The sequence below is a fragment of the Dipodomys ordii genome, unplaced genomic scaffold (assembly GCF_000151885.1).
Source record: "Dipodomys ordii isolate 6190 unplaced genomic scaffold, Dord_2.0 Scaffold4, whole genome shotgun sequence".
Taxonomy (NCBI): domain Eukaryota; kingdom Metazoa; phylum Chordata; class Mammalia; order Rodentia; family Heteromyidae; genus Dipodomys; species Dipodomys ordii.
In genome coordinates, this window is record NW_012267220.1 from 29,503,876 (window position 1) to 29,575,964 (window position 72,089).

Consider the following 72,089-nt stretch of genomic DNA (forward strand, 5'->3'; position numbering starts at 1 on the left):
CATATGCTCACATTGTTTTCTTTCAATGACATAGAGAAATAGTATTAGAAGATAGTATCCGTAATTACTGGCCCAGAATTTGTTCTTAGTAAGTGTTATAACTTTAGGAAATGATCGGAGGCCTATGAATCAGAGTAACACTTAAGTAACTTTTTCTGTATATGGGTTCCTGTGCTCATACTGAAAGGAATCCTAAAATATGTATTTTTTTTAGATTCTAGATCACACTAATTGTAACCCTTGTGTAAGAAAAACAAATCAATGTGAATATCTCGAATACCCCATATGCTTACTTACTAAATATGGTTAAGGATTTTGGAGAATCAGAGGTAAATGTTAAAAGCCAAACTTCATCTTAAACAAATAATTTTCTTCCTAGTACCCATGCTGTTTAACATTGTCTTAGTGTTTTGCTTTGGAAGGTAGCATGACCCAGCATGGGTTTTTATTTTATTTTTAATGAGCACAGAATTTGAGTCATTTGCAAGAGTAATCACAAATGATATTTTCTTTGTTCTGAGCAAGGGCTGTCTAGATTTCTCAAAATCCCTGGGACACATCCTTGGTTGTCATTAATGGTTATTAAGGCACATTTATGACACATTTATAAGTATCTGAATTTCCCTAAAAGACCAGTGGGGATCACACTTAGCATCATGCCTTACACATGAAATAATTACCATCCTACAATAATATATCCCATATTTGAGGCATGAAAATTCTAAACAGAAAAATCACTGGTACCAACAACACTGGTTGCTAGAGGAAATGTTAAAAGAAGAGTAGAACAATTAGTTTATAGTAGGGCAGGGTAAGTTGTTACAAGGCATTTCTGCTTAATGAGGAGGGGTTTTTCATGAAAGCTCAACTTCAAATATTTCCTTCCTATAAAAAGATGGGGAAGTTTGTATAATCTCTTCAACCATCATATGAGGAGCAAAAAAGCTGCTATTTAAGGGAAATGAATACCTATGACAGACGTTCTACAGTGCAAACATTCAAAGAAATTTCTTACAAAATAGAAAATTAGAAAAGAAAGAAGGCTACGAATTTACAATTGGTAAAGAGCATCTTTCTTGAAATCTTTGTTTTTTTATTGCTTTGCAATTGCAGATAGATGGGGAATTCTGTCCATATATTTCAAAATTACAATCGTGGAAATAACATGTTTTGGAAAAAATCAAGAATATCACAGATAATTAACCAGTGAAATGGAACAAGGAAAAGCTCTGGAATGGAATAAAACCAAGAGAATATATTGCCGATGCTTAGGATGGTAGATTTTACCATGTTATTAGGAGGCAAGGTTTTGCATCAGTGCCATATGGTACATAGAGTTGCTATTGCTTTTGCTTCATGTGTGTTAGAGTTGATTTATTGTCATGTATATTTTTATCAAAGCAAATATATAAAATATTGCTATGCTGGATTTGATAGACATAATTAAGCAATTAAATAGAACAAAGAACAGAGAAGTTGCAACCTTCTCAGAATGATAAGAAGTCTTGCCATGTTTGGCTTTGAGTAAGGTTAAGTCCTTCAGGATGTTGAAGTCTTAAATGCAGAATAAAGTCATGTTTTCACCTGCATTGTTTTAAAACTTTTTTCCCTCTCCTATTTCTTGTTCTCACTCCATCCCCTTTTGTGTCTTTTCAGACTTTCCTTCTTGAATCTCCTCTTCTCTCATTTAATCACTTGTTCTCCTCTCTTTCCCAATACCAGCACTTCTTGAGTCACACTCATAGTATGTACTTTATATTTTTTCTTGAATTCCTTCTCTGTCATATGGGAAATTGCCCAGAAGATTCACTCTGAGTGAGTGGCTGCTACCGTCCAGTCTCACAGTCCTGAAATGATGCTCTGTGATCCAAAGCTTTGCTGAGTTGGACACACAAGAGAGCCCTAAGATAACAGCACACAGAGATGATGCTGTCTGGTGAATTCAAGTGAGGCAGGCACAAGTAAAGAGACTGAAAACCACTTTAGGTGTGTGCCAGAGCATGGCTATGAGCAATCGGCATAGCAAAGACTCCTAGGTGGGAGCTGAAGCATATGAGATAATGTCTTTTGTTTGGGAATTATAAGGTAACTATCTTTTAGCTAAGATTCAATAGTTGGTGGATTTTATAATATATAGTGGTTTAATATTGCAATTCCATAGGACTGATTAATTTTATAATTTGAAATAGTCTTTCCTAATTGCTTCAAAATCAGATTTTTGTAGGCAGTACCAACCTTAAAACAAAAGAGCAGTTTGAAAAAAAAAACTAGATAAATACCTAACTGCAAATGACCAAATAGTCTAATAAAATGTACTAAACCCATGCTTTGTAAACGTCAAGGAGGATTAATTCCATTTTGAAGGGCTATATTTTGTTATTTGTCATTTACACCAGATTATTGTAACTGACATAGAATTTTATGCACATAGACTATATTTTATATATAGAACATCTCTAGAAGATTGGTAATCTCTTCTGTAATATACTTGGAAGAACTTTGTAGAAAAATATGGAAGCCACTGGCAAATGCTTGCCCTAACAGGTGGAGACACAAGATTTAGCTATCCATCCTCAGCTGCAAATTCATGGAGGCACATTTTCAACTCTACTTTGAAAATCTAGCAGTTTAAGAAACTATTTTAAGATAGAGGAGAGCATGATGTATTGGAAGTTGAGATCATTATCACTGCACATTAATTTTTTTATATATCCATTACTCCAAGACTTTAAGAATTCAGTTTTCATAATGATTCAATAAATAGAAACTGAAAAAAAATCCACCAGAATCCTAGAAGAGGAAATAACATTACAATGCTAATACAGCCGGTAGGAGGCCACAGTAATCCAGATTATCATACATAACTGTCTCATGGAAACTAATTTGACTTTTATTGTGCAACTAAATGAAATTATTACATGATCTATGGATTATTGAGCCCTGTGGCAATGCTGGAGAGTGAGACACCAGGCTGTATCTCTTACTTTGATGGTTGTGAGGTTTTTAAAGCACTTTACACATCAGGAGTGAGTGAAGAAGACTATAATACTCACAACAATGTAGTGACTAAATAAATTACTTGCCAGAAACCATAACGACAACAGGAAGAAATGCAGCAAACAGAGCCTTTGCTCATTAACCATGTGTATCCAGTAGAGACAGGTATGGAAAAGCAATAGCATGTGAGAGCTACATAATTATAAAGAAAAGGAAGACTGGACAGTTCATTGTTAGCTACTGTGAGGATAAACACTTTTGCCTGGTCACGTTTACTGCTTTAGTAAAATGCCAAAATATCTTACCTGGGGCCTCATTATAGGTTAGTACCAAGTTGTTTTAATACCTTTTTTTTTTGGTGGTTGTGGGGCTTGAACTCTGGGCCTGGGCGCTTGTCTCTCAGCTCTTCAGCTCAAGGTGAGCGCTCTACCACTTGAGCTCAGCACCACTTCTACCAAGTTGTTTTAAATCTACTAAAAGTGAACTTGTTTATCTCAAAATATGTCTGGTTCTCTTCCTCAAATCTCACTTCTGCCTATAAACCAATCTGTACTTTCCATTTCTCCAAGGGAAAAAAAAATCAAAACAGAAAACCCTCGAGGATCACTTCATCAAGTTCCTCCCTACCTCAGAAAGCCAATTCTGTATATTCTCTGCCTCTTTGTGTAGAATCCTGATTCACTGGCTTCCTTCAATTCCTCAAACATAGCTTGTTCCTGTCTGCAAGCAGAATGTATCATATACAGCTCTGTTTTAGTGCTCTTCCTTTCTGTATTGTTGAATACCTTCATAATCACCAGACTTCTTCTCAGTATCACTTTCTTATATAGCCTGGCACACAGACTAGTCTAGATTCTTTTTCTTTCAAGCACCTACCTCACTTTCTCACAATGGCAAGACCACTAGTGAATTTATTCTCATCTAAAAGCTAAATAAGACTTGGCAAAATCCCTTTAATGCTTATTATTAATTAGAACATAATTATCTTAGGTACATATAAGTAGATAAAAGTATTGGTAGATGAAAACATAGGAAAACTGAAAGAACATGATGATGTGTTCAAAAGGTGAGAAACTATGACAAGATTCTTTTCTGTAGTCTTTAGTTTTCATGTTTATTCTATTAAGTTTTATTACTATAGATAGATATAGCTATAGACAGACAGATAGATAGATAGATAGATAGATAGATAGATAGATAGATAGATAGATAGATAGAACAATGCCTTCTTTCCCAAACAGCTTTCTTCTCAATCCAAAATTCTCATAGTAATCCACAGAAAATAAGAAATACTATTACATAGCTAATGAGAATAGTTTCCTTTTACTCAGTTGTTTGGGATTTAATATTGACTATAAAATTAAAAATGAAATAGGGAGAATTTATTTAAATTCACTTCAATCAATATTTGCCACACACCTACCATTGTCCATAGTGATTGTAAGAATATAAATGAACAAGACAGATCTTATTTTGCTGATATAACATTGTGAAGAGAAAAGCTGGTAGTCTAAGACAATTTCATTTGAACTCATGGTAATGACTTTATTGTAACATTTAATTAGCTGTTGCTTGACTTTCCTGAGCTTTTCAATATCTTTAACTCAATAAGTAATATTGACCATGAATGGCTTCTTAATACAACAGTCTATACTCGGAATAATCATTTTAATGAATCAGAGTATTCGATCAAAACAGACAAATGATTATACATAATCAGAGGAACATAAATGTGAAATTAATGAGTATTTTAAATAAGTATTCACTCTTTAATATAAATCTGTAGCTTAAACCCTATTTTAGAACCACAAAATAAAATATTAACAATATTCCCACTATTAATAAACATAAATATAGATAATATCTGTAATACCCTTTACTTAAACTGTGTCTACTTAAGCATATTATATTTCTTTTTTAAATTTAATTTTATGATCATGGTGATGTCCAGAGCGGTTACATATGTAAGATAGTGAGTACATTTCTTGCCAAGCATTGTTACCTCCTCCCACAGTGCCTCCCCCTCAATCCCTCCCAGCATATTATGTTTCTTTCTTTCTTTCTTTTTTTTCTTGGCCAGTGGTAGGGCTTGAAATCTGGGCCTAGGTGCTATTCCTGAGCTCTTCAGCTCAAGGTGAGCACTCTAGAACTTGAGCCACAATGCCACTTCTGGGTTTCTGGTGGTTCATTGGAGATAAGAGTCTCAAGACATTTCTGCCCCCACAGTGATCCTCAGATCTCAGCCTCCTGAGTAGCTAGGATTACGGGCATGAGCCACCTTATATTTCAAAAGGATGAAAGATACAATAGCTAATCTATAGCTTTACATGACCCCTTAATTTTTCCCTATATATCACTCAGTACTACATAGTTAAAACATGTTTCAACTATTCACATAAATTATATTGAAGCATGTATGTAAAGAACATTAAATTTCCCATATGATAGTAAGACACTATAAGGCACTTCCTAAATGTAATAGCATGAAAAACACAAGCTTAGGAGTATTCTTTGTAAGTATGCATGTAAGAATATGTTAATTTCAATAATAAAAGTTAAAGTTAGTTATTAAATAGAGCAGAGCAAGGCACGCGGTGGGTCAGAGATCTCATGTGTCACAACTGTCCTGTGAGCAATGCTGGTATATTTGAAAATTGAGTTCTGTCTGATACCAAGAGACCATCAGCTGTGGCAGTAGCAGCAGGAAAAAAATAATCAGGGCTAGTAACTGAAGAAGGAGAAAAGAACCCCTTTCATTCTTACTTTAATTCCATTCCATAAAGCTTGCTTTAAAATTAGAAGTTCATGTTTTTCCAGTATGTGGTGTATGGTCACTGGGTTTTATGAAATGATAGTATGTAACTTCAAGCCATATATTATTTTATAAGCATTAAATAGTATAATAGGGACAGTAAAAGAGCAGTTGTCAGGGATAGCAGGAGTGCATTTAGAAAGCACATACTTAACATGAATGGGCCCCACTTTCAATCCCCAGGATCCCAACAAAATTAAATAAATAAATAAGCAAAGGTCAAGGATGAGCTAGTGCTAGTGTTGTCATGCCTGTAATCCTATCTATTCAGGAGACTGAGTTCTGAGGATCTCAGTTCAAAGCCAGCAAAGGCAGGAAAGACCATGAGACTCTTTTCTCCAGTTAACCAAACCAAACCAAACCAAACAACAACAACAACTAAACAGGAAGTGGAGCTGAGGCTCAAATGGCAGGGCACTAGTCTTAAGTAGAAATGCTCAGGAACAGTGTCCAGGCCCTGAGTTCAAACATGAGGACCAGCACACACACACACACACACAGACATACACACACAGAGACTCACACACACACACACACAGACATACACACAGAGAGACTCACACACACACACACACACACACATACACACACACCCCTACCTGTGTGAACATATTGTAATACTTTTTATTTATCTGCCTGAAAATCCTTAGGTTTGTAACAAAGCTTTCTTGCAACTATTTTGTAGATAAACAAAAATAAAACAGTACTACTAAGAATGGATAAAGTAGGTAGTAGTAAAAAGAAAAAGCTTTCAGTTCTATAACCTAACATGAAATGTATCACTAAGATAAAATGGATTGAGAGTTGGATCCATGGTAGTCCTAGATCAAATAGTGTGTGAGTAATTGTTAAATCTAGGTAGAATGTGTACAGATGTGTTTATCTTATTGGGTTTTTCAAGTCTACTGTATATTTAAATGTTTTTGCTGGAAAATATTAATATCCATCTCTCTTTCTATAGATAGATAGATGATAGATAGATAGATAGATCATCTAATTATCAATCATCTATCTACCTACATATGTTAGTACTCTGAATTGAACCCAGGGAGTTATATAAACTAAGCAAGTGCTGCCCACTATTTTGTCTTTTGTTGGTATCTGTGTCCTGAGGTTTTAACTCAGAGACCTTAAGCCCTAGCCTTTTTTGATTTAGTTATTTTTCAGAGAGTATCTTGATTTCACCATGGTGGTCTTGACCTACTACAGTCCTCTGACGTATACCTCTTGTGTAACTTAAAAATTCACCACCTCTTCTTAATACAATAAAAACCACCATATAAAATCAGTATGCTCCCTTTTTCTTGTTTTTGACAGATTCCTTGCTTGTGTCAGTCATGAGTTTTCTTTACAACAAAAGGCTCAACACTGTCCCTTTTGGGACTTGCAAAAAGTATCTGAACTTCTGCACCTTATCTGAGAGGAAGGACGACAATGCTCTCACAGCCTAGCTCCCTCCCCTGGATCTGTCCAAGGTACTGCTTCAACATTCCCAGTTATTTAGAATCTGTCGCTACACTTGATTTGAAGTGGAAATATTACATAAAATTAGTTGGCCTCAGAAAATAAGTATTTAAATTTTCTTTGTGGAGAGACAATTTCTCTTCAATGTAGCCCAAGCTGGACTCTAATTTATAGTCCTCATTTCTTAACCTCCCAAGTGATGTGAGATTACAAATAAGAATTACCTGGCCCAAATATAAATATTTGATGTTTGTTGTCATTATTTTTTATTGTGAAAATATCATACAGAGGGGTTACAATTACATGGGCAAGATAATGAGTACATTTCTTATCAAGCATTATTGCCTCCTCCTTTGTTTCCCCTTCCCATCCCTTCCCATAACTCCCCTCCACGCCCCCTACCTGATCCTCCCCCCCCCCACCAAAGTTGTAAAGTTCGTTTTTTCGACATAACGACTTACACATCTCATTGTTGCAATGGGTCCACCTGTATCCCTATTTAAATGATTTGTTTTTTCCCTTCCCCTCCACAAATTATACCAACATCAAATACCTTGAAAGCCGGGGTTATACCATGGGGGAAGGACATACATAATAACTTTATCTTAGCTAGTACTTACCTTGCTCAGTCTGTACAATAAGGCCCTGGATCTGATACTCAACACCACAAAATAAACAAATAAGCTCTTCCCACCAAAAAATGAGAGTTGTTTTTGTTTTTGTTTTTTAATATGACATGCTTATAAGGTGGTTATCAGGAGATCTTTCAGACTCTCAGATCGGGGGAAGTGGGAGATATAGAAACTAGCAAGAAACAGAAGATAGTGTTGTGAGAAAAAGTAGATTATTCAGAAACACTTGTAGAATTTTCACCTTGTGATGTCTTCTCCTGTTTCAAGTCTGGATTTTCACTATTAGTGCCAAGGGAACCTAAATAAAGCATTTCCATAAGAACAGGTTAAACATCCACATACGGTGTGTCTTATTGAGAAATGCTAAGTGAGCAGAAAGAAAATAAATGTGATGGTTTACAATAATTTTGCAAATTTTAGATTTGAACATTGAACTCTTCTTTCTTAGTAGTATGCTAAGATATTATCTATCTATCTTTTTATCTATCTACCTACCAACCTACCTATCTATAGATAGATACATTCTCAATCTTACCTACTCTAATACCCATTGCTGAAAATAAGCATGGGGTTTTCAGACATGCTCGAATTCTATGTAAATTCTATGTAACTACTCAGCAGGATGGCAATAAGAAAACCCTGGGAAAACACTTTATTTACCACAGGTATTATTAAAAAATATGTGCTATATCGTTACTTTTGATGCTCATTATCTTATCTCAGATAAAATCAGGAAGACCACAACATATCAGTAGCTTTTCAACTTGCCCTTAGGAGTGTCTACTTAGAAGGAGAGTCATAGAAGATTTTCTGTTACAGTAAAAATAAAAAGTTAGAAATGCAAGAGTAAATCAGCAAGAACCTGCTACTTGTCAAGTCTGCCTTTGTTTTTGCAGTGTTAAAGCAGGAGATCTGTATCTTCAGTGATACAAGGGACGTTCGGCACACCTTCACTGCTTGTACTGTGCCATTACAGCAAAGTGGTTCATGGTTTCAATTCTGAAGAGCCTTGGGAACTAATCTTTCCAACATACTAGACAGCTCATAACTGGAGTAAGTGCCTTCAGTTAACCTTCATTTTAAAATCAAAAAGTAAATAGGTGATTAAATTAAAATAAACCACTTAGCTGCATCTGTAGAATACTAATATAATTTGTCACTTTGGTTTTATAAGAAGAGGTGAGAAGTAAAAGGTGGGGGAAAGATAAGGTGTGGGTGTGTGTGCACAGCAAGGGATTTGAACGTGTTGAGTCATGATGTATGCCAATTCACATGACAGAATTTACAGTTGTCCCCACAATCCATTTTCAGATCTCAGGAGAATGCCTCGTACACAGTAGTGCCAGACCCTATAATCTGATGCCTCTTCCACCTTAACCATCATGAACTGAAAAATCTGACATTTGACCTGACATTTGCAGTCTGAAGTAAGTCCCCCAAACTAAGTAGTCAAAAGATATTTACAATTTCAGGAACAGAAAATTTATTTTTAGTTGGGTGCCAGTGGCTCATACTTGTAATCCTAGCTACTAAGGAGGCTAAGATCATGGCATCAAGGTTTAAAGCCAACCTGAGCAGAAGAGTATGCATAGTGTATTTTCAATTATACAGCAAAATGTCAGGCTGCATGTGTGACTCATGTGGTAGAATATCAGCTGTGATCCAGCAAGTGAATCAAGAGGACAAAGCCCTTGGCACTAGGAAAAAGGAAAAACTTATTCTTTCCATAGAGCTTCATAACCATGACAATCGTCATTTCCATTGTTAAGAAAACATTTACCTTTTCATTTAAATTAATGGCCTGACAAGTGGCTTCTATTCTGCAGAGTTCAGTGTGAGCCTTCACTGCAGCTGATACAGGGACTGAGCTAAGAAGGGAAGTACCACGGAGTCAGAATGTGTAGAACTGGGTGCAGTTACTTTTTTTTAGGGGCTTCTTAGCTCAAGACAATTCAAACATTTATTTCATAAATTTCTGTGAAGATAACACACCGCAAAAAAATCTCATCCAAGCCTTAGGGGGACACTGAAGCAAATAAAACAGACAGCATTGCTGTCCATATTAGGAATTTAAATTCTAGTATAGAGGGAAGAAATAGGAACATGCCTTCAGACAATTTAAAATTCCCAGCAAGGCCGGGCGCTGGTGGCTCATGCCTGTAATCCTAGCTACTCAGGAGGCTGAGATCTGAGGATCGCGGTTCAAAGCCAGCCCGGGCAGGAGAGACCGTGAGACTCCTATCTCCAATAAACCACCAGAAAACCGGAAGTGGCGCTGTAGCTCAAATGGTAGAGCGCTCGCCTTGAGCTGAAGAGCTGAGGGACAGCACCCAGGCTCAGAGTTCAAGCCCCATGACCGACAAAAAAAAATTCCCAGCAAGGGCATCTATAATAAGGAAAGTGAAGAAGACTAACAAGCATCTTCTGCTTGGCCAAATTTTAGGCAATCTCCTCCAAATCCTCTCCTGAATAGACCAGCACCTGAATCCATTCTTATCGGGTGAATCACCCTTGGATACCTGAGATATTGATCACTCTTAATGTCAGATCAAATTTCACATCTGGTCACCATGGCTTACTTTTAGAAAAATAATATCAAGAAGGTTTAGCCAAGTGCCAGTGGCTCACACCTGTAATCAAAGCTACTCAGGAGGCTGAGATCTGAGAACCACAGTTCAAAGCCAGCCCAGGCAAGAAAGTCCATGGGACTCTCATCTCCAATTAACCACCAAAAAACCGGAAGTGGTGCTGTGGCTCAAGCGGTAGAGCGCTCACTTTGAGCTGAAGAGCTGAGGGACAATGCCCAGGCCCAGAGTTCAAGCCCCACAACCTACCAAAAAAAAAAAAAGTTTATCCAGCATTCCCACAACCCTGGTAACCTTTCATAAAAATTGACTATAAATTCTTAGTGAGAAAGGGTTAAGGCCCCTTTTTAATTTCCTGTCATGATAAACAATTTCAATATTCCTGAGTAAAGCCTATGCCTTTAACAAGTATTGGAATAGTTTTAACATAATATTCTTAACATCACCTGAAAAGATATTAGTAATAAGACAAGGTTGAATATATTGTTTTCACCTTAAGAGACAATATGGGCAGACATAGCTTGATAGAACCACAGCCATCTTGAGTTTTCTCATGAGTTGCTTGAGAGATACTCTAGTAGTTTTTTTCTCATTTTTGTTTTCACTGACTTTTTCCCAATAGGATGAAGTCACATTTGTCCTAGCCCATCTACAGCATATTTCATGATTCAACCTGTGGGAGGCAATTGATCTTGCTCTACTCATAATTCTCACAATAGGTTTACCAGTAAAGTATACTTTGTGTCAGATACCTGTGACTCATGCAGCTAATTTTAGCCATTTGGAAGGCTAAGATTCAATCACAGCTTGAACCCAGTCTAGTCAGAGAAGTTCATAACTCTTATCTCCAGTTGGTAAAACACCAATCAAACAAGCAAGACAAACAAACATTTGAATCCAAATTAAAGCTATCATACTAACGAAGGGAGGGAGGGAGGGAGGGAGGGAGGGAAGGAGGGAGAAGAAAGGAAAGGTAAAGGAAAGGAAAGGAAAGGAAAAAGGAAAGGAGGGAGGAAGGAGGAAGGAGGAAGGAAAGGAGGAACAGAAGGAGAGAGAAAAGGAGAGAATGGAGGAAAGGAAGGATGGGGAAATAGATGGAGAGAGGGAAGGAAGGAAGGGAAGGAGGGAGGGAGGGTGGAGGAAGGGGAGAAATAGGAAGGAAGAGAAGGAGGGAGGGAGAAGGAGAGAAGGAATGAAGGAAGGAAGAAAAAGGAGGGAGGAATAGAAGGGAAGGAGGAAAAGGAGGAACAGAGGGAGAGAGGAAGGGAGAGAATGGAGGAAAGGAAGGATGGAGACATAGATGGAGGGAGGGAAGGAAGGAAGGAAGGAAGGAAGGAAGGAAAGAAGGAAGGAAGGAAAAGGATAGAAGTAAGACAAAAAGAAAAATTACTGTGTAGGAAGTCATACATTCTGTTGGGACTCATGATACCTTCAGGCTAGTTGTGAAGAACAACCAGCACTCAACAGAGTAGTTTTTCTAGGGGAGGAAGAGTAAAAGTGTAATCTATTGAAATCTCAAAATTTGGCTTAACATATGTCTTTCAATGAGGACAGATGTCAGGAGAAATTAATATTGGATAAATATCTATTTGTGGGGTATGGAGATTTTGAATTCAGTACTTTACACTTTTTCTTTAGCTTCTCTACTGCTACATGTCCAACTCTTGCTCTTTATTAATTTTGAGATAGGTCTCACTTTTTGCACAGGCCAGCTTGGACAGTGATCCTCTTATTGCTATTGTGCCCAAATTGTCCTGCTGAGGTGGAAATTTTCATAAGCTTTTAGCCCCAGGTGATCACAAACCTCAATCCTACTGATCTCACCCTCTCCAGTATCAGGGAAACAGGTGAGAGCCCTTGTACCTACTCCTAAGCAAAGATCTTAATATGATCGTTTCAAATTGAACTATCCGGAAAACCTTGTTGTGAGGGAATTCAGGGTATTGGGATGATTTTTCCTGAAGAGTTGAGGGGTCCTTTTGTAAATACTTGAAATAAAGTTGTGACTTATTCCTTGGTAGGATCACCCTGGAAGAATTAAGTTATGCTAATAACTACAACGATTTAATAAATTCATGTTAATATAAACCAGGGCTTGGCAAATGCATATGTTTTCATGCTTTTATTTTTGTTTTTTTGAGGACAATTTAAAAATGAAAAGAAAAAGAAAAATTCCTTATTCAAGGGCCAAATTAAAAACAGGCCATAGGAAAGATGTATGAAATTGACAGTAGTCTATGTGTGGGTAAATGGTTTCATTCCTCAACAGAGATATTTAATTAGGATCATAAGGGAAGGCCCAAACTATGGACATTCAGAATTGATCAAACTACTTTACTCAGAATAAGAAACATTGCACTTATTAGAGTCCAGAGCATGTTACTCCAAATATGATACCTTGACACACTATTTTGAGTTTGACAGAGAGGAGAAAACATCAGAAGCAGGGCTATTTCAGATCTACCCCCTCCACCCTTTCAGCATGCAGGTCATAGAACTGCAGTTCTTCCACTCCTATCTACTCTCAAGCGAACCGTACATTCTATCTAACCCTTCATTGAGGTACGTGTTCATTAGATGCTCTTTCCATAAGGAATCCTCCTATGTCCAGAAGGAAGAAATGCTCTTACCTCTGAAGACACACAGACACAGAAAAGAATCTAAACAAATGCCTTTTCTAAGTTCCCTACACTTTTTACCACAAGACCATACTATGCTTTAACCATTTGTGCTTATCCAAAACTACCAGCTCATTTACTAATTTTAGCATAAAATGTACAGATTTCCCTGATTCTTTATATCCTTATTCTTTATGAAGTTTCTTGTGTCTTATATAAAATTTAAGAAAGAAATGTGTTTGATTTTCTCTTGTTAATCTTTATTTATACATTATGTTTTTCAGCCAGAGGTCCTAAGTGAGTTGAAGAAGTCTCACTTCCATGCTACCTGTGATCTGAGGAAAGCTATTGCAATTTTGGGATTATTCCCTGTTGGTGGAGCCCAGTAAGGGGTAGGAACAAAATAATCCGTTAATCTTAGCAGGAGGTAGAGTTTAAGTAGTTAGGTAGAAAAAAATTCAATGATCTTGCTTTACTCCAAGTAGCATAGACATACATAGGTCTTACAGAGGGGTGGGGGGAATGAGCTGGAGGGCTTTATTCTGCTTGGGAAAGATACATTACTTGTTTGAAACATCCAGTGTCATCTCCCCAGCTCACTCCCCTTTCTCACTGCAAGGTAAGATTAATATGGCCAGAGAGGCAATGCCAGACTGCTAAATATTTATGAACCTTGCAAGGTGAATCATTGTGTAAGTTTCTGGATGTACCTTTTTCATAGTCATTTCAGCTAATTATAAAACAGCCTTCGAGGTTTGTGTGGAGGTGAGATAGTAGGAAGATGCAGGTACCTTTATTGCAATAAAGGTCAAATATGTACATATGTACAATTTTTGGCAGAAGGCTGAGAAAAGTTGAACATGCTCAAATACATTACATAAATAGTAACATTTTCTTTTAGGGAAAGCCTCTGGAATCTATTCAGTTTGAACAATGTGGAACCAGCTTTGCAAGATTGGATTTATCAGACAAACACATCTTGCCTGGTCAGTTACTGTGTGTTTTGGGGGGTGGGGGGAGTGTTGGTACTGGGGCTTCATCTCAGGGTTGGAGCCCTGCTCTTGAGCTTTTTGGCTCAAGGCTAGTACTCTACCAGTTGAGGGGGGAGGCGGATAAGGGAGGTTGCTTAATTGGAGATAATAGTGTAATGGGTTTTCCTGCTCAGGCTACTTTCAAAACACATCCTCAGCTCTTCACCTCCCGAGCAGCTAAGATTATAGTGACCTTTTAACATCACACTTTGAACAGCTTTCTCATAGAACACCTATATGTCCTTACTAAAAGAAATCCTGTGACCTGTGATGATCATTTATTCCTCGACAAGGGAATCCTGAAACTCTCTACCCACCCAGTCAGCAAGCAACTTCTTGCTTCCTTAACTTCTTCCACTATCAACCTAGGAACTGAGGTTATAGCTCCTCATGTCCTTGCCAGTTGACTGAAAAATACTGTTTTATCCTTTTCCAAAAAGCTGAGAGCCACAGCATCAATTTCCATGAGCCCTGTATAGTGAGCCATTGCTCTCTAATGGCAGGATGTGATGGGAAAAATCTGTAATAGCTCAAAATAAGTCTCATAGGATTCTAACATAATTGTTGGTTTACAATAGATACTCAGTGACTGTTTGTTGAATTAAGATGTAAAATGGAGAAGAAGTACTGTGCAGCACCATAGGGCTCTTCATTAGAAATTATCATGTCTCCTGGTTTTCTGTCCAAGCAGCATATGTTCCCCACACACTGCTTCCTATTTCTTTCACACCTTTTCCCATTTGGCCATGTCATCGCTTGTCATGAAGTCCCTCACTAGATGGAAAAATAAAACTAACATATCTTTATTTTAGAAATAGTTATGGTAGTATCAATATAAAATAACTCCACCTTAAATGAGATAAGAAAATAGTTTATTCTGAATTAAATATGAGCAACCATGGCACAGGAACATGGATTCAAGTCACTCAGGATGAAATGTTTCCCTGTGAAATAGTTACACAAACTTTTATAAACAAAGGAGGCCATAAATCAATACATTTGACAAACATATTGGTAATGCATTAAGTAGGCAGTGCACAGCAAAATGAGAAGTCTTTCCTATATGATTCAAATGTTGCAAGTTTCAGCTGTGTGGTTGGTGGATGATTGTAGTCCATTAGTCGAGGCAGTACACCCAGAAAAGTTTACCTAATAATCATGAAAACATTAGGTTGGATAAAATGGTTGCAATTAATTATTTTTCTAAAGGATCTAACACGATATTCAAGGTAATTTTGTCTCTGGACATGCCAAATATCCCCTCTCCATACCATTATGTTCTACTTGGACAAGGTCAGAGAATTTGCATATTCTTCAATTTAGATGAGGCATTCTCAGATATCCTCGACTTCACAGTAGGTTTCGACCCATTTTTAAGTATCTAAAGGTTTAGATCCTGTCCTTATAAAGGAAGCTCTAACATGATAAATTGAGAAGCTGATGATTTCACTGTTTTTTCCCAGCTACTCTATTTTAGCTATATAATTTCAAGGTAGTCCAAGTAATAGAATTCTAATAAAACTCTAGGAGAAAAAAATTGCTTAAATTATGCTATCTATTTCAAGCTGAGTTAAACTTCATTCCATGGTTAGCTAGTTGCTATATGGAAGTAAATATTTCCATGAATACTTTGGCTTACTTTAATCTTTTGGCCATATTTTCATGCAATAGAAAAGAAACTTTATCAACAAATGGGATAATAACATTGAAAAAGATCAAGGAAAGTTTTGTCTTGACTTTAGGAAAGGTGATATTTCATATTCCTGTTAATGTTTCCCAAACCACTTTTTGAAGGACAGATAGAGGATTTTTTGGCCCCTGTTTTCATTCAGATTCTGAGGGTTTAACATATGGTCAGATGGCTCCATTGCTTTTAAAGCTATGGCTCAGGAGAAATTTCATGGCAGAATGGCATGGTGGAAGAAAGCCACTGGACTCATGAGAGATGAGGGAGAGAGAGAGAGAGAGAGAGGAAACAGAGAAGAGAGAGGAGAGAGAGGAGAGAAAGTGTGAGAGAGATTATAATTACTTTTTGACTACAATTTTTTCACATCTGCAGTCTGGCCAGTAAGGGGTCATTAATTTTTGTCATTTCTCTTCAAACCTTTCTCGAGTCTACTGATGGTCTTCCTATAATCCAGGAATGCACTGCTCCAGTAGCATTCTTTGCCATGATTATTGAAACAAACATGAAAGACACTCTGCTTAAAGCTTGATTTTTCATATTTCTTTATATATACAGAAAATATCACTCAATTCTTTTCTCTTTGTATTGCCAAGTTGGAAGAGAATGCAGCTTTCTAGAGCTTACATAACATTCCATATCTTTCATGATTGTAGGTAATGATTTGCTGTTTGTTCATATGTGGCCCTGGAAGTGTCCCTTCAAATAGTAGCTATGAATAGAAGTGAACTTAGAAGTCAAGAAAACGAAATCATAATCAAAATGCAGATGGGTTCACCCTGTCCTACCACACAAGTATTTGTAGGCTAATTTCATACTTGGTGATGTGGAACTCTTTGACTTTAACAGCTTTGAGGCTAGTATTTTGGAGAGTTTTATTATTTTTAGGATTTGGGGAGATGGAAGGAAGAAGGGAAGAGAGTGTGAGACAGAGGGAACAAGAGAGGGAGAGAGAGAGTGGGGGGCAGAGTTAAAATGATCCTGAGATATGCATTTGAAAGAGATAATATCATCCTAAGAATGGACAGAGCATGACTTTTGTGTGGTTAAAAAAGCATTTATGTGTGTATATAATGGTATATATAATGTGTATATATTTATAATAGAAATAAGTACCACTGTAACATTAAAATTTACTATATTTTTGTGTTTGTCAACACCATCACTTGAACCAAGGACCTTGTTCTTGTGGCATTTTCACTTAAGGCTAGAGCTCTACCACTGAGACGCATCTCCAGTCCTTATAGAGATAGAAAATGCCTAAAACATACTTCTCCAGGAGAAATATAAGAAGTAAAAGTTAGGAAACTCTAGTTTAGATAGAGGGAAAACAAAAGCTGGAAAAGAGAAACATGTAAAAGACTTCTTAAAATCCAGGGAGCCAAAGTCAATCAAGGAAGTGAATCTGGTGTCATAAAGAAAAGACACGGATTATGTAGGGAGTGAAAATACAAATTAATTTTCAATTCACAACCATAAGTAGCACAGAACAATCGCGCCAAGATTTGGGAGACAGCTCCTAGTAAAAGAAAGAGGAGTAGAAGTCAGAAGTTTCATTTAATGAATTAAGGAGAAATAGGTAGATTTATTTGATTAATTAACTTTATTTTGTATTAACTGAATGGCATGAAACTGCACTTTTAACTTCTATCCATTCTCCCAGGCATGGTGCCTATAAGTATTAAGGATATTGAGGGAGGAGGATGCAGGCCAACCTGAATTACTGACCTTTCTTAAAATTCAAAAAGAGTTGTCGGGTTTTTTTATAATGTACCTAAAATGTTTTTCTATCTGTTTTTCTATCCTATCTGTGATAGGAGATTGTTACTTTGTTTAAGTTGACTAAGGCTGCTGGATTTCCTAGGCCAGAATAGGAAAGAATGTGCTGTAGCCAGGGCCAGGTTCACAGGTGTGCAACCACGCATGGACAGCCTCTGCTGTACCTGAGGTGAAATTCTGTATATTCTCTAGCACAGAGACCTGCACCTTTTTTTTTATTGTCCTAAACCTTGAAATTAGGTGAGCGGCCCTGAGAACAGAATGGCAGACACATTTAGACTTTAAAAGAATTCCTTACTCAATTTAATTTCTCAAGGTATTACAACAAAGCTTCTTGAGCCTATGAAAGCAACACACCAATGTCTCCTGCCTGGGTCCTCGGGAGATAAAGTTTCCCTGAGCTTTTGTCTGTAAGCTGTTCAAATTCCAAAATACATCCTTATCTAAAAGCTGTTCTATAACCAAAGTGAGCCTGAAATCATAACTAGATTGATCTCTAATTATAGTCTCAGCTTGGACCAACTCGATGATCACCTAATCACCATGACGAATTGCTACACAGAAGTTGAAAGATGCACTAAAATACAGTATATGATTAATTTGTCTTATGTTAGACATCGGAGGTTTCTTGGGTACATTCCATTCATACAATGATACACATACATACATACATACATACATACATACATACATACTAGATTTCTACACAAGGCTATTCTCACAACTACTCCTATCAACTATAAATTTCTGTCACTTTATGATTCAGAATGGGTGATGGATATGTATGACAGACTGTTTTAAGCAAATGTGGCTACACAAAGGAAAATTTGTGGGTGGGCCAAGAAGATTCTACTTCTCATGTTTTGAAAATTCTCTGCAGAATCAATCGAGCTGGGAAAGCTGGTGTTACTGCAGATGCTGATGAACTTTCATCATTGTAAATGTGACTGTGGCAATGGCAAAGACAAATATTCACCAAGAATTTTTTTTGTGAACGCTCCTAGTCCTTAGGACTCTCAAGATAATAGAAAGATCCACTTTTCCTAGCACAGGTCCTATTTAGAGATGGCAGCAGGGAGTCAGGAAAGAGGCATTCAGCAAGTTGAGTTGCCTTTCTCCCTCAGGGAAGCTACAGTTCTTTGCAGACGATGAGAAGAAAGTGTGATTCTCACATTTAATGAAATCCTGAAATTTGAGGATTTTAGTTAACATCTGGTCCGGAAGGAGAAACTCTGGGCAGACAATCTCCCTGCTGCTGGCTGGCTGGCTGCTGGTAAAGAAGCCTCAGGTCTCCCTTTCCAATGGAGGTAGCAGGAAGGGAATGGCTCCGTTCCATTTACCCAGCAGGGAGAAGGCAAGCAGGAGGAACCCATTCAAAGTGCAGGAGACTCATGACAGCTGGCTTGTGCCCTTCTCAGCCAGCGTCCTCTAATCAGGTAGCTGTTCAATTATGTCCAATGAACCCTAGCTGAGCAATTAAAGAAAAAAGAGCAAAAGATTTCAGAGAATGCCTTGGCTGGAAAAATTGATAAATTTGCCTTTGGTTGTGACTCAAGGCGCTGTGTAAGCTGTTAAATGTTACCCCGGAGCTGTGGCTTAGTGGAGCTTTTAAAGGGAGCTTACCCTTTTCAAAATGGATGGGCTGAGATCTGTACCCACAGGGAGCAGAAGTTCTCAGCCCCTTTTGGTGTTTCTCCCCATGTTTCCCTCCTCTGCATGAGGACTGTCTTTCTGGGGGTTTGGCAGTTGTCACTGCAGTGGTTCAGGATGCTATATTTCCAGTAATATGTCACTGTATCTTTTCCTTTTTTGCGTTCACTCTTTGATACTATTTTGATTTCAGAACTCATCCAAAGAAATGTTTCTTTGGTCATCAGTTCTTTCCTTTCTGCTGCATACTTTTCTATCTCCTCTCTCATCTGATCCTTCTCTGCTGCTGATGACCAACCAGACTTTTAAAATCAAGAGGATCAGAACAAACAATGCAAGCAGCATACAGAAGCATGGAAGGGAACCTTGAACTTTGTTACCCTGTTTACTGAGAAAACAGCTGTGCCTTAGAATATCATTATGGGGCATGGAGAGTAGCTTTCTGTATGGATGGAGTTGATAGAAGATACGTTTGTATTTTTGTAAAGGGATGCAAATATGATGTTTCAAAACCTTACAAATATTAGAAAGTACTGACATAAGAATTCCACATATAAATCTATGTTCTGGAGAACTAAAGATGGGTGTGAAGTTTGTAGAAATACAAACAAAAAGAAAAATCTAGGAAAAGACAGTCTTAATAATACTGATGGCAATAGTCAAAATAATGATAAAAGTATGGATAATGGCTAAATTAATTATAGGATACCAGAATATGCTACTACAAGATAGGCCATTTTATTGTAAGGCTCATCTTAAGCTATTTTGAGAAGATGCAAATACAAGAGTTCTGAAAGCTAGAGTAAAAGATACTATTTCATTAAAAGAAGTACATTGTTTCATGAAGCAACTTTTGTCAGGTGTCAGGGAATGATGACTAAATCAGAAGAGATTCTGGAGAATGATGTCAGCAAGATAGTGGAAGAAGACTGTGCAAGGTTTGTCTTTTTTTTTTTTTTTTTGGTCAGTTGTGGAGCTTGAATTCTGGGCCTGGGACTGCCCTCAGTTCCTCACCTCAAGGCTAATGCTCTACCATTTGAGCTACAACAACATTTCTGGTTTTGTGAGTGTTTTATTAGAGATAAGAGTCTCACAGACTTTCCTGCCTGGGCTGGCTTTGAACCATGATCCTCAGATTTCAGCCTTCTGAGGAGCTAATATTACAGGCGTCAGCCATTAGCATCCCGCTAAGGCTTGTCTCTTGTGAACACTTCAATTTGCATAACATGTCCATGAACAACAACAACAAAAAATCCCTTCACCAGGGCAAAGGAATCCAGGAGAATGATTCCTATAACACCTGAGTATTTCAAACAAATGAAAAGGCACATTGAAGTGGAGAAGGACCAGCTAGCTAGCACAGCAGAGTTTGCAGATTAATATCTTCCATGTGGGTGAAGCAGAAATAAGTAGCTGCTGTTTCACTGCTGTCTCAGTACTAACACCTGTCGCCCCCTAGTGCCCCGTCCCCTACTGAGAGCAGGCTAGCCCTGGTGGACTCAATGAGCTCTGTTTAAAGACAGGTCAAGTAGAGGAACAAAAAAAAAGGGGGGATGAATAAAGTGATGAAAGCCTATCAAACATCAAGAAATACTCTGTGCATTGTGGAAATTTAAGAGGAAGCAGAGAAAAGAGAAAGGGCTGGAAGTGTATTTAAAGAAATAAAGCCAAGTGCTGAAGGCTCACATCTGCAATCGTAGCTATTCACAAGGCAAGATTCAGAGGATTATGATTCAAAGGCAGCCCATGCAGAAAAACATTGTTAGCAAAAACAGGGCTAGAGGCATGCCTCAAGTGGCAGAGTGCCAGTCTAGCAAACATGAGGCTATGAGTTCAAACCCCAAGAAGGAAGGAAAGGAAAGAATGGAGGAAGGGGGGAAGAAGAAGGTTGGAAGGAGGAGGAGGAAGGGAAGGAGAAAGGGAGGAGAAGGGAGTGAGTGAGGAAGGAAGGAAGGAAGGAAGGAAGGAAGGAAGGAAGGAAAGGAAGGAAGGAAGGAAAAGAGAGAGGGAGGGAGGGAGGGAGGGAGGAAGAAAGGGAGGGAGGGAAGGAGGAAGGGAGGGAGGAAGAGGAAGGGAAAGGAAGGAAGGAAGGGAAAGGAAAGGAAGGAAAATATCTCCCTGAAACACCTGCCTTTTGTCCCTGTGCCTTGCTGACAAACATGGAATAACAGAAAAAGTTGGAAAATGGCAGACTGATCACCTTATTTTATTGGAAGGAAAGAAGGAAAAAAGGAAGGATAGAAGGAAGGAAATATCTCCCAGAAACACCTGCTCTTTTGTACCTAGATTCTTCTTTTTTTAGACAAATTATAGCTTCTAGACAAATTATAGCTATATAGCCCAGAGCGGCTTTGAATTCTTGATTATCTTGCCTTAGTTTATGAAGTATTGGGATATAGGATTACAGCCATGCACCAAAATATTCATCTTACATATCTTAATTCTTAATGAATAATCAATAACATTCTGTCTTGTCTTTTATTCATTGTGAGTGTCATATGACAAGGTAAAGATAGGCATGCTCTATGAATGACTTAGTCTCCTGCATGGCCAACCACCCACATAATCAACTCTGGAGTATAAAGAAAAATCAGCATCTCTAGTAAAACAAACATCATGTAATCTAGAGACCATTTCCCAGTAGTACAGAGAATGAAATGTTGGTGATTATGATGACTCTTATCCAAATCATAATGTCATGTAATTCCTCACTGTTGGCAGCATACAAAAATGTGTCAGTCTCCTTCTTTAAGCTTAGAAACAGTCATTAAGCCCAAGAAAAGAGAAAATTATGTGTAGATAGGTGTTAGGTGTGTACCTCTGGGTATACATATGTTCTGAGAAAAGGTAAGAATTACCTTGGCTTTATAAGGATGTTCCTTACTTTACCTTTCTTGAAGAAATTTATTTTTCCCTTAAAATTAAATGTGTAACTTATTCCCCTCACTCTAAGAAATATGAAGCTTAATAAATTTCCTAACTCTGAATACAATCAAAAACAATATAAAAATGACATCTAAGTTGTAATTTAATAATAGGAAAAGTTCATATGGAGTAAACTATAATATGACTTTACATGGCTGCATTAATATTATAATCTTAAAATTATGGCATTTTTCTTCTATATGGAGATGCATGGATTGCTGTGGAAGGTGCTGTTTCCAGATTGATCTTGATCATAAAGTTTTAAACTCTCTGTGCCTTGGCACATAATGTCATTCAGTCCATACCTATGATAATCTCCTTCACAGAGTAAAAATATGGGCTTTGAGTACACTAGAATAGTAATGTGCCTGGGAGCTAACCTTCAAATAAGTTTCCAGAGATGCTTGGAATTGTCCCATTGGATTCTACCCATTTCAATGTAATTGCTTAAAAATAAGTAGGGAAAAATCTTACATTAGCTCCCATATTTCACAAGCTAGAAGTGAATACTATTAAGGCAAAATTGATTGAAAAAATCCTGTAAAGTCTAATATATTTTTATATCATCCTTGCTAGGCAAGCAGACCACCCTTCAGCCAAAATGTTCATAAGGCACCCATGACAACCAGGCAGTGTTAATGACACATAGTTCTTCTTACCATAACTTACCCCCCTCCCCACAAGAAGGGGCTGGAGACTCATTTCTGTCAGACTCTGTTATCAATAGGAAAGCTCCATAATAGAACTTGGAAGTACAGAGTCAAAAGTCTTCAGTGGAGAATGTATACTCTTTAACACGACTTGAGTCCTTTTTCTCTGGTCTAAACATTATTTACTTTAGCAATGATTCCTTACTGGGGTCATACCTTTCCTATTTAGTCCGCCCTGATTTATGGTGATGCTGCAGAAAAGCTCAGAGTTTAATTAATCCTCCTCCATTTGTAGGCATAGACACTCCCTGCTGGAGTTCGATAGATAGTGAAGATACCAAGGAACACAGCTTTCTTCTGTACATGCTCACGCTGTCCAACATGTCTGTGTGGTATTTCTCTGCTTACTTTGGTATTAAGTACCTTCTACACCATACAGCAAGTTATACCCAGGGATCAAATATCTTAAACCTCTATTACTTGTGTCCTGGAGTATGCAACCTAATTGAGCTATAATAACCAAGAAACAATAGCACTATTTTATGGCAGTTCATTGGTTTCGGAATAACTACAATTTTTTTTTCTCTTACTAACCAGTATGATAGTATTATTCAGTATAATGGCACTGTAATCTTCTGAAATATCTTCTAAAAGAGAGTTACAATGAGCAGAATATTGATTAACCAAGATTATAGTATTTTGTATAAAATTATTTAAAGTTATTTTAATCCTTATATGGGGACTCCTTGCATATGTTCACATAGGGGGCACTAACATGTATGAAAACATATCCATATGGTATATTTTCTATACATGTCAATGCCAAAACAATTCAAGATGTATAGACGATTATTAAATCACCTTAAATTAGTTGTACAAAGGAGTTGTCATTCAACAAAGCATTTTATGAATACAATGTCACCCCTTCCAATATTCTCACCCATCTCTCTGCAACCTACCACTTCCCCATTTGTCTTAAATTTTGTAGGATACATGTTGAGTCTTTCACTTCCCTCTCCCCTCCCTTCTGCTTTCCACACAATCATATAATCTCTGTAACACTTTACTTCAGCCCAATCTTGTTTTGTGATATTTCAAATAATTCTATTCCTTTCTTGTTATTGTTTCCAATTTACCATCTTGTACAGAATTTCTTAACATGGAAAAACTATATTTTTTCTTTCGATGTGGTCTGATGATACATCCTTTATTATTGTATTATGTTTTACATAATCAACTTGCCTTAAACACCTGATTAATGAATAACAGAAGAGATAAGGTTATTGTAAGTAAGAAACAATTATGTGACTCTTGATTATGCCTGCAGTAATTTCACAATCTTCAAAAAACATTATTTCCATCATAAGGAGGTAAATGGATTTCTGTTGAACTTGGATGATTGTGACTGAGAATTTTTGTAGCAACTTTTCCCTAACACACTTGTCCCACTTAAAGTTATATGATAGTTGTGTATGGCATAGCAATCATAAGACGTTTTTAATCCAATTTTTCTGTAGTTCAGGACTTTAGTTTGATGACTAAAACATTATAATTGTGAATATAAATACTGTGCTAAACTTCTAATATTCTAGGCAGTAGCTTTTTCTTTTTGTTGTTGTTGTTGTTGGACATTGGGCTTGAACTCAGGGCCTGAGGGCTGTCCCTGGGCTCTTTTGCTCATGTCTAGTGCTCTACAACTTTGAACCATAACCCACTTCAGGTTTTCTCATGGTTAATTGAAAATAAGAGTCTCAACCACTTTCCTGCGTGGACTGGCTTTGTAGGACAATCTTCAGATCTCAGCCTCCTGAGTAGGATTACAGGTGTGAGCCACTGAGACATGTCTGGCAATACCATTTTGATTTTCCTTAGAAAAATACCTTTTTTTTTGTTCTGCAATGCCTGACAAATAATACATGACAACACTGCTGTTACATGAATATTCCTTTCTGTCATTCAAAATGGGAAGGTGGTTCAGTGACAGAGTGCTTGTCTCACATGCAAGAGGCCCTGGGTTCGATTCCTCAGCACCACATAAATAGAAAAATATGGAAGTAGCACTGTGGATCAAGTGGTGTAGACCACTAGCCTTGAGCAAAAAGCAGCTCAGGGACTGTACCCAGGCCCTCTGCTCAAGCCCCAGGACTGGCAAAAAATTAAAAAATGAGTTCTCAAAACATTTTTCGCTTCTCATATTTTCAGAGCTTCTACAGATGAGTAATATTATTTGGGATGTTTTGCTTTCCATTTGAACAAGGGCCAGGAGGTAATGGGCAAAGACAGAAAAGCTGGCCTCCCTTGCTTTGGTATCTTATTATCCTATTTCATGACTTCAATGAGCACCATTCAAGGAGGCCAGATGCATTACTCAGGGAGAGAGCCTGGAGGAGGGACATTGTTATCTTCGGTATTCATTGTTGCTGTTGATGTAGTCATTATGAGGAATAAAGATATCCACCAACTGTAGGATGAAATCAGACACTGCTGTCTACTATAATGGAGAATATCTTAACAAAGAAAAAAATTGGGACATGCTTTTCTCTGGAAAAGAACACAGTCCTATCCAAGGACAGAACTGATAATAAAGAGTCAATAGGGATGAAACAAAAACATCTGTTCAAGGCAGGCCAATACACTTGGAGAAAATGATGTAGCCTTAGATAGTAAGATAACAATGTAATAGTTGCCCTGCCTATGAAAGAAGACTCCGACCCACAAAGGCTAATAAAAAATGAAAAATTTTAATAATTATGGAAGTGAATTGGCATTTGATTCAAGAAGAAAATTCTGGCTCAAACACTGAAAATAATGATGCCTAGGAGGTTGGAATCTCTAATATACAAAAGAAAATACTTTCATATTTTATCTGTCTATCATTTTATATGTAAAATGATAGGGTGCGATTTCTAAGAAGCATTATTAGCCTATCAAAACCTCAATACATATACAAAAACAAGCTTTGGTGACATTCCTTTAATACCTGTAGGACCTGTGGTCATTAGGATTTGAATTTGGCCTTGTTTTGATTTTATGATCCTATGTTTACTTGGCACTATTCTAATTTTCTCTATCCCCATGGAAAACTGTTAGGTCTCATGTTGAGTTCATTAGCATTGCCCACTAAATTAAAATGTAGGAGACAGCTTAAAAAGAACAAGAGAACACTACACTATTTGTTAATGAAGCATCTTAGGTGAACATTTTTCTCTCCTAATCAGGCTGGGAAAAACAAAGCTCTGTTCAGCAATGCTTGCATGCAGGAGAAAAGAAGGGAAGGAATCACTGATTTCATAAATGAAGTATTCAGCCTCCCAGGGAGGGGTCTTCATTTGCTGAGGTGTATGTGGTGCATTTGGCAGATTGCAGAACTAGATTTTGAGAAAACAAGTTTTTGAGTGATGATGATGATGAGTGGCCATAGGTTGACATGCATGACCGTATGTTAGTTCAGACTCTCCATGTTTCTTCTCTGCAATAGTATATCACCTTTAAAGATATTGACAGCTGGTTTCCAGGCTGAAGATACCCACATACCCAGGCTCCAGCTCCACAGTGGTTGTCCTAGGATAAAAAGTGGATCATGTCATGTCAGTCTTCTACTGAAAACCCTTCATAGCTTTCCATCCTCAAAGGATAAAGGGAAAAATCTTCAAGTAGAGAAATCTTTGAATAGACCTAGATCTAGTTGAACATTTTGGTCTTGTTTCTTGCTGGCCTTCATTTCTATGAACAGTACATCAGATGTCAAATCATTGTCCATGTGGTCTTATCTCTCTCAAGACCATGTCAACCTTTTTTATCACTCTTACAGCTGTTACAAAACTTATTTGTTCAACTAAGACAGCTCCAGCTGAGTATGACATCACCCATCTGTAATCCTAGCACTTGGAAGACAATAGGAAAGGGAAGATCACAGGTGGCCAAGGAACTTAACAAGGCCTTGTTAGAAAAAAAACACAAAAATACATAACCAATTAACAAAATTAATGAATAAGTAACTTAATGAATAAATAAGCAACCCTATATATTCTACATGCACACACAGAGTCTATTGTTTCACTATAATGTACAGCAATGAAATTGACCATGAAAGCTAAAATTAAGCACAGTGATCTTAATAATCAGTGGAGAACATTTAACACTGATTTTATCAAAAATATTTAAAATGAAATTATCAGATAACATCATAAAAATAGGGAGAAATAATTTAGTATAAAATAATGAAAAACATTAAAAAGATGGGAATGATTTTTTTTTAATTTGGTAGAAAATAGTTTGAACAGTGAGTGTTTCCCTACCTCCTTCTTATGACAGCAACTTACAATGGAAAGCAAGAATCAAAGTTCATGTTTCCTTTCATTTACATGCTGAAACTGGGTCTGCAAAGGTGAAAGTGTTAGGAGGTGGTGAGCTTTGGTCGGCGATTATCCAGAAGAATATATGTCCTTACAGAAGAGGTCCTAGTGAGCTGACTGGCACACCTCACCCCCAATTAAGTAGACACCAAGGCAATGAGTTTTACTAGGCAGAGAAGCTGCCAACACCTCAGACTTAGACAGCCTCTGGAACTGAGAGGAATTCATTTCTCTTGTTTGTAAGATGCTCTGTTTACAGTATCTGGATCAGCCTAAGACACCTGATAAATTGTCATGCTCCTAAATTGCAATCCATTTCCAATGTTTTATTCTGTGCACTTTGAATATCATGAGAATTTGTAGGGTGTTTTTCCCAGCATCAGTTCCCCCTAGGTATCTTCATCCTTTCCATTTAATCTCTTTCTTTATCCTATTTTTACTGAGTTCCTCAGGATACATACCCAGGGAAAGGACAGCAGTAAATTAACATCCCCACAGTTGTTTATCTTTCCTGTGATTCTACATTATGTTAGTACAGTTGGAATTTCACTTCAATGTCATCTCTTTCTGATGTGTGTGTGTGTGTGTGTGTGTGTGTGTGTGTTAGCCATTAGCCAATTCTCTTTTATAATCATTTGTACTTGTAAAATGTTATATAAGCTTATTATTAAAAGACTAGGCAACACAACTGCACTTTTGTTGTCTTAGGTTATGAAAGCCTGAAGTAGACCATGGCAATGTGCATAAAGATGAGTCAATATGTTGAAGCCATACTCAAGACGTTAAAAAAAACAACTGCTTATTATTTTACTGGATTATAGGGACTGAAAGAGAAGAAATGGTCAAGGCTTATTTTTACTTTCTTACCTTTACATTAAATGAAGCAATTGCAAGAAAGATACAAGTTCCTGTAGATGCAAAGTTCTAGTAGTAGAGTATCTGTCACACAGCTGATGTTTGTTAACTTTTAACTTTTACTTTCCTAAATCATCTGACCTTCCTTTTTATGGTCTCCCTAGACCACTGACTTTACAAACTAATTCTTTTGAAACCAAGAGTATGAACTAAAATAGTTTTAGAGATGGGGGGAGGGCAGGGATGGTAAGGGGAAACAAAGGAGGAGGCAACAATGCTTAATAAGAAATGTACTCATGGGGCTGGGATGGTGGCTCAGTGGTAGAGCACTTGCTTTGCATGCATGCGGCCCTGGGTTCGATTCCCCAGCACCGCATAAGCAGAAAAAAAGCCAGAAGTAGCGCTGTGGCTCAAGTGGTAGAGCGCTAGCCTTGAGCTGAAGAGCTGAGGGACAGCGCCCAAGCCCAGATTTCAGGCCCCACGACCTGACCCAAAAAAAAAAAAAAAGAAAGAAAGAAAGAAAAGAAAAGAAATGTACTCATTACCTTGCTCATGTAACTGTATGGTATTTTCAGAATAAAAAAACTTATTAATAAAAAGTCCAATTAAAAAAAGAAAGTAGACACAGATGATCAGGAGAAAAGTATTTTCAATAGGTTGGCATAAGAATAAAAGAAGGATTGAGTAGTAGTTGTGCAATAACGTGGTTGAAGGAAGAGGGACAAAGCTAGCTTTCATAATAAGGAATGAGCTGAGCACCAGTGGCTCCTGCCACTTAGCATTCCTTTTTCACTAATGAAATGACTACATTAAGGTAAAGTTAGCAAAGTTGACCCTCCAGTCCCTTCAGTTTGGCCATATTCACAAAATTTCCTAAACCTAAGATATTTATAAACATTTAACAAAGCTTTATTTTTACTACATACCCTCTCAGGTAGAGTAGCTATCAAAGTAGATATTACTTTGGGATTGTACTTAATTTGGATTTAGTGTTCTATATGATATAAATGTATATATGCACTTATCACATAATTTTAATAACCCCTGTATATAGACTTGTGATTATGACTGACAATCATTTCTATACAGGAATATCTTCTAGGATATATTTGCCCCTTGTCTTTGTAGCTGGACCCACGGCACAAAGACAGAGGACCCATGTTGTCAGGAGATATGACAGCACCTGTGACATACATACCCAGGTGATGCAAGGAAAACAAGATGGGAAATGTATGAAAAGAGAAGACCATTTGTGGAAAAATACTCAAACTTATACAGATAATTTATAGGAAAAAAAAAACCTTGACATGGTCCCAGACATTGACAACATTCTAATATTTTATACTTTATCAGTGATTTGTAAAGATGAGCAATGTTTTTTGAGATCATTAAAACATAAGCTGATTCAATATTTATGATTCTACAGAAATAATCAGCAACAATCTGTTCTGGAGGCATGGCTCAAATGGTGGGGTGCTAGCTGAGCTAGCATGAAGCCCTAAGTTCAGTTAATTATTAACAGAAAGTATCCTTTTGAAATTTCTAATGATTGTGCCATATAACCTATTTTAAATATACAGTTCATTACAATAACTTTCTCTTTAAAAATATTTATTTCCACACTTAATTAGTAATTTGGTAAGCTTTATTTCAAATCCCCCCCAAAATTGTGTAGGCTTCAGACAATTTCATATTTGAGAAGACAAGGACAAAAAAAAAAAAGGCTGCACTGCACATTCATTACAGTAAATGGAAGCCTGACTTGGTAAATTTCCACACTGTCAATAAAAAGACTGAGTGGACGGGGGCTGGGAAGGTGGCTCAGTGATAGAGCGCTTGCCTTGCATGCCTGAGGCCCTGGGTTCGATTCCTCAGCACCACATAAGTAAAAAGAAAAAAGCCGGAAGTGGCGCTGTGGCTCAAGTGGTAGAGTGCTAGCCTTGAGCTGAAGAGCTGAGGGACAGTGCCCAGGACCAGAGTTCAGGCCCCACGACCAGACCCCCCCCCCAAAAAAAAAACTGAGTAGAAAGAGAGTATGTGTGGTATTAAGGATGGGGAAATGTTATTTGCAGAGTATATTATTGTCCCAGACACCATAGTAGTCACTCCATTCACACTAATTAGTTTAGCTTTTTCTTTCATTGTGTGTAGCCCTTACTTCTACTGACCCACTTACCATATGGAAAGTAAAATCATTCAGCCCCTTTATCAGCTCAGTAAGTATGAGTATTGCTCCTTGTTTTGCTGATGGAGATTTTACAAGTGCAAAGACGACTAGGGATTAATAAAGTGGTTTTTGTTTTCAGAGCTTCAGCATTAATTCCTACAGTATGCTTATAACCCACAATAACACTGGTCCTTCAATTTTTGTGCTCTTCATTAAATATAAAGACACAAGAGATCAGATTATAGTTTTTTTATGAAACAGATACTTAGTATTTTGTAAATGTATTCAACACTCATACTTTTACTTATTTTCTTTTTACTACACCAAACCAAAACTCCTTTATATTGATTACTGTGTTGTGGTCTCATCGGAAAACCTCTAAATATGAAGAACACAAGAAACACCCACTAGACAGCTTAGAGACACTGAACTCTATCCTTCCCTACTTCTCAGACTATAGCTGGTAAAAGATAATGGGCAAGAGGGGCTGGGAAGGTGGCTCAGTGGTAGAGCGCTCGCCTTGCATGCCTGAGGCTCTGGGTTCGATTCCTCAGCACCACATAAGCAAAAAGAAAAAAGCTGGCTGTGGCTCAAGTGGTAGAGTGCTAGCCTTGAGCTGAAGAGCTGAGGGACAGTGCCCAGGCCCAGAGTTCAGGCCCCATGTCAGGACCCAAAAAAAAAAAAAAAAAAGATAATGGGCAAGAAATCCTCAGGCACTTAATCTGTGCCCATTGTGTTTGGGGGATGCCCTTGGTAGACCAGAGAAGGTCAAATAAAATAGAAATCTCAAAAGTCATATCAGGAAAATGAACATTGGATGAAAAAGACTCTGGTCAGTTTATTGTGGCTAATTCCCATAATCCTAGCTATTCAGGAGGCTGAGACCAGAGAATCAAGATTCTAAATCAGAAAAATCCAAAAGATTCCATCTCTAAAACACCTAGGAAAGTTCTGGTTAGAGCTATGGCTCAGAAATAGAATACCAGCTGAGCAAGAAAGTTGAACAAGAAGGCAAAGCCCTATGTTCAAACCCCAGTACCAGCCAAACAGACAAGAATAAGGACTTAATATGAGTTATGACTTAATGAGCCAGGTAGTCTCATAAAGTTATCGCTCAGAAAACACTTCTATTTTCCTTCTCAAAAATGACTTATTTTAGTTGTTTAGCTATGGACAGGCTCTCTTATTATGGTTGCCATCCTAAATCACTTAGTGAGCCATCTAGGGTGTGTGGTATGACAAAAAGTGACAGAGTCACTTCATGTTTCCTGAAACTTTATCACATAGGACAGCAAGCACTGGCTGCTGAAAGTGGGAGAGAGATTTTCACAGTTCAGCAGAATGACACTCCCATTCAGGGTCTCACTTTCTGTGGATTGAGTTATGCACAGTAAATTCCAGACTGAAAACATTAACTGGAAAATTCCACACATAAATAATGTATGGGTTTAAAATCTTACATGCATTATGTATGAAAAACTCTTGCACAATCGTACTTCATCCTGCCCTGGGAAGTGTATCGCACCATACACAAGTATACATTTCCCACCATTTTGTCATTAGAATCCATCTCAGTTATCAGATCGCCTGTTACAATATGACAGTGCTATGTTGAAGTAATTCATGCTTTACTTGGGAATGACCCAAAGCCACAAGAGTGGTGATACTGGCCATTGTAATTTATTATATTATATTTTATTTATTTTTGCATGTGTGTTCTGGTCCCAGGGTTTGAACTTAGGGCTTGGGGCACCATTCTTGAGCTTTTTGTTGTTCTTCTTCTGAACGCTGATGCTCTACCACTTAAGCCACTTGAGAATCATTTTCAGCTTTTCAGTAGTTAATTAGAGATAAACGTCTCTCAAACTTTCCACCTGGGCTGGCTTCAAACCATGATCCTCAGATCTAAGCCTCCTGAGTAGCTAAGATTACAGGAATGAACCACTGGCTCCTGGAAATGCTAATAATTTAAATTCTCCAAAGAATGAAAGTTACTTCCTTTAAGTGAAAAATATGAATGAAAATACACTAAGATACTTTGAGCGGGAGGCCACATGTTTTATAACAGTATATTTTTATAACTACTCTATTTAAAATCAGTTATTATTGTGAAGCTCTGTAATTAATTTCTACATTAAATTATAACATAACAGGAAAAACATATTTTGTACAAGGTTCTAGACTGCCTGATATCAGGCAAGCATTGGAGGTCTTAATCTGTCATGGATAAAAGAAGTACTTTTCATTCCTAATGAGCTAGCAGTAAAGCACACTTGTTGTAATGATCATACATACTTGACAAAAACTAACTCGGTTGTAAATAACCCCAGTATTATATTCTAATTTAGGAAGCAGATATTTATAAGTGCACATACATATTTGGTTTCATACACACTCATCTTCATACATTATAATTCATCGATAAGTAGTACAAGGGAATGTATTAGCTAGAAATTGTGAATGCTGTCAGCTCTGGACAGTAGTAAGCCCATTGCAGATAAGTCCTGCAGATAAGTCCTTGGAATTCTTGTTTCCACATATGCTCTCTGTAAATTCAATGAGCAGAATGTGTATCATTGGATCCAATTAACTCTGGGGTTTGGACACATTGGAAGTATTGAGACCAGCTCTGCCCTGTGGCCAATTAACTGTTATGGGTCTTGTCAGGCACTTTCCTGATGTCTATCATACTAGCTGTGCAGTGCTGTGTAGGATATACCCTTGATGGCAGCAATACCGTGGTGAGGAATCTTTCTGTGCTGAGATGTAGTTTTCTATTTTATTAATGAAGGCTCCATAGTGGAACTGGGATTTTAAATAAATGAATTAACTTGAATAATTTAGAGGGTATGAATGTATTATGTGGAAGTTTACTCATGTTTTCATTGTAATACTCAGTTTACAAATAGATGTGACTTCTCAAAGAGAGTCTTCAAGAGAATAACTACACGTATCCCATGGTTTTAGGTAACACAGTCCTGTAAGACCCATACATCGCATTGTCTCTGTTTTCCAAAGTATGTGGCAGGTTTATAAACTAATCAAAAGTCTTCCTCTCTACTTAAGTTTCCTTTCTCAAAGGCTCTTGGATAAGGACAGTAGGACAGCAAATACTATCATAAAAAAACAGAAAGTGATTGTAAAGAGGTATTCAAATGATTGACAGGTTGAGTTGTAGCCCTCTCTGTGGGAATGAGTTCTAATACAATGGATGACTGAAACTGCAGATAATACCAAATCCTATCTATACCATGTTGTTTCTATCTGTACATACTCATAATAGTTTCTCGTATAAATGGAGCACAGTGAGAGATAATAATAAGCAAGTACAAAATAGAAGAAATACAGTACTATAGTAGAATAAAATTGCATGAATGAGTTCTCTCCCTTTCTAAACTGGACTTCACTTGGAAGTATCTTTAGCTTTCCCTTTGGCAACTCTGAATTGCCGGCATCACTACTCTTGTGGTTTGGGGCCACTATAAAGTAAAATAAGCATCATGGTACCTCAGCAGGTGATCTGACAGCAGAGAGGGCTCAGTGACTGCTGGAGGATAGTATATACTGCATAGATATGCAGGCAAAGGGGTGACGCATGCCTCAAAGGGCAAAGAAGGAAGGCAGGAGATTTCATAAGACTACCTACAAAGGTACACAATGCAAAATCTATGAATTATTCATTTGGGGAATTCCTGTGTCATACTTCTGGTAAGCACAAAGGACAGCTGAGCATGCTGTAAATTTTTATCCAGCATGCAAGGTATCCTCATGTAGGAGTGTATCTCTTTTAAATTGTTCCCTCTTTTCTTGTCTCTTCCTTTATTTCTCTTTTTTCATTTCTTCCTTTCTCACTATTAAAACCTATAAAATACTGATTTATCATGTCTATTTTAGAATAAGAATTGCAAAGCCCACATGACCCATGCATGTAAGGAAGATAGAAACAGAAGGGATGCATACATTTGTGAAATTAAAAAGAAAACAGAACAGTGTATCTCAGGAAAATAAGCCATCGCTCAAAAACAGAAACACAGATGTAATCAGATTTCAATTCACTCTAGCATCTTTTCAAATACTTTGCATCTGATATGAGCAGGAATGGGAACACATTACATCAAAATGACAAATAGAAAGGGATCACCCAGCCTTCTGAGTGCTGGGAATGGTGTAATTTAATACATTTATGTTTATTCTTAACATGCTCTGAACTTTACAATGATGATACAAATAGCTACTGTATCTCAATGCAACCACATCTGCATACAAGGCATATGGAAAGTGCATTCCTACTGCACACTTTCACCAAACCACCAGTGTTAATGGATACCCAAATATTTTATTGGAAAAACAAATGTTAGAAATGAAAGCAAAGGTGCAGTTTCTGGAAAGGAAGGCTGGCTTCTGCTTTATTACTAACGCATATTTTTAATGAGCTTTTTATCAAATGTCAATTGCTAGCTTCATGATGAGTTAAGCTCTTAACATGGCACTACTTTCCTAAGCATCAAGGAAAAAAAATCATTGTCTCCCATATGATAGAGGGTTTTGAGGGTCCTTTCAAAGGAGAGACAAAGAGAAAATTCATATTTTCAATTTAGCCATCCAAGTTAGAAAGGGACCCAGGTAGAGGATGAACTTAAGAGAAAGTCAGGTGTTTACATACTTAATGGCAGGATGTTCAGATATTTGCTAAAGGACATTATAAAGTACATGCAAAAAATGCCTGCCTATGTAAATGATTGTGGGGTTGTACCTAAAACTCTTTGGAATGTGTGAAATGATGTTTCATGTCTCAGTTTTTGTAGGCTTTTGAATTTAGAAGCTTTCCTGTTTTGTTATATCGTTTTTATGGCAGCAATTTTAACGTTTTTATAGCGTTTTTATGACCCATAGAAAGGCCTCTTGGTGCAATCTTTGGCAATGTTTCACCTTAGTTGCTGTCAAGCAAGGATTCACAACAGTCAAGAGCAAAACTTCATCAAGGAATCCAATCAAAACCTAACCAGGTTTGGTAGGTAGCAGTCACTAGGAGTCCCAAGTTATTAACCACTAACATGAATTTACCTAGTTTTCAAAATGAATAACACCTAAGCTGTGCCTAAATCAGTAGTACCTTTTTCATCAGTGGGTGACTTTACATATTTAAGCTCTATCTCAGGGCATCCACATGAAAACCAAACTGTTGGTGCATTTTCTGAACTTCACTGTGACCTCGGTCCACCTAATATGTACCCTTTCCTAGGTTTCAATGGCAAAGTTAGTTCTCTATTGAAACCAGAACTTCACAATAAATTGTATATGAGGTTTCTAGGATTCTGGTCATTTTTTTCTATCAAGTATCTGTCAATTTTCAGTGCCTGGTGTAGTTTATCTGAGCTACATGGGATCAAATGTTGAATGGAGCCTTGCCTATCAGAACTTACCCAAATTCTTATGATGTACTTATGCCCATTTCTAAGGCTAACTAGACATTATTATCATTCCAGAAGCTTGAAGGAAGACACTGAAACCTATTTTTCAAGAGAAGATGGGAACTATGAGGAAAAGGCCAAGATTCCTAAGCAAATGGTAAGTGAGAATAAAAGAAATCATTCTGCTTTTTGCATCTCATCCCATAGTCTGAAAGAGCCTGAATAATATTGTTGTATTAAGAAAGAAATGGAGCAGCTGGGTGCTGATGATTCACATCTATAATGCTAGCTACTTGGGGCTAAGAATGTGGCTTAATGGTAGAGTGCTTGCCTCACATGCATGAAGCCCTGGGTTCTATTCCTCAGTACCACATAAACAGAGAAGTACACTGTGGCTCAAGTGGTAGAATGTTAGCCTTGAGCAAAAGAAGCTCAGGGACAGTGCCCAGGCACTGGCAAAACAAATGCTAGCTACTTCAGTCTAAAAGACTGAAGCCAGACTTGGCAGAAAAGTATGTGAATCTTAACCCTTCAGGGGGGAGGCTGGGAAGGGATGTGAAGGGTAAACCAAAGGAGGAGGCTGCAATGCTTGGTAAGAAATGTACGCATTATCCTGCCCATGTAATTGTAACCCCTCTGTACAGTATGTTCACAAATAAAAAATAAATTAATTAATTAAAAAATATATTAAAACTGAAAAAAAATAAAAATAGAATGTTTCAGAAAAAAAATGTGAATCATTTAATTTCCAAACAATAACCAGAAAAATGCAAGACTGATTCAAATGAGAGAGTACACATCAAGAAATCCAGCTAAGTAGTAAAACACCATGGTTTAAACCTCAATACTACTAAAGGACAAATCAAAGAGTAAGGAAAGAGAAGGGAAGACTCAAAGGAGGGAGGAAGAGAGAAAAGAAAGGAAGCATGGAAGGAGAAAGTGAGGAAGAAATGTAAAAATAAAAATAATAGGGCAATTAGAAAAACCTATTTGAGAAATGTACTAGATACATGAAGAGCTCAATTTTGATACCATAATTTCATATTCCCAACTATTTATTTCATTACATGTTGGAAATTAAGATCAAAGCTCTTAGCTCAGCGCCAGTGGCTAGTGCATATTATCCTAGCTACTCAGGAGGCTGGGATCTGAGGATCAAGGTTCAAAGCCAGCCCGGGCAGGAAACTCCCTGAGACTCTTATCTCAACAAACCACTCACAAAACCAGAAGTGACACTGTGGCTGAAGTGGTAGAACACTAGCCTTGAGCTGAAGTGCTGAGGGACAGTTCCCAGGCATTAAGTTCAAGCCCCATGACCAACAAGGTAAGAAAAAGAAAAAGTTCAAAGCTCTTTCTTTTGATACAGATGAAGGCTGAATTTAAGTCAATCAGAGAAACCCACTATATGTAGCAAACAAGTGAACGACAATCCTGTGAACATCAAAACAGTTAAATCACTTGTCTTTTTCACATCCCCTTTCTCCACACTCAGTGCTATGCTTTGGTAAGGCCAAATCATTTTAAATCGGTTGCCAGCAAACCATACCTTTCTAAGCTCTGTTTTTTTTTTAATGATCATGTACTTTATTTCTTGAATTCTATTTAGTCCCATTTCTACAAAAGGAGATTGATTTTTTTTTCAAGGCCAATATTAGAAGTCATATCTGTTTCAAAGCACTTTCTTATAGTATCTGTCCTATTTCAATTAGTAAAGTGCATCATTTTGCCACAGAAGATTATACCTATTTGTCTTGTTTTACTGTATTTTCATTTTATTGACAAGTAAATTATTACATCACAATATTATCCTCTCTGGAAATAATGCTAGTAAATTTTATCTTTTTTTGTACAAGGGTTTGAATTTAGAACCTCACACTCATTTGGTTTTCTTGCTCTACTGGAACTATATGATTAAAGCCACATTTCTAGTCCTGTTTTCTACTAATTACTTTGGAGATGGATTCTCACAGAACCGTTTGTCAGGATGGCTTCAAACTCTGCATCCTTGAAAGATCTCAGCTTCTGGAATAACTAGAATTACAAGTGCAAGTTTCTAGCATCTGGCAATAGGTCTCACAGATCCTTCAGAAATTAGTGGCACAGATTTTCTGAAAATTCTTTGGTTGTACCAAAAACATAAAACTTACAAACTGGAAATATATATATATATATATATATATATATATCCTAATAAATAATTAGACATACTATTTAGTTTTGCTTAATGCAGTACTGAGTTTGAATTTAGGACCTTGTACATGTTATGAAGGTGTTGTACTACTTTGTGCCACAATTCCAGTCCTTTTGGTTTTGATTATTTTAAGATAGGGTCTCATTTCTGCTTCTGTCAGTGTAGACCACAGGCCTCCTATTTGTTTCCCATTGTAGCTGGAATGACAGGAATAATGCCATCACATCCAGCCTCTCCTGTTGCAACATTTTGCCAAGGCTGACCTTGAACTATGACTGTCTCAATGCAACCTCATATCTAGCTAGGATTACAGGTGTAAGCCACTATGCCTCAAACTATGTATTTTTTGTGTTCCTAAACAGCATAAATGGGAAACTGATACACCAGTAATACATATGAATATGTGAATACATAGGTATAATGTATTCCAAATATGATACTTGTTGTAATATACAATTAAAAATGCAAAATTGAAAGACAAAAATTTAATAACCTTTGAACAATGTTGTATAAAGTAATATATCTGCACCTCAACTCAGAGATCATCCAGGGACAGAGTGGCGCTCAAACACTAAAATTCAATTTGGGCCCTGCAATAAGCATTCATGGAAATGCAAGGCAATTCCCAGCATTTCTGCTTATTCCCAAGAGTTCAACCACTCCAGACCCAGCAGCTAGTTTTATGGGGGTAATCATTGTCTCTTTTTTCTTTAAATATAGTTTTGTGTTTTTGTATTGTGAAGAGTGAAATCCTTCTCCTTTGTAGTTTTATTGAGGGAAGAAGAGCTTGAATGGTAGTACTTTTTAATAAAATTGTATTGTTGTTATTAAGATACTGTACAGAGGGGGCTCATAATTCATAGATCAGGTAATGAGTGTATTTCTCTTTAGACAATGTCACCCTTTCTGTTGCTTTCCTCCAGTGGAAGTAATATTTCTAAGGTTTCATTGATATAGATATATGCTCCATTTTATTTACCAGTTTACATTAAAAAATAACTTTACTCACAATCCAATGAGTTTTATGGATTGCTTTACTGAAGAAAGGAGATTTCTGGGTTAGTAGGAGGAGATTTCTGATTTTTGACCACTTGTAATTCCATATCATAAATCTCCTCTTATCCCCTACTACATTCTGTCATCCCTAATCTTCACTCTTCTTTCTGTGTACTTCAACACACTCTCATACATCAAATATCATTATGTTTGTTGGCTATTACAGTCATAATTGACCATAATGAACTACATGTATTTTCACAGAAGCAAATTGGACTGGAAATATGCCAACGAGCATTTTCTTACTGTGATTTTTCTTTCTTTTTCTAAACTTTCATTATTTTATTTATTTGTTTGTTTATTTATTTGTTTATTATATAGTGCCAGTCCTAGGGCTTGAACTCAGGGCCTGGGTACTATCCTTGAACTTTTACGCTCAAGGCTAATGCTCTACCACTTGAGCCACAACTCTGTTTCCAGCTTTTTAGTGGTTAACTGGAGATGACTCACACGACTTCCTGCCCTGGCTGGCTTTGAACTGAAATCTTCAGATTCAGCCTCCTGAATAACTAGGATTACAGGCATGAACCACCAGCACCTAGCTTATTTATCTTTTTAATTGTGCATTTATTCATTTATTTGAAGGGCTAGAAGTTGAACTTGGGCCCTTGAGCATGCTATAAAGTATTCTAACACTGAGCTCTAGATTATTATTTATACTTATTTTCTGAATATAGAAGAAATTGAACAGGTTATTTTTTTCTTCTTAAAGAAAAATATCTTCTTAAAATGGAATTGTCTTGTGATATGGCTACTTCTACAGTATTTATAGAGTAGAACATAAATTGAAGACTATTATAAAGAACAGTGGTATATATAGGAGGGCCTTTGTAAAGATAGAATGCTGTGATCAAAGAATTGTTTTTAAGGTCAAATGACATGATGGTAAAAATGGGAGTATTTTGCAAAGTATAGTTCTGCATAAAAATGTCATGCTGATGTTTTATAATGCCATAATATGCACAATTTTCACTACTGAGCAGATTATAAAAGTCTATGATGGAACAGGATCTTCATGTAGAAGCATAAAAAGGTAGATAGTATTCCAGATTCCTAAATTAACCATAAATAAGCATCCTGTCTAAGGAACCTTTCTTTCCCCCTTCTTCCCAGATTCTTAGTTTCATTCTGTGACTATAGTAAGAAAATTAGAGACAGTCAAAGACTCATGGTATCAAGATCATAAATCTAAGAATTTAGACAAGAAACTATTGTCATATAATGGTGTATTTCTACCAAAAACAACAGATATTGAATATTCTGTCATGTCTTGTGGAGTTTCTAATCCAGTCCTTCAACTGTGCATATCAATCGATAAGAAGCAAATTGACTAATGAAAAAAATAATTAAGGAAAATAGAGTTCATAGGAAGAAGCTTGTAAATATTTAGAGTATGACAAGTAGTCAGCAGTTTTCAGATCTGTTTGGAAAAGATTAAAGTCAAAAGTCATGTTTCTTGCTCTTTGACCTGAATATATTGAGCTTTTCATTCATGATAGCATCTTGGAGTTCTTTTCATTTATTTTGTTTTTTATAGTTATCTGAAATTTTTTAATAGTGTTTAAAGTAGAGAAAGCAAATTAAGAAAATTTCTTTTTTTTAAAGTCTCTTGTTTCTTTTACTTGGAGTTCATCTCATAAAATACTACTTTATATGATCATATGCACATAGCTATGGAGTCTTTGTGATTTGCTCCTATATTATCCTTTGGCCTCAATATATGAACATCTAGAGTTCTTTATAATTTATCTTGTCCCAATGTGTGTGTGTGGTGTGTGTGTGTATCATTCAGTATGTTTACTTGTAGATTTTAGGCACATTCTAGCTACCAAAAATAAGGGAAATCATGCAACCTATGTTTCTTTGGCTTACTTCACTTAATATAATTTTTCCAAGTCTTTCCATTTCCTTATAACTGGTTCAATATCATTATTATGGAGGCATAGAATTCCATTTTCTTAATCAGTTTGTCTTCTGAGGGGCATCTGGGTTGATGCCATATGTTGGCTTATGGAAAACAGTGCTGCAGTGAACACGGTTGTGCTGGTTGCTTTAGTGTGATATTGTTTTTGTTCTATTGGATAAATGCCCAGGAATGGAATTTCTGAGTCATAGGGAAGCTCTATGTTTAGTATTTTTAAAATATTTTTATTGTAAAAATACTGTACAGAGGAGTTACAGTTACATGCATAAGATAATGAGTACATTCATTTCCTATCAAGCATTGTTACCCCCTCCTTTGTTTTTCCCCTACTATCTCTTCCTTCCCCACCTCCCCAACTCCTTTCTCCCCCTCTGAAGTTATAAAGTTCATTTTCAACATAGTGTCTTGTAGGTCCTAGTCACTATTATAAAGGAGTGTTATCTATGAACATAAAACATACTTTCAGCTCTGTGAAGCCTTACATTAAGATTATTGCACATTTTATTGGCCTTTCCTAGGCTCTGAAACTAGAAATTCATCTGCCTCTAACCTTTCCACCCAAGTCGACTTCATACATAAGTAAAAGAATAAGTTGAAATTACAGAGAGCTGTAAAGAAATGGAAGTTCCCCATTATCTTATTTCAAAACCCATATTAAAATATATGAGCTGCAATTGTCAAACTAAAAAACTGCTAGATGATTCATAAGGAATGAGTAGCCAGCAGGCTGGACTGGGCACACTCTATCACATTACCAAGTTGTAACAGATCTCTCGGAAGGAAGATGATTATTTCCCAGCTGAGTCATACAGCAATAAAGGTGGGGGTCGGTGAGTAAAGGAAGGGAAACAACCAGATGCTGGACATGGAAGATAAAGCCGCTCAGCACAGCATGCTCAGAGAGTACATTTTTTAGTAAACAGCTTGTAAATGAAACCCCAAAGGACTCAATTTCCTTTCCTCCAGTTCTTATCTATCATGCCTTCCCCAATCTTCTCCCTAAGGAGGAACAGGCATACCCATACACGCATCAGGCATCCTTTTAACTTGTCAGGGACTTAATTCTAGCCGAGACAGCTAGATATTACAACTAAATGGCTTTACACATTTGAGGGTGAATATCTCCTTCTGCTCACTGAGCCATGGTTTTGATGCCTAATTTGTTGTTACATGTCATGGTAGAATTGATTATTGTAACCAGTCTGCACAGGAAACAGAGATTCAGAACAACCGTGTGGTCCTATTCCACCTGATTTGGCTGGCAAGATCATTTCTTCCTGAGAGGTCATGACTGTGCATCTCCCTAATGTACAGCAATGGGGATATGGTTGCAGTGAACTTAGACATAGAGCAAAGAAGACAGGAACTCTTTTGCTTATTTTCTTTATTACTGATTGCTTGATGTTGGATACTGGCCATTGACATCATTCATTCATCAAATGTTCAGTGAGGTTGTTTAGAGTGGTCTACAGCTATCCATTAAGGTCTTGACTCTTGAGAACAAGAAAAGTGAATGGAATGTATTCACTGCTCCTTGTGAACCCCAGAGAGAGGGCAAATGAGTTATACTGCTGGCATTGAGTATTGCTGAGTATTGTTAAGAAGGATTATTAGAAATTCTCATTATCCAAAGAGCAAATTAATCTAGCAGGAAAAGCAGTGTTGAGATTCACCCTGGCAAATACTAATACCAGCACTGGAATAATAAGATTTGTATATAGCAATAGTCCTTTAAACACATAATAAAATGATTTCAAAGACACTAAAGTTGGTGTGCATCTTGTTATAATGTCATTCACTAACTATCAGTGTGGGAAATGATTTAAGAAGATCATTGTGTGCTATTAATTAAAACATTCTGTGACCTAGTCCTTCAGGGAAAATATATCAACTGCTATCCAAATCAAGTGAAGAAGCAGAATTAAATAACAGTGGTTAAGGCCATGAATGATTTAAACAAATAAAATTCAATAAAATAACATAAGCTCAAGCCCCCACTTGGTATGACATAATAAGTATTTCTATGACTGAGGTAAGAGTTGCTCCATTCTAGCCTGGTAATTATTGAAGGGAACTTGAGGATCTGCTCACAGTAATAAATTGAACAGCAAGTAACAGGAGTAGAGCTGTGGTTTGGACAAGTGTTTCCCAAAGGTTTGTGTGTTAAAGCCTTGGTCCCCCGTGAGATGCTACTGGAAAATGGTGGCAACTTTAATAGATGGAGTCCTGTGCACAGTTATTAGGTTTCTCTGACTTTGTTCCCTGGAGATAAGAGTAGCTTCACTCTGCCACACACACACACCCAATACAATGTACTGCCCTTACAAACCCAAGCCCAAAAGTCATCTAATAAATACAAGGACTGGAACCTCAATAAATGGTGAACTGAGTAAGCTTTTCCTCATTATAAGTTGGTGTTCTCTGACATTTATTACAGTGACAGGAAGCTGACTAACTCACAGGGTTAACAAGAAGGGAAACCATTAGATAGAGAGTTCAGGAGAGATCGTAATCAACAATATCAAACAGTGCTAACACTCTTGCTGAAAGGAGAGTGTCTCAGCCCTGGCTACACAATAGAACCCCCCAGGGAGACTTTTACAAATACCATGTCTGAACTCTTTTAACAAATCTAGATTCCTAGGTGGAAAATCACTCAACTAAGGGAATGAAGAGATTGGGCAGAGGTTTAAGCAAGTAAGTCAAAGGTCACTAGAACTAAAGATTTAATTGGTCAACGCAACCTCCTCATTGCAGTGGCTTGAAAAATAAAAAGAACCAATAGATACACTTAATTGTCTCTAGCTAACATAGCAGTTAAAATCAAATCATGATTTATCATATACTCTGAAACAAATCTTTTCACCCTGATTTGTTTTCTTCATGAAAATAACAGTGCTGTGTTTTTTTTAGTATAGTGATCAAGAAATTGCCTTGCTCTCTCCAATAAAATTAAAATATGTTCATGGTCAAGATGCATTTTCAGAGAATTTTTAGGCAAGCAGGAGTCTGTGAATAGGTAAGAGAATATTGTAGGCACAAGGCAGAGAAGTGTCACAAAGAAGATTTAAATAACAAGGAACTATTTAACTGTGTGTGTAAAATTCTTCTTTCAAAATAATCTCTCTTTCAAGGTGATCCTATTTATTATTTATGTAGAAGCCCTGAGTGCCTTAAAGAGATGCCTTATGTATAAGGTGAAAACACTAAACCCGTAAATATTCATGTCATGAGATCCCTCTGTGGAATCAATTGGATATACTATGTTACTTTTTAACAGTGATCTGTGTGTGGGGGGGGGGGTGACAGTGTGCACACGTGTGCACACACATGCATAACCTGGGCACTGTCCCAAAACCTTTTTGCTCAAAGTTAGGGCTTTACTACTTGAACCACAGTTCAAATTCCAGCATTTTTGGAAGTTCATTGGAAATAAGAGTCTCAAAGACTTTCCTGCCTAGGATGGCTTTGAACCTTGATCCTCAGATTTCAGCCTCCTGAGTAGGTAGGAAATATAGAACACTGAGGCCTTATATTAGAAATTAAAAGTTATTGAACATATTATGCACACACAGGATTACACAGCAGAAGTCAAAATCTTATCTCTCTGTTCTGTCATTTGGCTTTTAAAAATGCTTTAAAAATCTGTAAATAGCTTCACCTGTAACCCTAGCTACTCAGGAGGCTTGAGACTTGGATAATTCCATTTCTAGGCCAGCTCAAGCAGAAAAGTTCACTAGACATCTTCTCCAGAATAAGTAGAAGAAAAGTATAACTTTATGTGTAGCTCAAGTGACAGAGTACCAGCTGAGCAAGGGTGTAAAGCCCTGAAGTCAAACCCAAACCCAAGTTACAAACACACAGAGAGAGACAGACAGACAGACAGACAGACAGATACAGAGACAGAGAGAGACAGAGACAGAGACAGAGACAGAAACAAAAAAAGAAAGTAAAATTACATTTTTTTAAAAAGAAAGGCAGAGAATCCACTCAAATTCAACCCGAGTAGGCAATTTCTGTGAAGAAGTCAAAATGTTTACTCATAAGGTAAGGTTTATACATATTTCTATTTCTACCTCAAATAAAGAAAGCACAAGGGAGAAAATCCAGTGACTCTTTAAAATTCATGATGGGTCAAGAATAAAATTGAATATACTGACTTTTATGTGAAATTACCTGTTGATTTAATATCACAGGAAAATCCATTGAGACAGCCATCCAAAATTGAGACCTGTGTCTCAATTTCCTGTTTATAATGTGTGTTATTCAATCTTGATACTTCCATTAAGGGTCTTCACCTGTAATATAAAGATTATTTATAGTTTTTCTGCAAGATTATTGAAAAATTTTAATGAGTATTATCAAGTGCTTATTATAGTAATCATAATAAATGGAAATTAGAATTAAACTTAATGATTATATTTTTTATCATTGTCAGGATCCAATACATGCCATACCATCAGATTCCAGAGACACAGTTAGTTCAATATTTTTATAGAAAGACAGTGTTATAAGCCATGTCAACGTAATGTCTATGCTTCTCCTCTGGAGTGACTGAAGTTATTATATATCACATGCTACAGGGGACCATTGTTTCAGTACCCACATACCTTTCTGGGTGACTGTTTGTATCACTTTCAAATTGTGTGATGTTTTGTAGAATAGAAGCAGATATCTTAGGGGTAGAAAGGTTCTTAAGGATCTTGTACAAATGCTTTGCTTTTAACAAATGGAAACTCTGAACCTGAGCCAAAAGAGCTTCACCAATTCCCACTGCTATTTCATAATGGAGCCAAGGTTGCAAGACAGATACCTACCTTCTCCATTATTCTTTCCACTAACTTATTTCCCCTTTTTATAACTGGATTTATTTTTAAATTCCTTCCTAAGTCAGTGTTTCTGAGTGGTTTAGGTCCCCTAGAAGTTCCCATGTTGAAGACTTGGTTCTCCATGAAGCTGTGTTCGAAAGTGGACCTTTGGGAGGGTTCTGACCTTCCAAATGGGTTAGCACATTTATGGATGCGTAACATAGTAGGCTAGATATTGAAGATGTAAGGTCTAGTTGGAGGAAGCAAGTCATTGAAGGTGTGCCTCTAACCATGTTTTCCCCAGCCCTCTCCTTAGTTCTCTCTACATTCCATCTGCTATGAAGTGGGAAAATTTGTAGTACCTTACCCTTCCACTATCATGTCACAGATCTAAGAGAAATAGAGCCAACTAACCATGAACTGAAACCAAAGTAACTTCCCTCTTTCAAAAGGTTGATTTTTCTCCTCTGCTTTGTCACAGCAACTGAAAGTTAACTAACACACTTTCTATGCCTTACCCTTATAAATTGTGTAAGGCATCTACCTTGTGAGGATTTACAGCCTCTCTGTGGGTGGTCAGCTTATCACCACGAAATAGCCTGACATGACAGGGTAAAAAAAATCTCACCAGAAGGTGATTACCTAGAAGAGATAGAGACCAGGAGAAGCCCTGACATGGACTTCAGATTAAAATTAAACACAAATTCCAATGAAGTTATGTCAGATATGTTTTTTATTTACTTTCTGGGTAGTTTTAAAACTTAATTATTTAATCCATAAATGGTAGCACAAAGGTGTTAGAATTTGCCATGGCCACTTACGTGTACCGTTGATCTTCATCAGAGTCGTTCCTTCCATCATTCTTTCCCCCTTCCCACCTATCTATTCCCCACCAATCATGTCACCTTTCCCACTTCCTTTTGTACATATATACATCATGTATTATAACTGTATTCATCCACCCTTCCTTTTTCCACTGAACTTACCCTGTTCTCACTAACTTCCACATTCAAAACATATTTTAGCTTCCAGGTATTTATTTTGTAAAGTTTTCTCTTAATTGTTCCAAGAGTTTGCACCAAGGAGATTCACTCTTGCATAACTTAACTATTCTGAACAATGCTGCAATGAGCCTGGGTATGTAGATGCCTTTATCTTGTTTCATAAGTTTTCCAATAAAAGTCCAGGAATGTTATCAACAGATCATAAGGTCGTTCTATTTATAGAGGCAGCATCATAGTGATGTCCGTGGTGCTTGTACTAATTTACAATCCCACCAACAGAGTGTTAGGGTCCCTTCTTCCCCTCATTCACCAGAATTTATTCTTGTTCATATTCTTGAAGATGGCCATTCTAATTTGAGTGAGATAAACTTTCAGTGGTTGTTTGATTTGTGTTTCTTTTATTGCCAGGAATGTTTAGCATTTTTAATGAATTCATTAATTCTTTTTATGAGAAATGTCTATTTTCCCTATTTAATCATTTGTTGATTGGGTTGTTGATTGTTTGGTGTTTAGGTTTTTAAGCTTCATGTTATTCTATGATTAGACCTTTGTCAGATGTGTGACTGGTAAAGATCATCTTCTATTTTGTTAGCTGTCATTTTATCTTAGTGACAATGTCCTATTTGCATACAAGAAGACAATGGATAATAATTAAACCAGATATACTTGTAGGATTCAATCTGTGTATTAACTCTTCAATAACAAACATATAAGACAGTCATTTTAATTTATTTTAAAAGTGAGAAGTCAAAGATATAGCATCACATTCAAGAGCCATTTTCAAATACAAAATGAAAAGCCTCTAATTCATTTTCATATTAGTGTTCCAAGTCCTGTATTTTATGTTCCTCGTTGTTTTAGAGGGAGAAAGTATTGTCTTTTTCTGAGATTCAGTTATTTACCCAAAGTGACACATCTCCAGGCATGGAATCTAGGACCTTGAAGAGAACATTCAATTCTAGCACTCTTGACACAAATGGCTCTTAACACAAAATTCACTACCATAAGACTTAAGAATATTTGGAGCACATAAGTGCTCCAAAGTAATCTGGGATAGAAAAGGAATAAAAAAGTGAAGTATATGTATGGATCTGAAGTTTAAAAAAATGTTTTTCCATAGCACATTTGACACAAACTTTAGAGACAGAGTGCAAAGGACAGGAAAAAGTATCTTTAAAGGTCAACGGGTTTGAGAGGGCAACCAAGGAAAGCAGTCTCCATTTTACTATGTTTTTGATATATAGTTGTGAACACCATCTGAAAGGACTCTTTCTGACTTGGAGTTGACTAGAACCCAATCTAAATTTGGAACAGAAAGTACGCTGACATTAAAGGGGTAAGCCCATCAATCTTGTAGCATATCTTTTTTTTTGTTTGTTTTGTTTTTGTTTTTGTTTTTGGTCATGGAGCTTGAACTCTGGTCCTGGGAGCTATCCCTCAGCTTTTCCACTCAAGGTGAGCGCTCTACCGCTTCAGCCACAGCGCCACTTACAGTTTTCTAGTGGTTTATTGGAGATAAGAGTCTCACGGACTTTCCTTCCCGGGCTGGTGTTGAACCACAATCCTCAGATCTCAGCCTCCTGAGTAGCTAGGATTACAGGCATGATCCACTGGTGTCCGGCTACTAACATATCTTAAAAAGGAAAATACGATTAGGAAACATGATAAAGGAAAAGGATTCCTGACCAAATATCATGAAAAACAATCAACATATTTTAGATATACATTAAAAAGTGAGTTTAGGCCAGGCACCAGTGGCTTATAACTGTAATCTTAACTAATCAGGAAGCTGAGATCTGAGGATTATGGTTCAACTGCAGGCAGGAAAGTCTGTTACACTTCTATCTACAATTAACCATCAGAAAACCAGAAGAGGTGTTATAACCTAAGTGGTAGAGCATCAGTCTTGAGCAAAAAGAGAGGGACAGTGCCCAGGCTCAGAATTCAAGGCCCAGGACTGGTCCAAAAAAGTGAGTTTAGTTATGATCCTATACATTAGCAAAAGTCTCCATGTATTTATTCCTTTGGCACACACATACCTGAGCAGACACTGATACATCATACATGCTTTCTTATTCATTGTGTTTTTTTGGGTTATACTTCTGTATTTAAGATAAGCTGAGGTTTACCTGGAAATCCACTGTTGGAAAACATGTAATTGTATTAATCTGGGATCATGATCCTCTAGAGAAATAGAACCAATATGATAGTTTCCACAGCAATGAGACTAAGAGGTTTATTATAAAGAATTAGCTTGTGTGATTATGGACTCTGACAAATTCCAAAACCTGCAGGATGGGTCTTTAAATTGGAGATGCAGGAGAGACAGTCGCTTAGTTCCAGACTGGGTCTGCTGGCCTGACCACTAAGATCAGTAATGAAGTTCCAGTTTAATGTAAGATTAAGGAGGACACAATTTTTTCAGGGATGAGAAAAGATGATGACAGATTTTGAAAGCCGTCATGCAAGAGAATGTATGATGCCAGCTGTGGCTGTGACCATGGCTTTTCAATTTCATTTCTTTTTTGGTAAATAAACTGCTCATTATAGATAACAATAGGATAAAATATTGATATTGCGCCCTTAGTCAAGTGCAAAAGACAAGAATATCCAAGAAGAGGAACCCAAAGCTATGTTTAGGTTACATGGAGGATCAGATGAGTTTTAACAGTTGAAGCAAATGAATACTGTTGTACTAAATCAAAAGTAAGCAATAGAGGAACATTTCATTTATGCACTGGCTGTCAGCATGTATATGAGATGATTTTTTTGTTCCATGGAAGTGTGTGGGGGTGTGTGTATAAATCAAATCACATACAGGTAGGTGAGTAAAACAAAAGATGAGATAGAAGATTTCTGTACTTTAAGACAGGATTATCAATAACAATAACTTTTCTTGGGAAGAGTACAGAATTCTAAATGGCAGGTAGAGAATATGTCTAATTTTGTGAAATGCATTGTCTATAATTAACACTTTTTAAGAGAAGCTGAACAGTTAAAAGTCAAAACAAACAAAAATCTTAGACAGCTGTAGAAGAGGATAGCTAAGTGTGGTTTCTAAGACTTATTTCTAAATTCCTAATCTGATGCACAAAAGTATTTTATCATAGTTTCCTATTTCATGGCATCAGATACTAAACATTCCCTACTGACTATATTCCTCCTATGAATATAATTATGTATGGTGACAATTCAGATTAACATGGTCAGATACATTACTGTTTTATTTTTGTTTATTTATTTATTTTGCTAGTTGTGGGGACTGAACTCTGGGCCTGGGTGCTGTCCCTCAGCTCTTCAGCTCAAGGCTAGCACTCTACCACTGGAACCACAGCACCACTTCCGGCTTTTTCTGCTTAGGTGGTGCTGAGGGCCTCATGTATGCAAGGCAAGCACTCTACCACTGAACCACCTTCCCAGCCCCTGTTTTATTCTTGGTTCTCATATTGATAAAATAAATACAATTATTTATTTATTTACTTATTTATTTATTTATTTAGCTAGCTAGTCCTGCAGTTTAACTCAGGGCCTGGGTGCTGTCCCTTAGCTTTTCACTCAAGGCTGGTGCTCTACCACTTGAGCCACAATTCTACTTCTGGCTTTTTATTGGTTCATTGGAGGTTAAGTCTCATAGACTCTCCTGCTTGGGTTGGCTATAGGCCATGATCCTCAGATTTCAGTCTCCTGCATAGGTAGGATTACAGGCCCTAGCATAGATATCTCCAATTTAAAGATGGAAAAATGGAGGCACAATTCAAGAGGATGACTTTTCCAGTATTTCACTATAATTAGGCAGCAGACTTGGGAAGAGATTGGCTTTCTTTTATACCACAGTACCACAAATATTCCCTAAGGTTTCTCATGATTATTGCATGGAAAATCAAAGCTTTGCAGCCTTATTAAAGTTACTTATGAGGGAAATGATAGGTAAGTTTTCCCCTTTCCTATTTTTCACAAACAACTCTATTACGTTTGGATAAGAATTGCCATTCCATAGCTGTGTGGCACCTTCCTATCCTATCTCGCCCTGCCTGAGATGATAACCAGATCCATTTGCTTGGCTCTTCTCTTCTATTGCTTACCCAATGAAGAAAACATTACTCTAATCATGCTCACTATGTGCTATCTCTCAGCACAGCTGTTGTGGAGTCCCTTCCAAGCTCAACCATTAAGGAGTCTTACCAATGGTAGAGCTCAGGGAGAGCAGCGGTGCCAGACTCTTGCCCTCTAATAGCATCCATTTCTGCCTTTCCAGTTAATTCCAGGAAAGACAGCCTGTCAAGCCAGGTTTCATGGCCTATAACTCTTCCTTTATTGTCACTTTCCCTCCTCCTCTGGTGAAGCAGCTTGTGAGCCAACTCCCAAACATAGCCCATGGAGCAAAAGATTAACCGTGGCTTGAAGTCAGCCTCCTTATCAAATGAGCCCATAGAGTTTGAGCAAAAGCAAACCTCAATAAAAACAAATCTGCTTTGGCAACTGGGCCGCTGGTCAAGATGCCTATAGGACAAATGCCTGATATCAGAGACTAAAAATGGCAAAATCTTCCAGATGCTTCTTAGCACAACAATTCAATTTTGTGTCCTTTTGCTTAGAAAAGTAATAGGGAGCAATAATCACTGGGATTTGAGGATCAGTCTACTGATTTGGGAGTGGGAAATATGTATTTAAAATTTTTGTTTAGAGAACACACTTCTATGACATGTATGTCTATAAATATATATAGATATATATCACAGAAATGAGTACTCTCTGTAAACTAAATATATACACACATGGGATGGGGGGATACAGAAAGAGAGGGAAGAAGGGTGAACAAATACAATCATGTTATTCAGTATACACTATATGGAAAATGACTTATATAATGTGTGGATAGGGATGGGAGGAGGAAATTGGTGGAAAGCAAAGGAAGAGGTGACATTGTCTAAAATTCAAAACATACTCACTGTCTGACTTACTAAATGGTAGTACCTCTGTACAATCCTGTGATTATAAACATAAAAATATATTAATATATAGAGAGATGGAAAGTAATAGGTAGGTAGGTAGGTAGGTAGATAGATTATTTAACTCATATATAAATCTAAACAAGTTATGGAAGTAGGCATCATTATCTCCCAATTTATAGATAGGGAAACTTGATTCTAGGAGATATTAATCATTTGTTCTAGGTAACACAACAAGAAAGCATAGAAACCAACATCTCTGGCTGAAAACCCGTAAGGGTTACTTTAAATATGTGTATATTTTATAAGATATATACCATTTCTGATAGTTATTTTTAGAAATCAAAATGACTGTATGTCTCAGAATAGTTATCATCATTTCACCAATAAGAAAATCAAGATTCAGACATGAATGTCAGATTTTCCTGATATCCCAGGGTCACTAAATGAAGACCTAAACATCATTCCAACATATAAACAATTACTTTTGTCAATTTGGAAACCCAGAAATTATACAAATAACAAAAAATTAAAGGAAGCTTAAGCTTATGTTGAATTTTTGTCTAAACTTTATCAGCTTTCAGTCCTGGACTGAATATACTTACTATTGAAGACAAGCATTCAACAATAAAAATGTAATCAGTATTGAGAAATAGCAAGAGGAGGAAACTCTGGAGATGAGGGAATGCTGATGCAGGGGCATAGAATCAAATGCACCCTGTATTCATTTAAATTGCTTTACGAAACAAGCTTAACATTAGTAAATAAAGATGTTTCTGCTATGTCATTATGAAGTTCATCTGTCTCTGTAAGCAGAGAGAAGGTGACTTAAAAAGAAAATAGTCAGAAATATGGAAATAGCTGTTTGTTTCTATACCTTAGACCAAGTTAGATTACAGTTAGCCTATTATCATTCATTAGTGAACTAATTACTTAAGCCATAATAAAACCAAAAAACTAATACCTTTTTAAGAATTGGATTCTTTCAGCATTTAAAAATGACCAGAGACCACTGGGCCAACAGAACCTGTTCCTTTGGCTCTCTCCTTTGTATTACCACCACAAATGTGCAGCCGAAGTCTACCTACCCTATATAGTAGACTCATCAAAGGGCCACATCTTGTGCTAGAGGTATAGTTTGCAATGTCTTCTTATCAAGTGTGATGCCTTGAGTTCAAACCCCAGTATAAACCAACAACAAACAACAACAAAAAACCAAGAGGCAATGTACTAATTGCATTACATTCTCAGTCATCATATAAGCTAATGTTAACATGATCCCCATAACAAACTGATGAGAATTCAAATAACTGGCTTAGTTAATATGGCTATAACATTACTGAGATGACATTTGAACTCATGCAGTGTAGCTCCAGAGCACATTCTTGTATCCAAGACAACAGGCTCCATTCCAATTAGTTTCACATTATCTATGGTCACAATACATTTTGTTTTGTATTAATTTACAATATGTTATGAGCAAATGCTTCCATACAATATATTGAAAGGCAGTTAATAGAAAAACAGAATTAAAAAGATCCCCCAATACAACTCCAACTATTAATTTGTTATTAGGTTCAACATGCATAAAATTAGTCTGTTAATTGTTAACATTTTCAGATGCTTTCTCAGTACCTACTTTCACTTCTTTTGTATGTTATGAAACACCTCAGCCCTCTGAGGCATACTTTGAGTCACACTATCCTAGGCTTAGAAGGGCAGCACAAAGTTTGTCAGTGAAACCAGGCAAATGTATGGCTCTGTGACCAGGCCAATGCTGGTATCATGATGCTCTCAGCCAGTGTTTCTAATCAGTTGAATTAGCCAATGTCTATCCTAATCAAGAAGTCTAACAAATGGGGAAAAGTAAAGAATGGAAATCAAAGCTCACTCCATGCCACAATGAAACTGAATGTTTACTGAATCATCTTACAAACCCTACTTTTGTTTTTTCTGGCATTCCCTTGTCTTATTTACAGTTGATACTCTACCACCTGAGCACATCTCAAGACTAGCGTTTGCTGGTTACTTTGCTGATGGCATCTTTCACAATTTTTCCCCAGGCTTAACTTTGAACTGTGATCCTCTTGTTTTCAGCATTCTTATTTGCTAGAATTACAGGCATGTGTCCAGAAATTTTATATGACTTTATGGTAGAACTCAGTCTTCTTTACCCCCCAGTATGATTTTTTTATGTTCCTATTAATTTATCTTTTCCATTTTTCCCCTCATAACTCAATAATGGCATATTATCTGAGTAATAGTGATATACTATAAATGTTTATAATTTAAAAACTTTTTTTCCAGCAAATAGTGAATGTATTCAGTTTCCAAGTATGAACTGTTGTTCAACATCACATGGAAACCACATAAATCTCAAATGACAGTAAATTCCTTATTAGGAGTATAGGACTAAAGGAATAGTGTTGTAGATTAAGAAGTTAAAAAATGCACTGCTCTGATAAATTGATTATTTAAGGTAAATGTACTTAAAGCAATGGCATGTACTAAAAGATGCATCTGACATTCACGTTGTTTCTCAAAAGCAAAGATAACATTCCCATGTAAAAAATGAACCACTTTCATTGTCAAAGGCAAGTATGAAGCCAAAGGAATTCGGAACAAACCTTGATAAACTAAACTTTATCTTCCTACTCAGTTCTCTGTCTAGTTAACTACCCTAAATGAAGGCCCTGAACCTTGCTATTTTTTTTTCAGTTTTCCGCTTCTAGTCCAACTCAGTATATAAATAACTGATAAAAAAATTTGTCTTAAATACATTTGTGTGCTTTTCTCTTACTAATCTATATACTATCAGTTTAATTAGCAGACCCAGCCAGGACCCAGAGAGGATAGAAGCAGAATGTTGTCTTCTCTAAATAGACAAGCATCAAGAGTTGGCTTATTTAAGAAAAGTAAGAGAGATTAAGAAGGAAAGAGTTAAACCCAAAAGTGTTTACCAGTTTGCTTTATTAAAAAAATTCAAATATTTTAATATCCATGCTGTAAACTTAATGTTCTTATTATTATAACTCGGAGGCTTTAAGTACTGCATGATTGCTCACACAATAAAGACTGCCTTCATAATAAAGTTTTGTATAAATGTCTTTAAATCAAGAATGCTAAGATTCACGTTATTCTTTAAAAACACAATTAGTCATTATTTTCCTAACATTTCATAAATATGAGTAGTACATAATGGGAGTGTGTAGTTTGTCACATAAGGAAATCAATAAATCAATCTTACCTCCTACTAAATACTGAAAAAGTTAGTGGGTAATACTGGGTAGGGATGGAAAGACAGGGAAAAATAAAAAAAAAAAAAACAGGAAGGCTGGGAAGGTGGCTCAGTGGTAGAGTGCCTGAGTTCCATTCCTCAGCACCACATAAACAGAAAAAGCTGGAAGTGGCACTGTGGCTCAAGTGGTAGAGTGCTAGCCTTGAGCAAAAAGAAGCTCAGGGACAGACCCCTGCCCTGAGTTCAAGCCCCAAGACTGGCCAAAAAAAAAAAAAAAGAATGTAAAATCCGGTTGCACTCCAATAACATAGAGTTCAAGCAGCCATTGTTCTAGCTGTCCATTCCAAAGTGTCTGGGACCCTTGGTCCATTAGGCTTGACAAGTGACTAGAGCCAAAAATGTCTTTGTAGGTCTTAATGTCTCTATTTCCTCTGTCTGCCCTTATTTCTCTCCTGGTCACTCCCTGGAATTCTCCAACTGCCCTTTTTTCACTACTGCCCTTGGGAAAGTGGATGGTGTCATTTCTTTCTTCCTTCCTTCCTTCCTTCCTTCCTTCCTTCCTTCCTTCCTTCCTTCCTTCCTTTCTGTCCTTCTTTCCTTCTTTCTTTCTTTTTGTCAGTCATGGGGCTTGAACCCTGGGCCTGAAAATGGTCCTGCAGCTCTTCAGCTCGAGGCTACCACTTGAGCCAGTGAGCCGCTTCCGGTTTTCTGAGTGGTTTATTGGAGATAAGAGTCTCAAGGATTTTCCTGCCCTTGCTGGCTTTGAAGGGTGATCCTCAGATCTCAGCCTGCTCAGTAGCTAGGATTACTGGGGTGAGCTGCTGGGGCCTGGCAAGCTATTGTCATTTCTTCCTTGCTTCAGTTCAGCCCACTCTACTAATGACAAGAGATCAAAAGAAACCAAGATAAGACAGAGACCTTTAATAAAGGTATTTTAAGCTGAGCACTAGTGGTTCCTTCCTACAATCCTAGCTACTCAGGAGGCTGAGATCTGAGGATTGCTGTGAATCCAGCCAAGCAATAAAGTCAGTTGAGATTCTTTTTTTTAAATTTTTTATTTTTTTATTGTGAAAATACTATACAGAAGGGTTACAATTAGATGGGCAATATAATGAGTACATTTCTTATCAAGCTTGTAGCCTCCTCTTTTGTTTCCCCTTCCCATCCCTTCCCAGCCTCCCCCCGACTCCCGAACCAATCCTCCCCTCCCCCACCAAAGCTGTAAAGTTCGTTTTTGACATGACAACTTGTACTTCTCATTGTTGCAACAGGTCCACCTGTATCCTTATTTAAACAATTTGTTTTTCCCCTTCCCCTCCACAAATTATACCAACATCAAATAAAGTGAAAGCAGGGGTTATACTGTGGAGGAGGGATATACAAAGCAACAAAGAAATAATCTTATAACTGTGTTAGAAACAAATGCATGAAAGGAAAAAAAAACATTTGAATACACATCTTATGGTTCATTTTCCTAACATCACCTTATCTGACCTTTTCTGCTTGACTAATACATATACTAGATATTGCAAATAAGGGAAACCATGGGACCTATGTTTCTTATATTAAGTGAAGTAAGTCAGTTGAGATTCTTATCTCCAAACAAAACAGCCAGAAGTGGAGCTGTGGCTTAAGTGGTAGAGTGCTAGTTAGTTTTGAATAAAAAATCTCAGGGAAAGTATCCAGGACCTGAGTTCAAGCACCCAAAATTGTGTTTTATTGAAACACAGGCTCCTATTGAAGATAAAACCACCCTCAGAGATGCAAGTGTTTTGCACATAAATACTTTCCAGAACAAACCCTAAATCCATGAAAGATGAATAACAAAACCCAAATAGACAAGAATGTCCAATAATAAGTGAAAATGTTTCCAGATTTTAAAAAAAGCAGCAAACTTTGAATCCGAGTTAGGAGCAAAATCAATGAATAAAAACACATATGTAATACATATAATATGCAAAATATATAACATGTGTAATATGTATCTGTTGTTATGTTATCTATATGTACATGCATGTACATGTACATAGACATACACATATCATTTGCAATGTTTAGTTGCAAACACAAGAAAAAAATCCACCCAACCACTCATAAAAACCTAGAGAAAGCAAACAAGGAAAGAACCTGGACTTGGATTCTGTTAGATCCTTTCATCTCTGAAGCATAGATAAGATTCAGCATCATTAGTTATATTGCTACTAACACATGAAACCAAGAGTACTCTATTGGATATGGAGTTCAAAAGATTTATTTTTCCTTAGAAAAAGTAAAGAGTCCCTACAGTTACCATTTAACTATCTTCAATTAGTCTATGACTCCAGTATATTCTCCAGATTATTTAAGCCTCAGCCAAGAACCCAGAGAAGGCTCACATCTTTGAGAAAGGCTATCATTCCACCAGGAAAGATGCACTGGCATCCTGAAGCCCTAAGTAGCTGTAACAAGAGTAGTCCTGGTCCTGGGACACACCTGAAGATGTCAAGATCTCGGGCACCAGCCAGAGAATGTAGAGCACTGTGTAGCAGATGCTGCTGTGGGCTCAGTCAGGCCAAATCAGGAGGGAAACAATACCACATGTAAACTAAACTAAGTGTTGCATTATAGAATAATCGCCTTGTATCATAGTTCTCATATTTTGTACTTCCTAGGACTTTTAGTGAAAGGTTTTGTTTAGCCTTTCTCAGTCAATGAAATTTCATTGTCGTACTAAAATGTCTCTTTCCCCAAGGGAACCTTTCCTTGGAGATTTAGTGCACACTGGGGTAACTCACCACACCTTCAATCTCAAGTGCCAGCCATGTGCTACTAACTATTGAGCAAGGACTCCCGGGACAGCACAGAATAGCTTTGAAATGCTTACTGCTCTCAACACCTCTGCCCTTCTCCAAGCAACAGACCAAAGTCCACCTCTGTAAAGTAACTTCTCAAATGCTGAAAAGAATGGAAGGTTAGAGACAGTAACATCACCTGCCTTCTTGAATTTATCTATCTTTACATACATTTTCCTGTAAGAGATACACTTACTGTGTAGTCTAGGGCTTAGTTAACAAAATAAGTTTCCCTACTCAACAGGAACATGAAACGTCTATGCTGAAATGGCTGATAATCTACCTTTCATAGAGAAAGGAAAGGATAAATGTTTAGAAAGCAGCCATCTTCTGGGCACTTGAAGATCTGTTTCTGAAAGGTAAATAGAATGGCTTATTTCCTATTACATTTGTAATTTCTTCCTTGTGTTGTTCTTTCCTCTTTTCTTTAAAATTGTGCCTTTTAGGTCCTAAGGGAGATATCTCTTTACCCTTATCCTCACTTCTCTAAATTCTGTGGATTAGAACTATTAGAACTCCCTAACTGCATTCAAAAACTTGCCGCAACTACATTTGTGCCCAGTTCAGTTCTATATGCTCCTTGCCAAATAACACAATTAAAAGCTTAATAAATATTTTGAGATGGCTGAAGTTTCTCTCAGAATTACCACAGTCAAATCCAAATGTGGTTGTATCACAGGATCAAAAGAGATTATGAATGACAGCTTTGGTCTACACATGGAATTATCTCTTTTATTCTATGATTGCATTGTTTTCCAAAGATCAGTTATAATTTCTACATTTAAATACTTCCTTAAGTCTCAAACTGTATGCTTAAGTGATTGTCCATAATGTATTCCAAACATTTTTGATGATTATTAATACTAAACTGAGAGATGTCACTATAATAGCGAAATTCTAAATGCATATATTTTTGAGTACCTGGAAAGACCCAGGACCCACTAGATCTATACTATAAGCCAGACCTCTCTCTCCACATTTACAATACAATTTTTTTCTTATTTCTGAATAGAACATGTATTTGTGCTAAGATTCCAGGATACCAATGACAAATGAGTCTCACTCAAAAGAACTCTAAATTAAGTAAAAAGAATGAGAACAAATATCAACCATTTGTAACAAAATGAAATAACTTTCATAGGAAACATGTAGACATTTTAATAGTTCAGAGAGAGAGACAGCATATCAGTTTGGATGAATCAGATCAAAAAAGGTAGTACATGTATTTTGAAAAGAGCCTTGAGATAGAGTAAAATTAAGTTTCAAAGTGAAATGATGAGAGGTTAGTTGGGGACAGATAGTAACAGAACCATGAATAGAAGTGCCAAACACATAATAAGATGCTTTGCATCATATCTATATCTATATCTATATCTATCTATCTATCTATCTATCTCTCTATATATATAGTCTTGTCTTATTTAAAAACTGTTGTCTTCCCTCAACTTTGCTCAGTTCTTGGATTCTTGAATGAGTAAAACTGTGTTGGTTACAGTGTGGTGTTAGTGCGTGCATGCATGTGTGTGTGTGTGTGTGTGTGTGTTGTCTGTGCGTGCACGCATGTACCCGCTTTCTCTGATCTCATTGTCTCTATCTTGATATTTTCTTTGTGTTGCACACCATTGTCATCACTGGCTGGCTTTCTCCCAAAGCTCACTTCCAGTTTCTCCTTAGGATTTGACTCTCAGTCCTATGTCCCTAACCCATTTTTCACTCTAACCTGCAATATATTTATCATGCAGTTAAACTTTTAATATAAATAAATACAACCATACTTAAGCTTTTGGAATGTGCCCATTGGGCCTATAATTCTTTCTTTGGTAGCGAGTAGAAAAACATTTCTCAGCCAGGTAATGGTGGTTCACACCTCTAATTCTACCTACTCAGGAGGCTGAGGTCAGTAAGACTGTGATTTGAAGCCAGGCCAGGCAGAAAAAAAAAGTGAGGCTGGATGGATTCAAATGGTAGAGCACCTGTTAAGCAAGCAAACTAAATGTAAGGCCCTGACTTAAAGCCCTGATATGGACAAAAAAAGTAAATTATTGTATGAAACAATTTGTTTATGTAAGTACGTACAACTCTTCCATATATAACCCAAATGTATTGTGCTGACCCTCTTATATTCTAAATCCAAAGTGAAAAATAAGATTTAAGAATTAGAAATAGGGGCTGGGAAGGTGTCTCAGTGGTAGAGTGCTTGCCTTGCATGCAAGAGGCCCTAGGTTCAATTCCTCAGCACCACATAAGCAGAAAAGGCTGGAAGTGGTGCTATGGCTCAAGTGGTAGAGCACTGGCCTTTTGCTGAAGAGCTGAGGGACAATGCCCAAGCCCAGAGTTCAGGCTCTCCATGACCGACAAGAAAAAAATAAGAATTAGAAGTAGAACTATAGTTTATAATTCTTTCCCACCTTATTTCCAGTTCTCTCATCTCTGGCAATTTGATATGGATACATTAGCAATCCTTTCCTAATGAACTGTGATGGGGTTTGAAATTCATACCAAGTCTGCCCTCTATCAGAGTTGTGTTTTTTAGCAAGCCTGAATGAAAGGAAATCAATGTCTGATTCATCTCTATGTGGTCCTTGCTACAACCTGAACTTAAACATTAATTAATCATGATGATGGAGGTACATTATAATTACTGAAAAAAATCTAGAAAGCATAGACTTAGAGGAACTCTATTGCTCTCCACTGCCCTTCCCTCCACTCTTGCAGCCAACCACCCCACCCCTGTCAGCAGCCTCCTCCCAACATCTCCTCTTCCATTTGTCCTTTTACCAGGCTTCTCCACCTTCATTCTCTGCCAGACATTTAGCACCAGCACTTCACAAAGAAAACCAGTTTAAGGGGAAAGAAGATAAGTACTGCCATTTCATAAAGGTGGTAGTTTTCTGCACTTAGCTAAAAAAAATAATTTTCTCTGTGCCCCCACATCAATGCTGGCTGCTTCCACAGATAAGCTCCTTGGGAGCAGGGACCATGTTTTTCTTAATTAGGTACAGTTTCTTTTTTTCAAAAGCCTTTCATCCTGGACCAAAATCTCAAGGTCCCTATAGGTGCTCAATAAATATTAAACACAGGCAGTCATTGTCTAATGACATTTATTAAGCATGTCTGTTCACATGCAGCTGTTTATAGAGAAGTTCAACAGTGAAAGTTTTGACTACTAGGAGTTTATACTCCAAAATAGACAACATTCATGCAGCATTGTATTATACTGATAAAATTAATGAAATGCTTTATGTTGTATTCAAATGCATAGAGAATTTACACAATGATCTTAGGGAATTATTCACTATTCATTTGTATATTGTGACAGTTCTGGGGCTTGAACTAAGGGATGATGTGCTGCCCCTAAGATTTTTCCTCAAGGCTAGCTTTCTACCACTTCAGAGACACAGTTCCACTTCTGATTTATTGGTGGTTAACAGGAGATAAGAGCCCCACAGCCTTTTTTGTCCAGTCTGGTTTTAATCCACAGATCCCAGCTTCCTGAATAGCTAGGATTACAAATATCTTGTGCCTGACAAGAGCTGATGGTATTTTCGGGAGGGAGAAAGAGAGATAGATGGACAGAGACAGAGAAACTAGAAAGGGGAGATACAAACATGGAGAATAAAAATCAAAATCATAAATCGAAAGATGATGCCAAGATTTTTTTTGTTTTGCCCAAGGGAGTTAGAAGAATTAATTATCAGTCCTTGAAATGAGAAAGTCTGAAGTAGCAGTAAGCTTTGATGGCTAAAAAACATCAGGCTCAGCATACCAGATATAATCAATGTGGCATGCTTATTATACTGCAAAGAGAGGACATCAGATAGATGTGTAAACATATGAGCTTAGAGTGCAGAGAAGAAATCCAGGTGAGAAATATGGCCTGAGCTGTCAACAGCACAGCTGGTATTTAAAGACATGAGGCTGATGGTATCTCCAGAGGAGTGAGCATCATTGGAACATGAATTCACTGTTAAGAACACATATGGTTAAATGATGAAGTACATAGACTTCCCAAGCCTCAGTTTCCTTAACTGGAATAGGATTTCTATGCATTGAACATATTATAATCTGATCTATTTTCGAAGTAGTCACAGATTTCACGTTCATAGAATTTTTTGGGAGGGAGAAATTACACAACATGAGCTTTATTATACAAATAAGCATTTTTATATAGTATTTGTGTGCATATGCACACAGGTGCATGCAGGTATTGGAGCTTAAACTCAGGCCCTGGGACAATGTCCCTGAAATTTTTTGCTCAAAACTAGCACTCTACCACTTGAGCCACAGCTCCACATCCGGCTTTTGGTGGTTAATTGGAGATAAGAATCTCATGGACTTTCTTGTTAGGGCTGTCTTAGAACCATGATCCTCATGTCTCAGCCCACTTAGTTGCTGGGATTACAGTTGCAAATTACTGGCAGCTGACTTTTATGTAGTATTTTTTGTGTGTGTGCGACTCTCCAAACTTTTGTGCTCAAAGTTACTGGTCTAACTTCTGGCTTTTGGTGTTTAATTAAATAAGAGTCTCATGGATTTTCCTACCCAAGCTGACTTTATTTTTTTATTTTATTGTAAATTTGATGTATAGGTAGATTACAGTTACATAAGTAAGGTAATGAGTACATTTCTTGTTGAACATTATTACCTCCTCCCTCATTTTTCTCCCCCAAGCTGAATTTAAACCTAGATCCTTGTATCTCAGCCTCCTGAATAGCTAGGATTAGAGATGTGAGCCACTAGCACCTGGCCAATATAGGAGTTTTAAATAAGGTTCTCACCTAACACAATGGGAGATAAAATTGCAGAATGAACACCAATATTACAAAAAGCCTGCATTGCGTACAGAAGGCTAGAAATAATGAATGGAGAAATTGTAGCCAACACATCACCCTGAATTACTAAGGCATCTCTGTGGAATATTGTTCTTATTTGAATCAGGCCATCTCTCTGGAGATAGTCACTTAATTAAAAACCATTTTATTTAAGTAACTGGCTGAAGATCCTGGGAAAGAGAGCAATGATGTTCAGGTTCTTTCTTTACACAGGTGGTACAAATGTGTATATTGCTAGCACTCCCTCATTCACATAGATGAATATTTTCAACTCATGATAGCAAGTAGCCCATCTGAATGATGTTCAGAGAAAGCATTTGTAACTACAACCTGCATTTTTCCATGCTTGATTCTTGTGAGTTATTTTGGATGCAATCATTTTCTAGGAAAATGTTAAATTTCTTTCATGGCAATAATTATGCTTTCTTCTTTTTCTCTGAAACCAAATCTGGAACAACTTTTATAGATAAAGTTGTTAAGTTCTTTTGGGAAAGGCTTGCATATAGAAGTATGAGCTCATACAATGTTCATCAGGGTGACAAATAAAGGGACCAGATCCTTCTCCCTTTCTTAGGGTAAAAGCAAGTAATAGTTTTCTTTCAAACTTATTTTGCTTTCATAGGAACATATTAAAACTATAGTAAAGTCAATAACATCAGTTAGGAAGCAGTAGTGTATGCTAGAATATATAAAATTTGTAAGAAAAAATGAAAATTTCCTACTTACTCTCTAGTTGAACTTCATGAGCACCAGTGTCCCCAGCTGAACTTCAGAAAGCTTAAATAAAGAAATGAAAGTCTTCCAAAAGAATAGGCTGTTGGTATATTAATTCTTCCATTAATAATATTTTTTCTTTATAATTATAATCGCCTCATGATCACACTATCTTAAAATGTATGGAGAAAAGTGGATGGTGAACCAATAAGAGACATATTGTGATAAAAAAATTTTGGTATTTGCTTCTTAGATTAAGATGAAAAACTTTTTAACTTCGGTTACAATGTAAAAACATCAATTTAAGTAATTATCACCTTACTATAATATTTGTATTAACCTGAGTTTTCTGTTTAGATTTCTAAACTTAGCTTACAGTAAAAGTCATTATACATATACAAAGGAAAAGAGAAACATGTGTTCCTGGCATGCATTCATGTTATAACAATACATTTGAAAGAACATGCACAAATAAGCAAACTTTTGTGTCCTTGTCACTGGGACCCATGCAGAGTGAGTGGCCATCATCAGACGAAGCCATGGAATGCTGTAGTACCACCATATACCCTGGTAGACATCACAGAAGAATTTCCAAAGCCAGGAGAGGTTAAAGAGTCAGGCACAACTCATGAAAATTTGTTATTCTACTGCTGAGCATTGTCACATGCTTTTCAGCTGACTTACAAACAGGTCTGTTTACAGAAAAAAAGGTCTTTAATTCAATCAAGGTTGGAAGAAATTAATTTGAAACCAAGTCGTAGAGAATCCTGTCAGGACTAAAGGTTGCCTAGCAGTCAAGGACTGTGATAAGCAAAGCACCCTTTCTATAGTAATCCACTATGATGAAAAAGTTTGATTTGAAATGTAGTGGTTCAATTCAAAATGGTGGCTGGTATACCTCCAGAGCTCACCTTGCCTGTCGTTGAACATTGCTACTGCTGTTTTCTTCTGTAAGCATCACCACCGCATCTTAACCTCACTGGCTTGAAGTGTACTTGTCAACCCTCTGGTGGTGGGGGCACACAGAGATGACCATCACACCTTGGCATTAGGTTCCAGGGTGCCAATGCCTCTACTGCTTCTTCTCTTTCCTTAGAATACTTTGTCTCTCCACTTCTTTTGCCATCTATAATATTCCAAACTCATGGTTGTGCCCTTTGCAAAAGCAACTTGGTTCATTTTCCCCTTGTTAACCTAGGAGAACCTCCTTAAATCCCAGAAAAGACTCTTCACTGGAAAAGGAGACATAAAGCTCTGAAGTGATTGCTATTCATTGGGACGCGATGCAGAAATGGAGAGGTCAGTTTGATTTTTTTCCTTTGAACCAGTCCTAGAACCTGAACTCAGGGCTTTATCTCAACTATGGCTTTTTGTTGTCTAATTAGAGATGAGTCCCTCAGATTTGTCATGCTGGTTTTGAACTCTAATCCTCAGATATTAGCTTCCTAAATAGCAAGGATTATAGACAAAAGGCACTGTTACCTGGCTTCAATTAGGTTCTTAAAATAACTGTTTTTTGCCTAGGTCTCAGCATAGGGTTGTAGTCTCTAGCTGCAGTCGTGTCACTACTAACTGTATTAATCATCTTGCAAAGTGACCCCAGCAGTTCTGTCTCCGGAATCCCTGTTGTTCATCCCCTCTCACATATGGTGTGATCAATACAATATGGAAAAGGTGATGGAATGTCACTTCTGAGATTTCAAAGGACATCACAGGCAACTTCCACTTTGGGTTTCTCATCATTTTTTCCGGAGAAGCCCAAGGTGTGAGCTGTCTGTAGGGAAACCCATGGGCCAGAAATTCAGACCTTTCACCAAGCATCCTATGTCTCTGTAAAGGTAAAGCAATCTTATCCTATGCAAACCTCACTACTATGATCATAGAAGCATAGACATACATAAGTAAGTATATTTGTATGTTCTTGGCTCTTTACATAGAGTTTATCATCTGGAATGTAAAGGAATTCACTAAAAATGAGAATGGCAAACAAAAACCAAGGTGCTATTTATATCCCAAGAGAAAAAAATAGACCAAAAACCAGTCAGAGAACCAGCCCTGTGGGATAATTGATCTTCTGAGAGCTTTTGTGAGGTGGTGGTATGTGTAGAAATGGGGCTAGGTGAATGGGTGGTCATTGGTCCATTTGGCAGAAGTCAGAGTATTCATCCCTGATGAGTCCAGCATGCTGACCAGGGTGAGATTTGATCTGTAGACAGGCCTATAAAGTTTCTGGGCACACTCATTTCCTTGGAATAGAGTAACTGAGTTGGAAAATGACAAGCAAGGTTATGAATGAGCCTGATGTAGTTAATGTATGTTGATGGAGTGAAATACAAAATGACGTTACTTCATTGGCTTTACAATCAGGCTTTTCCTTCTACTTTATTTTTGTTTTTGGAAAAACTCCCCCAAACCTAGATAATGTTCACCAAGAGTTTTCTGGAAGTGTATTATAAGTGGTGCAGATGTCTTCATACATGTGAGAGTGCTGAAAGTCAGATGATGCTTCTCAAACCAAACTAAGGTAAAAGGATGCTTATTAATTGCTTCTCACTTAGCAGTATGCAGAACAGAATGTAAAGAGGTTGTGCCAGATCTGTTTGTACAAAGGATGCTACAAGAGTTGGCAAAAGTTCATGTCTAGCTTGTAATTGTATTAGCTTCAAGTCCTATAATACCTAGGGAAATTTTCTGGTGGACTGTTTCCTAATTTAAAAAGAAGCTGTCAGAATAATATGAATATCTTTAACTTGGAGTAAAAGCTCCCAGTGGCATTACCTATTGAGAATAGCAGTGTATTTATGGGAGTCTTAATGGCATGGAATTTTAAGCCAAAAAGAATCTATGTTCCTCTAAACTATTACATTCCCTTGTGAATTTCTACCTGGCTCCTGCTTTTCTTAGCATAATATTTTTTCTCAATTTTCTCAGAATCAATTTCTGAAGGACATTTCATTTATATCTCAAATTCTTTCCATAGTTCATAATGAAAGCAGGACTCCTCTGCCTTCACCAAAGGATAATACCTATTATATTAGGCTAGAATCACTGTTTCACCAACAACAGTTCAAAGTCACTTGGCTTTTGAGTCTTTACATGAGGTAATTTCTGGTTGGAATCTGGAGATATTGCTGGATCCATAAGTTCCCTGAAGGGCTTGCTCATCCCCCCAGGTATATTTTTATTCCATCTACCCCTCCTCCAATGGAAATATCAGTATGTCAGACCTTAAAAATAATCACATAGCAACATGTGTCCACAGATAATATAGACACCAACATAGATAAATGTCAAGGGATTAAAAAGATTCTAACTGAAAAAGCCTAGTCAAAAGGATTAAAGGCATAAATTTTCTCTCCTCCTTCCCTCCATCCCTCTCTTTCTCTCTCTCTCTCTTCCCCCTGTCTCTCTCTGTCTCTGTCTCTATCTCTCTGTCTCTCTCTCTGTCTCTGTCTCTATCTCTCTGTCTCTGTCTCTCTGTCTGTCTGTCTGTCTCTCTCTCTCTTTCTCCCTCTTTCTCTGGAGAAAGCTACTATTCCTAAATTGAATAGTAATTTCTGAAAGATATACATGTATTTTATGAATCCCACTCAGCAGAAAGTACATATACAAATAAACATTCTCTAAAATAAGACTAGCAGAGACCTATAATAGCCTATAGCAGAAATCTATAATAAAGTCTCAGTAGTGGACTAGGATTTGAAAAAACAGGGCTATGGGATGTTAGACTACTGTATTAATCAGACTTTGTTCTGAAAATAAACACAGTTAAAATACTTTTGGTTTACAAAAGTAGATATTAACTTCTTGTTGTTTTATCTGCTATCGGAACTTTACATCAGGTGTGAAATGGATTCATATCCTCCTCAAATATCTAAACTAAAGAAGCACCTCCCAATGGAAGTGCCTTGGTTTCACAGTTGAAAGCTGAGGTGAAGGGAGTTCACATCTGTAATCTTAACTACTCAGGAGGCTGAAGTCTAGAAAAGGGTGGCTTGAGGCCATCCTGGTCAGATAACTTCACTGAGCTCTATCTCTGAACTAGCTAAAAAGCAGGGCTAGAAGCATGGCTTAGGTCATAAAACCTGAACCTAGCAAACACAAGGACCTGAGTTCAGAAAAATAAAAATAAAAAGACTGTAGCACACTAATGTTAGTGTAAATACCTATCATTGCCAAAACCTTCCTTGAAAGTGGAACCCATTGCATTAGTTAATGTTACATAATCAAGCTTACATTGGTGAAACAAAGCATATGCTCAGCCCCAGAGACTACGGGCAGAGTGGAACGTATATGTGAATAAATCTAAAACAGTCCTTTGTAGTCACTGTGACTCACTTAACACAAAATGTGAAATAAATGATTTGATAAATAAATAAATAAATCACGTTATCATCAGGGAAGAAATTCCAAGTTCCATTTCAAACATGAAGTCAGGTTTGAAGTCCAGAACCTTTCTATAGTTCTTTGATGGGTTCATCTAGAAGGATCCTTGGTCCGGAAACCTCTGTTTTAAGAGAACAAGTTACATGCTCACTCACTCTTCCTGACAATGCCACCCAGGAGGCTCAGAACTGATTTGGTTCACATATTATTCCTGAGAATGTCTCTCTTATCCCATTCCATTTCTTTGACTCTTGACCCTGCCCTTTGGGAATTCTTTAGTCCTTTTGTTCCATAGCCCCATCTGAATTTCACTGTATTTGATGCTGGTATAGTTTGTGGAGGGGAAGGAAAAAAACCAAATTGTTTAATTAGGGATACAGGTGGACCCATTGCACCAATGAGATGTACAAGACGTTATGTCGAAAAAGGCACTTTACAACTTTGGCATGGGGAGAGAGGGGGAGGATGGGAAGGGATGGGAAGGGGAAACAAAGGAGGAGGCAACAATGCTTGATAAGAAATGTACTCATTACCTTGCTCATGTAATTGTAACCCCTCTGTACAGTATTTTCACAATTAAAAAAAAGATATTAGGAAATAATCACCTTGGGAGAGATGAGAATCCTCATTCTCATTTGGCTTCTTGCCTGTCTAAATTTAGGTGTCTAATGGTTATTTTATAGCTCAGAAAATTAAGGAAAGATTTAGTCCATGTTGTAATTGTAATTACTATCATCAAAGATTTGAGGTTTCATTTGATTGCTTATTTTTTGCTACATTTTTTTTCCTCTTTCATTTCATCAGCTCTATATGTCAATATGCCCATTCACAACACTTTCCAAGACAGGACTCTGAGTTCATAAGTTTGAGTTCTTCAACATCTGAGGGCATATGATGAGCTTTTTTCTTTCCTATTTGATTAGTCTATTGTAAGAGTCATTTGAGTCAGTTGAAAAGATAGGTCACTTCAAATTAATCCCTTGAGGTATCCCGGTCAAACCCTGATTAGATCTTGGCCTTGAGTTTGGCTTGATAGTAATCTCACCAGGCTTTTTTCTATCAAAGGTATTATCAGTCTTATGTTTAGTTCGCTAGGAAACAAGGAAAGTCTCGAAAGCCTCTAATTGCTAATACTTTTTGCCTGTCATATACAGTTTCAAACAGAATAACTGTTTTTACTCATTTTGTTTCATCCTACTCTCATTGCCTTATATTACCTTCTCAATTACTGCCAGAAACAACTCAGCTACCAATGTACTATCTGTCTCTACTATAGGAAGGAAAGACATGAGTTTATCAGTATGGTGAGGTCCTTTAAGATGCTAGAAGAAACAATGTAATTAATGAATCTGTCATTGGGATACCAGGTCTTGTCTTCCCAGGCTCATATAACTATTTCCTGGAATCCATTCATTCTAAAGACAAATGACATGTATTTAGTTTAGACTTGTTTTGTTCTTATTTAATCCTAACACTGATTTCTGTAGTAGTTAAATTTGCTGCAAGTTGACAAATAATCTTCAGGTCTCAACGCTTACGATAAACATTTAGATAATGCTCACTGATCTGTGGTAGCTTAATTTAGACTTTAGAAGAGAAATAGGTCTGTCATATATGCTTATATTTTAGACTGGATTAAAGAGCAATCATTACCTAGACATGCTCCTCTCTTGCTTGAGTCTAAAAATAAGGCACACATGGCTCTATACATGTGGCATGTCTTTGCAGTGACTAACATGAAGCATGTGGCCAAGTACATTTTTCTGAGCAAGTAATAAAAATTACACAAATGGGGGAAAGCTGAAATGAGCATGTATAAAAGAATATTGCAACTTGCTTTGTCAAGGCATTCAACTGATGTTGAAAAATACTGCCGTGTGCATGGTTAAATCAGGATGTTCCAGTGACTGTGCTCAGGACAGAACTGTGTATCAAATGTACTTCTCCTGAAGTGGTTAAGGTTAGGAGTTCAGACCCAGACATAGGAGTTACTCAGAGAGAGTGTGATTGCTAAAGAAATTAGGCCACAATGTCCTGCATAAATGGTTTCAGCCAGAAGGAACAGGAAATTCCTGTACCCGCAAAACCAACTCCATGCATACCACAAAACAGGATTTATTAATTGGACATGTTAAAGAAAGCTCACTCTTCACTGGAGTAGTTTTATCATAAATTAGAAAAAAGACAATATTTGAAATTTCTTTTCTTTTGCTTTGGTTTTTAAGTAATTTTACAAAGGAGCTACTGCAAAATGTCAATTTATTTGTATAATATATTTTGAACATTCCTTCCATCACTCTCCAGTTTGAACTTTAAAAAAGTTTTGCTGGGCTGGGAAGGTGGCTCAGTGGTAGAGCGCTTGCCTTGCATGCATGAGGCCCTGGGTTCGATTCCTCAGCACCACATAAGCAAAAAGAAAAAAGCCAGAAGTGGCACTGTGGCTCAAGTGGTAGAGCATTAGCCTTGAGCTGAAGAGCTGAGGGAGCACCCAGGCCCAGAGTTCAGGCCCCATGACTGGACCCAAAAAATAAAAATAAATAAATAAATAAAGGTATGCTGGGGAGAGGGCAGGGAGTATAGTAGAGAAGAAAATGATTGGAATACAGTATAAATGTGCGTGGAGATGTAACAATGAAATCCTTCTTCCATATAATTAATATAAGCCAATACAAAATTGCACAATAAGGCACATATGGCACACTCTCACGCTTTCAAGTTTCCACAGTAGCCAACATTTTCTTTTTTACAATCAGGAGTCATGTACCCATAATTCATGCCTAATAATCCTACCTACTCATGAGGCAGACACCTGGAGGAAGGGAGGAAGGGAAGGAAAGGACGGGGAAAGGGGAGAAAGAGAATGAGGAAGGTGAGGGGAAAAAGGGAGGGAGGGTGGGGAGGGAAGGGAATTTTCTCTAAGAGACTTTCAGCACTTATCTAATACTGAATTCTCTCTTCTCTTCTCTCTTCTCCACTCCTCTTCCTTCCTCTTCTACCTTTACCTCCTCTTTTCTCCACTCCTCTGTTTTCTCTCTTTTTAGCTCACTGTCTTTCTATCTTGTTCTCTCTTTCTCTCATGTTTCATGAAGATACATCTGACTTCACTCCTAGGTTTTGCTTTTGTAGTTGTCCCTAAACATTGTCTAAGTCTCTGTGAGCTGATATTCATATATTTCTTCCACGGATGCCCATGCAAGTCTCTTACAACATCAAATTTATTTAGAAAGTAAAAATTAAAGTACATAGGGGCTGGGAAGGTGGTTCAGTGGTAGAGCACTTGCCTTGCATGCATGAGGCCCTGGGTTCGATTCCTCAGCACCGCATAAGCAAAAAGAAAAAAGCCAGAAGTGGCGCTGTGGCTCAAGTGGTAAAGCGCTAGCCTTGAGCTGAAGAGCTGAGGGTCAGTGCCCAGGCCCAGAGTTCAGGCCCCACAACCGGACCCCCGAAAATAAAAAATTAAAATTAAAGCACATAGCAGCTAATAGATAGCTGATAGAAAATCAGCCCAAATTTAAAAAAAAAATCCCAAACCATCACATCAACTTTCATCATAAAAGCTAATAGAAAGATTGATCTTGGACTTTGTACTTTTATAACTTGGCTTTTACTGCAGGAGAGCAATGCATGATTTATTTGAAGGAAAGGATTCTATTTCCTAGCCTTTTAAACAAAGAAAATCTAAATTTGACCAAGCATTTCCTAATTTACAGTTAATTGTACAGTTAGTACAATTAACTAGAACTGTTTCACAAGTTCACTTTCCTTTACATATGAAATGAGACTATCTCCCTTAATAAGCACAATTGCTAGAAGCCGATATATAGAAAATATCTGGTACGTCGAAAGGTCTCTCTATACAGATATGGTCTTTATCATTATTTTACTTTCAAAGAGCTCTAGATGTTCCACACCATTAGTTTAGTTGAGAGGAAGATTTGTGCAAAGGACAGCAACCTTTGTGTATTGGCAGCTTGGTCAACAGAAAGATTCATAAGCTGAGTAATAGGCCAATTTGTTGCCTGGATGAATTATATGCAAATAACTTCACCAGATGTCTCAGAGAGCAGCTTATAAGGTTACAATTTCATCAAGATACTGTCCTGTGTAATAGAGCTGACTGGGATTCAACCATGACATATTGAAACAAAACCCAAGCTGCCAGGAATTGCACAAAGCTGTCCTTCTTTAACCTCTACCTTGTCATACTTTTGCCAATTCAAGGTGGCAGACCAAGTGGCAGGGCAACTAATGCTTTTGGGCAAGTCTTGGAAAGTTGGAACAATTTCTTCTTCCTCTAAAAAATTAACATACTCCTAGGTATCCTGAAGCCATATCAAATATAATGCAATGAGAAGGTGAGTATGAGACCTTACCATCCCTTCCTTGAAGATCTGTTCTATCAAAATACTTGACTAAGGTGCTAATAGCATTGAGAAAAGCCAGGTTACAAAAATTACGATTTGTAAATAGAACCTCCCCTCTCATAAAATGGGAGGGCAATTTACTTTTGGGAAAACTATGGTTTATACATTCATCTCTAT